This window comes from Triticum aestivum, chromosome 1A, assembly GCF_018294505.1.
Source record: "Triticum aestivum cultivar Chinese Spring chromosome 1A, IWGSC CS RefSeq v2.1, whole genome shotgun sequence".
NCBI lineage: Eukaryota > Viridiplantae > Streptophyta > Magnoliopsida > Poales > Poaceae > Triticum > Triticum aestivum.
Genome location: NC_057794.1, coordinates 500639553 through 500711641, shown reverse-complemented (window position 1 = coordinate 500711641; position 72089 = coordinate 500639553). Strand labels below are relative to the sequence as shown.

Below are 72089 nucleotides of genomic sequence, written 5' to 3'. Positions count from 1 at the left end.
CAATCATTTAGTTCACTCTCGTTTATGTACCCAACAATATTAAATGTTGTTAAACATGGAAAAAGGTGCAGCATATTAAAAACTACCTATCTAGACAAGTTTAAATGAGGCCGGAACAACAAGCAACGAGTTCGGAAAAATCCTCATGTGCATATTTTAGGTTTAGTAATGTTCTGCCCTAAACACAATTTTAGAGTTGTTAAACATGCAAAGTAAGTGAAACATGTTATTCTATGCATTTTTCTGCCCCAAATACATATAAAGTTTATTAAATTTGGAGCTACGGTTATTTAGTTATGAAATAAAGCATTTTAGCATGGCATTGGAGCAAATTAGTGCAAACAGTAGTTTAAACATTTTAAACATAGGTGAAAGTTTCATATTATGAAACTACACAAAATTCTAAGCATTTTTCATATATAAAGTTTTTACATGTGATGCACGGTTGGTGAGTTAGGATATGCAAGTGCAAGGGCTTTTCTGTAAAACGGTCATTCTCTGGAAAATAGCTAAATTGCAGAACCTAAAAAAACTACACGGGCCGGATCTAGAACAAGGGCCGAACAGGGCAGGCACTAGGGCGGCTCACCCATGGGCCAAGGCCTGGTTAGTGCAACGGTTGGAGGAGACTGGTTGCTGGGCTGCTCTTGGCTTGAGGCCCAGGACACGGTCCAGCGGCTGGCGGACGAGCGAGTCAGCGAGGCAGGGTGTATCCCTCTGCTCGATGCAGCGGTTGGACCGAGCGTTGATGACGCATGGGATGAAGACGGCATGAGGAACAGCGGGGAACGAAGGGGCGTCGCCGGAGGCGGCAGGGTCGGCGGATCCAGGGCATGGTTTTTGAGGAGGGGCTCGCCGGATCCGCGGTGGCAGGGGCTAGAGGCCAACGAAGCTCGGGTAGTAAACCATGGCAGCGTCGTGGGGCTCCTGCTCGAACAGAGAGGCAGAGGGGCGAGAGGGAGAGAGAAGACGAAAGGAAGGGGAAGGGAAGCAGGACCAACCGGAAGGTGCGGTGGTGGCTGCTACTGGTTCAGTGGTAGACGTTGTCGCCGGTGATGTAGGGAGGCACGAGGAGGCAGGGATCAGGCGCTAGATCGGGAGCTCAGGAACTCCTCGCTCTGGGGAACGAGAGGAGCGGGAGGCTGTCGGGACAGATGGCTGACCAGCGACCGTTGGATCAGGGATCCAACGGTCCGGAGGGAATTGGGTGGATCTGAGCGGCTCGGTGGATTGGGTGGATCTGAAACGAGGAAAGAGGTGGTTGGTGCGGTGCTGGAGAGGGTGGCGGCGCAGGAGGGGCAAGGAAGAAGAACAATAGAATCAAGGAGTTGTGGAGGGAGGATGGCTCGGTGGTGGCGGAGGGACACGAGTTAACTAATTATGTGTGCTATTTTTTTCAGGATCTGTTCACTTCCAAACAAAGCACTTGGATGGCTGAATTGGCACAAAAGGTTCAGGCGTGGGTCACACCGCAAATGAATGAGTGCCTTATGAAAGAGTTCACCAAGGAGGAAATCAAAGCTGCCCTAGATCATATTGGAGATCTGAAAGCGTCGGGGCCAGACGGGATGCCCTCCTTGGTGTACAAAAAACACTGGGGAATGATGGGAGAGAGGATAGTCGAGGAGGTGTTGCACATTCTTAACGGTGGACCGATACCGGAGGGCTGGAATGATACATATGTGGTACTAATCCCCAAGGTGAAGAACCCAAGCAGAATTAAGGACTTGAGGCCAATTAGCTTATGTAATGTGCTCTACAAACTTGTGTCGAAGGTGCTAGCCAACAGACTCAAGCTCATCTTGCCGTAGGTTATCCAGAAAATCATAGCGCGTTTGTCCCCGGACGTCTGATCATAGACAATGTGCTTATTGCATATGAGCTCTCCCACATGCTGTTAAATAAGAGGAAAGGGAAGGGTGGCTATGCAGCAATCAAGGCGGACATGAGTAAAGCGTATGATAGAGTCTAATGGAGCTTCCTACAAGTGATGATGGAAAGATTGGGATTCTGCCAGGAGTGGATAGGGCTGATTATGAAGTGTGTTAGCACTGTCCGATACCAAATAAAAGTTAATGGTAGCCTGACGGAGCATTTTGTGCCAACCCGAGGATTGCGGCAAGGAGACCCACTCTCGCCATATTTGTTTGTCATTTGCACAGAGGGTTTGTCTGCGCTGTTGCAAGATGCCGAGAGAAGAGGGAGATTGGGTGATGTACGGGTGTGCCAAGGAGCACCAGCCATCACCCACTTGTTCTTCGCGGATGACTCTGTTCTAATGATCAAAGCTACTAGAGAAGAGGCTACTGAACTCAAGGAAATCCTTGATCTATATGAGGATTGCTCTGGCCAGTGCATAAATAAGGAGAAGAGTGCAATCATGTTTAGTGCTAATACCCCGGCAAAACACAAAGAGAGTGTGAAGAGGTGTGTTGGCATTTCATCTGAAACTTGGAATGAGCACTATCTCGGCCTGCTTGTGTATGTGGGGTGGTCCAGGAAACAGGTCTTTGCATACATTAAGGATGCTATATGGCGCCGTGTACAGGGCTGGAAGGAGAGGCTCTTGGACAAAGTTGGGAAGGGAGTGCTAGTTAAGGCCGTTGCACAAGCCATTCCAACCTATGCCATGTCATGCTTTTACCTTACTAAAACCCTCTATGAGGAAATTAGCACGCTTATTGGCAGGTTTTGGTGGAGCCAACAGGACAATGAATCCAAGATCCAATGGATTGGATGGCCGAAACTAACTAAGGCGAAAGCGCACGGGGGCCTAGGATTTCAGGATATATACTGCTTCAACATTGCTATGTTATCACGGCAAGTCTGGAGGTTGATTCAATGTCCTGACAGTCTATGTGCGCAAATACTGCAGGCCAGGTATTACCCAGACGGCAATATTTTCAGAGCTGAACCAAAAGAGGGTATCTCGTACACTTGGAGGAGTCTACTGAATGGGTTGGACCTTGTCAAGCAGGGGTACATATGGTGCATTGGCGATGGTCAAAAAGTTAACATCTGGGAGGATCCCTGGTTGCCTAAAGCTTGGTCAAGGAGAGTGCAGACACAATGAAATGGGGTTCTGATCAACAAAGTGCATGAACTGATAAGTCCTGTAACCGGACAGTGGGACGAGCAACTAGTGCGGGACATCTTTATCCCGAAGGAAGCCAACTTGATCCTTGGAATTCCGTTGTGTGATGGTATGCAAGATTTTATTGCATGGCACTTTGATGACAAAGGGGTGCATTCAGTGAAACAAGCATACAAGCTGAAACTGAAACTGCAGGACATAGCAAGTGGGCTGGATGCAGGGCATGGTGGGGATATCCAGGGATCTTTCAACGCATGTGAAAGCATGTATTGCAGCCGCATATGGAAGATGCCTTGCCAGAACATAATTAGAATGTTCACTTGGCGAGTGGCTCACAACTCACTAGCTACACGGGCCAACTTAGTTTCAAGAGGGATGGAAATCGAGGACTCCCGATGCCTATTTTGTGGGCGGAATGTGGAAGTTGGAGGACATTTATTTGTACGATGCAAGGAGGTGAAGGCAGTGTGGCGAGTCATGGGAATGAAAGCTGTCAGAATGAAGTTAGAGGCCTATAGTTCAGTGGAACCTGTCATGGACTATCTTTGGTCACTGAAGATGGAGGATCGTGCGCAGATTTTGTACTTCTTGTGGGAATGGTGGAATGAGAGGAACCGCATCAGGAAGAATGAAGGAAGGGTAAGGGCAGAGGAGATCGCGCACAGGACATATGTGGCCACCATGGAATATTGGGAAGTTGTCGGAAAACACAAGCAAAATCCGCCAAAGGAGAAGGGTAATGGAGGCCACCTGAAGAAGATGTGCTGAAGTTTAATATTGATGGGGCTCATGTGCCAGGAAGCTTGGAGTCTGCTTGGGGGGTTGTTGCACGAGACCATACCGGGGAGGTAGTAGCATGCATGGCTGGCAAAGCTGAGCATGTATTTGATGCATTCGCGGCAGAGCTACAAAGCGGCAGCGGGAGCAGTGGAGCTAGCTTCACATCTTGGGGCGATCCGAATCTGTATCAAGACTGATTCCCAACTCCTGCAAGCGGCCCTACGACAAACGGCACCGAGCTTCTCTGCTTACGCTTCAGCCCTGGAGGACCTGAAGATCCAAATGCGGCTATGGTTCTCAAAATGTGACGTTACTGCGTGTAGGAGGGAGGTTAATGGTGTTGTGCATGAGCTTGCAAAGCTTGGCTATAGTTGTAATGCTAATGAACCTCGTATTTGGGATGTTGTTCCGCCATCTCTGGATGGAGTTGTACTAGTGTAACATCCCAAATTTTCAATTTGGAATGTTATACATTAGATCATCATGCATACCATATTTTTCTTGCATTTTGGTTGATCCTAGAAATTTCACGCAACTCAAGGACCCTCGGAGAGAGTTGGAGATTTCGTTATTTTCATATTTGAGAGTTTTCTCAAATTTTGAAAAGAGGATCATTTGATTTATTTATTTTATCTTCAATTATTTTTCCGATATCAAAAATATGAGAGAGGGAATAATATGACTTTCCCAAATTTAGGAAAAATGAAGATTTAATAAATAGATCAATTTTGGTTTTGCCGGAGTTTTGTTTGCATTTTATTTGGATAGGGAAAAATGCGTGTTTTCAAAAATTGCATTTTAGGTCCGGAGTAAAGTTCATTTTGTTCGACTCATTTTTAGGAGTCGGGGAAAATTTACTTTAGAATTTTTGGAGTTCGTTTAGTTTCTATTTCTTTTGTTTTCTGCGCGCAAAAACCAGTTAAAAAAAGAGGAGCCTTCCGCCAGGCCAGCCGGGCCAAAGGCCCAAGCCAGCCGGCCAGGCCCCAGCCTCCCCATCGCGCGCGCCAGCGCTAGGCAGGCGCCAGCCGCCGCCTCCACTACCGATTCCCAGGAGGAATCCTTCTAGGCCGAATCCTAGTAGGATTCTTAGCCCCCTTTCCTTTGTTTCGTTTTCCTATTCCTACTCTATTTCTTGTCCCCTACCCCAAGTCTCCTCTCCCTCCCGAATATAAATACCCCAACACCCCCCTCTAAACCCATCAAATCAAGCCCCAAGCCCTCCACCGCACCCCCCCCCCCCGCGCCCTACACCCCACACCCGCGCCACCCCACACCCGCGCCGCCGCCGCCCTAAGCCGCCGCCGCCGCACCTTGCCCACGCCCACGCCGCCGGAGCCCCTCACCGGAGACCTCGCCGGAGGTTGCCCCGCGTCTCTTTTCCTCGGATCGTTTTCTTCTAATCGTTCCGATTCTTTTCTTCTCTTCCAATTCGTTTTCTTTCCGGTTCTTCTCTAAACCGTTCCGGTTTTCTAGACCGGTTTTTGTTTCGGTTTTCTTCCGAAACCCTAGATCGGATTCGTTTTCTTTTCCGATTTAGTTGCCTTTGGACCGTTCGCTGGACCATTCGTCCTAACGAACGTGATCACCGGATTCTTCTAGGTTAACGAACGTCCGTTCGTTTAACCATTCGTCTCTTTCTTTTCGTCGGATTTATTCCGCGTTTTTTCCGATCGCGATCTCAGATCCGATCTTCGTTCTAGTTTATCTTCTCGCTCGTTTATCGGAATCAGGTGATTCAAGCGCCTGGAGTTTCGTTTCGAAACCGCCGTTCCGTCTAATCAACTTAAACAAGTTTTTGCCCCGGTAAAATTTGACCTAGATTTAACTTGCTAGAACCGAGTTGTTTTCTTCCGCCGTTTGTTCGGTTCGTTCTTTCTTTGCAACCGGAGTTCTTAAGTTGAACTTTCTGGTTCGATCTCTTGTTCGAGTTTTACCTGTGCATTAGATGAGTACTTATTGTGTGCTTGTTGTTTGTCTGCGATAGATCACCCGGATTGCGCCGCCTGTTACTTCGAAACCCTGGGACTCGCGGATCATCAGCAAGGCAAGTAACACTTTGATCATACCTTTTCTACAACCCATGTTTTATTGCATTAGATCAATCCTCTCACATTGCATGTTTAGGATCTAATTAAATTGTGGGATGGGAAGTAGATGAGGTAGTACCTATTACCTGTTTATTATGAAACCTTTGGGAGTTACTTCTACGTTTGCTTATTATGACATGCTATGCTAGTAGACGTGGATTGGGTGAGTGATATCCATGACAGATGTGAGTTGATAATTTTAATGGTTTATCTAAGGTGGCAACTTAAACACACATCTGGGTGGATTGAGGCACCTGATGTCTATCAGGACTTGCCTGTTTTTTTTCGGACCGCCACCCAGGCTCAAAGGGATCATAAGATAATGCATGCTAGAAACTTCCATGTGCAGCCACATGCTACTATGGGCTCTGGCATAGTTGACTAAGTTGTGCGAACTCTTACGGGGTAGACTAGCAGATGTAGGGGTTGTAGGTGGTACGGTCTACCCCACATGTAAGGTGCTAGCGCTTCTGAAAGACTATGTCTCGGTCATCCGTTTCTCAAACACCGTGTAGTGCGAGAAAACAAACGGAGGCGATCGAGTCATGTGGGGAAAAGTGCGCAAACCTATGCAGAGTGTATAAACTAATCATGATTAGCCGTGTCCTCGGTTATGGACAACTTGAGTATCTAGTACTTGAATATCATGTGAATCTCATCATGTTACTTCTAATTAATGTTGTTGGGTTTTAATTGTTCACTTAATTGGGATTGAGAATGCTGTCAACCATTCTCAATGTTTCACAACCACCATGATAGTTAAATAAATTTATTCCTTTGCAGTAGGGAAAAACTGGCTTTACGCAAAAACTGTAACCATAGAGCTTTCCACCAGCCATATATGCATATAGTATAGCTGTTTCATTCCATTATTCTCTATGTGTTACATTGCCAGCATATTCCATGTGCTGACCCGTTTTCGGGCTGCAACTTTCATGTTGCGGACTTTTCAGATGACGAGTAAGGTGTTTTTTAGGTCGTGGTTCTATACTCAGTGATGCCGTTGGAGTTGATGGACCCATTTATCTTCCAAGTCTTCCGCTGTTATCGACACTAGATGGCCTTAAGCCATATTTATTGTAATAAGTTCTCTTTGAGACAACGATGTAATAAGTGTGTGATTGCCACTCTGCTATAAATCCTTCGATGTACTGTGTGGTGCCAGCATTACTGATCCAGGGATGACACCTGAGCACGGAGCACTTGATCCATTCGGGTCAGGTCGCTAAAGAGAATGGTATTAGAGCACACGCTGACTGTAGGACACGACCACTAAGTTAAAGCCATAGATTACCCTTCTCTTCTCATTTTCTAACTCCTCACCTTTTCTACCCTTTTAGGATGACGAACGTGAAGATTAAGTACGCTCAACCGGATGAAGGCACACCTTTTGGATTTCACCTGAAGGAAGTCACCAAGTACCTGAACATTGGACTACCAAGCTTCACGGGAACCTTCAACGCCACTCTGCCTGAAGAGGAGCGCTGGAAGATTCAAGCTCACGTTCCGGGAAGAACATTCACGCCAATCACGAAACCCTAGTGTTTTCAATGCACCAACCTGGAGTCTGGGAAGGAGCATGGCAGCTCATATCACCATAGGACGCATTAGAGAAGTTTACCAAGAGGACCTCAAGGACACTATCTATCAGATTTGCGGACGCCGAGATGAACAATGGGAGTTAGTCAGCACCAAGAAGGATAGATCCATTGCATCATTCATCCAGGAGTTAAACCAGCACATTCGACGCCACGAGAACCAGATGTGCAATGATATGATAGAATTGAAGAATGCGAAGGCAAGGATCATCGAGCTAGAAGGAGAACTGAAGTCTACACACAAGGACTACATGGACGAGATCGTAGCTCTAGCAAGGCACAATAATGATCTTAAGCAGGAGATTGAAGAACTCAAGAGGAAGTTAGCATCCAAGGAGGAGGACGAGTACGTCGCATGTCCGGACAACTACATCATCATCGATGACACCGATTCGGATCCAAGTGAACCCGACTTTGAAGACGAAGCTGGAGCAGATATCATGGAGTCTTCCACCGGTTCAAATTTCTAGATGACCACCAGATAGTAGTAGTATCCCCCCCCCCCTGTAAACATTATAATCGAGCACTTTTGCGATAGTTAGACCATTTGTAAGCCCTTGTTTGATTGATGAAGTGATTTTGTGTGCATTTGCTCATGTGCATTGGGGTAGTGTTTTCCCTTTAGACCTCACTCTATTCTCAATTCTCGTCTTTTCTAAACCCTCAGATGCCTCTGAGACGTGAAAATGGATTTCCACCGGAGCTCACTCAGTTGATCCAACAGCAGAATCAATTGATGCAGATGTTAGTCCAGAACCAGCAGAACAACAACAACCCACCACCACCACCACCTGTTGACCACTTAGCCCGTTTCCTTAGGCTGAATCCGCCGGTGTTTTCCAGTAGCACCAAGCCGATAGTAGCAGACGATTGGCTCCGCAAGATAGGAAGGGAGTTGACCACTACAGGATGCACGGATGGTGAGAAAGTGAAGTTTGCCGCTCACCAACTTGACGGACCCGCAGCAGCATGGTGGGAAAATTTCACAGCCACTTACCCAGTTGACACTGTCACATGGGATCAGTTTCAGCAAGCTTTCCGCACTGCCCATGTTTTAGCAGGAGCTATGGCCATAAAGAAGCGTGAGTTTCGCAACTTACGCCAAGGAGGAAGGACAGTTGGCCAGTACATTGACGACTTCAGCAAGTTAGCACGTTATGCCCCAGATGACGTTGCTATGGATGCAGCTAAGCAGGAGAAGTTTCTGGAAGGATTGAATGATGAGCTAAGCATGCAGTTGATGGTAGCCACTTTCAACAACTACCAGGAGTTGGTAGATCGTGCCATCATGATTGAAGGAAAGCAACAGCAGATTGAGAATCGTAAGAGGAAGTATGGACAGGGGAAGTATAACTCTGGAGCCCAACAGAAGCCCCGTTTTGCCCCTAAACCGGGATTTCAGTTTCAGCACACCCATGGAGGAGGTAGCTCGCACAACCATAATGGCCACAAGAAGGGTAATGGGAATGGAGGAAGCAACGGCCAGAACCGGACCACCCCATCGACCCCAACCAAGAGAGATCTGAGTCAAGTCACCTGTTTCAAGTGTTCCAAGACCGGACATTATGCCAATGAATGTCCTGAAGGCCAGAATGGAAATGGCAATGGAAGCTCTGGAAAAAAGCCGAACCCTTTCACTAGGGGGCAGGTGAACCACGTTAATGTGGAGGAGGTTGAAGATCAACCCGATGCAGTAATCGGTAAGTTTTTGGTTAAGTCATTTACTGCACTTGTTCTTTTTGACACGGGTGCATCGCATTCATACATATCAAGGGGATTTGTGGATAAATATAACCTGCCAACCCAAGCCCTTAGGTCACCCATGTTAGTAAGCTCACCAGGAGCGGAGTTCATGGCTAGACGATGGTGTGATCGGTTACCATTAAGGATTGGTAACTATGTGTTTCCCTCAGACCTAATAGTATTGGAATCTCAAGGATTGGATGTGATATTAGGCATGGATTGGTTGTCGATGTATGGAGGAAACATCGATTGTGCTAGTAAGTCAATTTTGCTTACCACACCAGAAGGAAGAAGGATCAAGTATGTATCCCGGCATGTGCCAAACAGGACACAAGTAAACTGCCTAACAGGAGTTGTCCAAGAAGAAGTACCAGTGGTAAAGGATTTTCCTGATGTATTTCCTAAGGAATTACCAGGCATGCCACCGAATAGAGACATTGAGTTTTTGATTGAGTTATTGCCAGGTACAGGCCCAATACCGAAGCGACCATACCGGATGCTAGCAAAGGATTTGGTAGAAATTAAGAATCAGATTAAGGAGTTATTGGATAAAGGTTACATTCGCCCAAGTTCTTCGCCTTGGGGATCACCCGTACTTCTAGCGGAAAAGAAGGATGGATCATTAAGGATGGTTGTAGATTATCGGGGATTGAATGAAGTAACCATCAAGAACAAGTACCCACTGCCAATGATCAACGATCTGTTTGATCGATTGCAAGGAGCTAAAGTGTTTTCCAAGATCGATTTGCGATCAGGGTACCATCAATTGAAGATCCGAGAGCAGGACATACCTAAGACAGCATTCACCACAAGATATGGACTGTATGAGTATACCGTTATGTCATTTGGATTGACCAACGCACCTGCCTATTTTATGAACCTGATGAACAAAGTGTTTATGGAGTTTTTGGATAAGTTTGTCGTAGTGTTCATTGATGACATCCTGGTTTATTCAAAGAATGAAGAGGAGCATAAGGAACATTTGCGTTTGGTTTTGGAGAAACTAAGGGAACATCAGTTATATGCCAAATTCAGCAAATGCGAGTTTTGGTTAAAGGAAGTTGGATTCCTCGGACACGTTATACCCGGAGAGGGTATAGCAGTTGACCCCACAAAGGTTGAGACCGTAACCGAATGGGAAGCACCAACAACAGTTGGAGAGATCCGGAGTTTTCTTGGACTCGCAGGATACTACCGGAGATTATTGAGAATTTCTCAAAGATTGCGAAGCCTATGACTGAATTGTTGAAGAAGGATACTAAGTTCAAATGGACTGAGGAGTGTGAGGCTAGTTTCCAGGAGTTGAAGAAACGCTTGGTTACCTCACCAGTATTGGTTTTGCCAGATCAGACCAAGGATTATGAGGTGTATTGCGACGCTTCACGTCGAGGACTTGGAGCAGTGCTTATGCAGGAAGGAAGAGTGGTTTCGTATGCTTCACGGCAACTGAAGCCTCATGAGTTGAATTATGCCACGCATGATTTGGAGTTAGCAGCCGTAGTGCATGCATTGAAGACATGGAGACATTTCCTCATTGGAAATCATTGTGAGGTGTACACGGATCACAAGAGTTTGAAGTACATTTTCACGCAGAAGGAGTTGAACCTTAGACAAAGGAGATGGTTGGAGCTCATCAAGGATTATGACTTGAGATTGCATTACCATCCCGGAAAAGCTAATGTAGTAGCTGACGCATTGAGCCGTAAGAGCCATGTCAATACTCTCATGAATGGGAAAATACCCAAGGAGTTAGCAGAAAACCTTCGTGAGCTATGTTTGGAAATAGTTTCGAGAGGCTATGTAGCAGCATTGGAGATTCAGTCAACATTGATGGATAAAATCAGAGAAGCTCAGAAATCTGACAAGGAGATTGCTGCTATAAAAGAGAAATTGAGCGAAGGAAAAGCAAAAGGATTTCGTGAGGATGAGCACGACACCCTATGGTTTGAAGACCGTGTTTATGTGCCAAATGACCCGGAGATCAGGAAGTTGATTTTGCAAGAGGCACACGATTCACCGTATTCAATTCACCCAGGGAATACCAAGATGTATTTGGATTTAAAGGAAACATTCTGGTGGACCGGAATGAAGAAGGATATTGCAGCATATGTAGCAGTTTGTGACGTATGTCAGAGAGTAAAGGCAGAGCATCAGAAGCCAGCAGGATTGTTACAACCATTGCAGATACCCGAATGGAAGTGGGATAAGATAGGCATGGATTTTATCACAGGACTGCCCAGGACAAAATCAGGCTATGATTCGATATGGGTAGTAGTTGATCATTTGACGAAGGTAGCACATTTTATTCCAGTTAAGACCACTTACACCAGTGCTAAGTTGGCAAAGATATACATGACTAGAATAGAGGAACTTGGATGCTCATATTGGTTCCTACATATTCTACGAAGATCTTTATCGGTCAAACCGCATAACGATATGCGTTGTTCCCTTTGTCATCGGTATGTTACTTGCCCAAGATTCGATTGTTGGTACCTTAATACCTAGTTCAATCTCGTTACCGGCAAGTCTCTTTACTCGTTCCGTAATGCATCATCCCGTAACTAACTCATTAGTCACATTGCTTGCAAGGCTTATAGTGATGTGCATTATCGAGAGGGCCCAGAGATACCTCTTCGATATTCCGAGTGACAAATCCTAATCTTGATCTATGCCAACTCAACAAGTACCATCAGAGACACCTGTAGAGCACCTTTATATTCACTCAGTTACGTTGTGATGTTTGGTAGCACACAAAGTGTTCCTCCGGTACTCGGGAGTTGCATAATCTCATAGTCATAGCAACATGTATAAGTCATGAAGAAAGCAATAGCAACAAACTAAACGATCATCGTGCTAAGCTAACGGATGGGTCAAGTCAATCACATCATTCTCTAATGATGTGATCCCGTTAATCAAATGACAACTCATGTCTATTGCTAGGAAACTTAACCATCTTTGATTCAACGAGCTAGTCAAGTAGAGGCATATTAGTGACACTCTGTTTGTCTATGTATTCACACATGTACTAAGTTTCCGGTTAATACAATTCTAGCATGAATAATAAACATTTATCATGATATAAGGAAATAAATAATAACCTTATTATTGCCTCTAGGGCATATTTCCTTCATGTGGCGTTGAGTGTGGCAACGACGATGATGGCGAGGAGAGCCGGGTCGCGACTTGTCCTTCCGATGCCGAAGGTCCGGTGCGCCAATGGGTGTGCATATGGTGGCTTCTGGCTGTGACAGAGAAGTCGGAGTTGCGGGCGGCGGGGCCACTTCGACAACAATGACTCCATGATGGCGGTTTTCAACGAGCGGTGCTCTTCGGGTGTTGCGCTGGACTAGGTCGGTGCGAGGCTTGTAACTTTCTCCTGTGATGCTCGTCGGCAAAATCGGAGCTGCCATGTTCTCAACGCTGCGGTCGACTATTTGGTGTTGCTTTGTTGTTCGGTGCTACCTCTCGACGGTTGTGTCGTGATTTTGTTGGTAGCCAGGTCGTCCGTGTGCACCCTTTGTAGGGTTTGTAATTTAGGTTTTCCTCTAATTAATCGGACAACTCTCTTCTTCTTAATCAACGAAAATGGCAAATCTTTTGCCTTATTTCAAAAAAAAACAAATCGTCACAGAACGTTAAGCGTGCGGACCCTACGGATTCGAGAACTATGTAGACATGACCGAGACTCATCTCCAGTCAATAACCAATAGCGGAACTTGGATGCTCATATTGGTTCCTACATATTCTACGAAGATCTTTATCGGTCAAACCGCATAACGATATATGTTGTTCCCTTTGTCATCGGTATGTTACTTGCCCAAGATTCGATCGTTGGTATCTTAATACCTAGTTCAATCTCGTTACCGGCAAGTCTCTTTACTCGTTCCGTAATGCATCATCCCGTAACTAACTCATTAGTCACATTGATTGCAAGGCTTATAGTGATGTGCATTACCGAGAGGGCCCAGAGATACCTCTCCGATATTCGGAGTGACAAATCCAAATCTCGATCTATGCCAACTCAAAAAACACCATCGGAGACACCTGTAGAGCATATTTATAATCACCCAGTTACATTGTGACGTTTGATAGCACACAAGGTGTTCCTCCGGTATTCGGGAGTTGCATAATCTCATAGTATGAGGAACATGTATAAGTCATGAAGAAAGCAGTAGCAATGAAACTGTAACGATCATCGTGTTAAGCTAGCGGATGGGTCAAGTCAATCACATCATTCTCTAATGATGTGGCCCCGCTTATCAAATGACAACTCTTTGTCTATGGCTAGGAAACTTAACCATCTTTAATTAACGAGCTAGTCAAGTAGAGGCATACTAGGGACACTCAGTTTTGTCTATGTATTCACACATGTACTAAATTTCCGGTTAATACAATTCTAGCATGAATAATAAACATTTATCATGATATAAGGAAATATAAATAACAACTTTATTATTGCCTCTAAGGCATATTTCCTTGAGAATGAACCGTGAATTTGTGTTGATTAATGTTGACTATGCTGTGTCAGGTCAAATTCATACATAATGTGTTGCACCACTCCAAACTTTCCTAGTTTTTCCTTTTGTGATTTCGATGAATGTGAGTTCAGTATTATATCAGTGACAAGTGAAATTTTGCCTCTAAAGAAACAAACCATGAAGGAAGATTTGTAAAGAAACAAACCTTGAAGGAAAACTTGTAAGTGCCCCGTTCCATCAAAATGCCTACGAAAGTTTGGACTTTTACCGCTCATCAAAGTTGCATTTGAGCTCGGACGAGCAGAAAAGCACTCTATAGCTACACACGCATCACAATCGTAAGTAGAGTAATCTCAGGAGCTCGTTACGATCGACAGCCAACATGTCGCCAAATGGAAGCAGGTAGTTTGTGCGTACGTGCATGCACATGCCTACATGGTACGTCCGCGCCTAGTGTATTCCAGAAAACGCGGGAGCTCGTCCTCCAACCACTCCCTTGTACACCACCACGAGAATCCCAAGCTAGCCTACATGGCTACATGCACACCACCGTCGCATCTCTGCTAATTTGTCCGTGTCTCCCGCGTGATCTAGCTAGCTTTTTGTCCGTTGCCAGCAACGTACGTGCCGACGCAACGTGACCTCCCGACGGTACACGACACGCCTCACGACGAGCAGGGAGATAAAAAGAGAAATGTGCGCCTCACGGCTAGATCCGCCGCACACCTCACTGGATTCACAAAAACGACGCCTTGGTGGTTTCCGCCGCTCCCTCCCTCCCTCCTCGTGTCGGCCTCAGGTCGTATATAGTAGTAGTACTGTACAAGAATCCACCTCGCTGTCAGTGTCACGGCAAAAAAACAACGGTCGCGACGGCTCATGCTGATGTTTTCCTTGCTTTTGACCGGCCTGGCTTGTTGCTGGCGCGTGTCTTTTCCGTGCTAATATTCGTTGGGCCGTCGGGTTCACACCGTGTCTTCTCATCTCCAATTAGGTTGCTGGGTGTTGCGTCTTGTGTATCACGATTCACGGCGACTCTTTCTGCCTTCGTCTTACCTTTGCCGTCGGATCAAATGGCATAGATTCACTGTTTGTACAAGTCAACAAAAAGAACTGCCGTTAAAACAAATCCAATCATTATGGATGTGTTCCGGCGGAGCTCGATGCTGATCCTAGACCCTGTCCGGGCTATGTGGGCAGAGGAGAGATGCACGAGGAGGCCAGTTCAAAGTTTTTGTCTATCACATAGAGGCTGAAACAGTGACATTTACGCGCTAATATTGCCGGAGTAATTAGCACATGAAGTTGTCGAAAAATTTCAATTCCTTCATATGTCAAAGTTGAAAATCTCAAGGTTCGATGCATTCTTTTTATAAAACTTTTATCTATTCATCTTCAATCATAACAGTACATTGAACACTAAAAATAATTAAAAAATACATCCAGATATGTAGACCACTAGTGACGACTGCAAGCGTTGAAGCAAGCCAAAGGCGCGTCGCCGTCATCGCTCCTCCCTCACTAGAGGGGGGCAAATTGTGCTAGACAGCCGAAAAGTCGTCGTGCTAAGGCCCCATAGAACCAGCGCAACAGAACAACAACCACTGCCTTTAATGAATAGCATAGATCGGAAGGACCCAACCTGAAGACAGACAGACGTACACGAACTATGATCAGATCCGAGCAAATCCACCAAGTACATATCCGCTGTAAACACACCTCCACACGCCCACCTATGATGCTAGACACACCACCGGGATAGGGGCTAAGCGGGGAGAACCTTATTTCATCTTCAGGAGCTGCCGCCATCTCGTCTTCCTAAGCGGGACACAAATCCTAATAAGGCCTCCTTTGGTTTAGAGGAATTTCATAGGAATTCTAGAGGATATGATTCTTATAGGATTTTTTCCTTTAGAGCCCTTTGGTTCATAGGAATGGATTCCTATTCCTACATAGGATTGGTTCCTATCCTCCACATTTCATAGAAAAATAAAAAAGAGCCTAGACTCAATGGAAAAATTCCTTTGATGTCAACCAAATGACATCTTGTTTCCTATTCCTACTCATAGAATTTGAGATACACATCATCTCATTTCCTACAAGATTCCTATTCCTATGATAATCCTATCCTATGAACCAAAAGAGGCCTAAAACTCGAAGAACGTATAAAAATAGAGCCTCCCGCAAGCCATGGTCAGGATCCACCACATCGCCATTGCCCTAAAAAGTCACCGGAGACAAGGCAGATCGACGGTGGCGCTTGCGGAAGGCAAAGAAACCCTGCGACTAAGTATTTTTGTTCAAGGTTCAAATTAGTTTAAGAGGTGAGAATGCGGTAATTATTTATCGACTCGACCATTCGAGGTGATCATAGAGATAGTATGTGTGCGCGAATATTCATAGGTACGAATGTTTAAACAGTTTGTGTAATTTACATCTAGATATTTTCTAAGGATGTCACATCTAAGCTTCCATAAATAACGCAGCAATAAGGAATAAAAAAATTAGAACAAAAAAATAGATCACAAATATAATGGACACAAGGTTAGATGTGACATAATTATGTCATATCTAGATGTGTTCTATACAGACCCATATTTAAATTGGGTGCCTCCTTTTATATTTGAGTTAAATGTACTGGAGGTCCTAAAAGTTTCATCAAGGTGTCACTTTAGTCCTAATTCTTTCAAAATGCACCTTTAGATCCTAATTCTTTAGTAAGTGGTTCACTTGAGGTCCTTTTTCCACGAGTGCTCGTTGACTTGCCCGCGTGGCACGTTGACCCATGCCACGTCGACAAAGGGCCCAACTGGCTGGCAAGGAAAATACACTGGTGATCCTAAAAGTTTCTGAGCAGTCACTTTAGTCCTATTTTTTTTCAAAACGCACGTTTACGTTCTAATTCTATAGTAAGTAGTTCATGTGAGGTCCTTTTTCGCACGATCATTCTATAGCTTGTGGAGGAGGCAACGCTGCCGACGCTGCTGCAATGCTCCTCTTCGTCACTCGCTTCCTTGCCGAGGAGCTTACTGCCCCAGCCATGGTGACGGTGTGGGCATGAGAGAGAGAGGTGGGAAATGTCAAGAGGGGGAGGGTACAAGGGGCTTTCTCTAAAAAAAAAGAACAACCACAACGGCCTCTAAGTTGACATGACATGGGTCAATGCACGCAAGCATGTCAGAGAAAGATCGTGCAAAAAAGGACCCCGCGTGAACCACTTACTATAGAATTAGGATTTAAACATGCATTTTGAAAGAAGTAGGACTAAAGTGACACTGCCTAGAAACTTTTAGGACCTCCAGTGTAATTTTCTCACCTGGCGGTTGGGCCCTATGTCGACGTGGCGTGGGTCAACGCGCCACACGTGCAGGGCAATGAGCGCTCATGGAAAAAGAACCTCGCATGAACCACTTACTAAAGAATGAGGACCTAAAGATGCATTTTGAAAGAATTAGGATTAAAGTGACACCCCGATGAAACTTTTAGGACCGCCCGTGCATTTAACTCTTTATATTTCTCTGAGAAAACTGTGGGTGCTTTGTCGCACCACACACCACCCTCCCCCGCGCTGACGTGGACCGGGAGTAACGGCTCCCCCGCCGTTACCCATCAACCAACGGCGCGCCACCGCCGCTTGGGTTAACTGCGGGGAGCCGTTACCTGTTGACGGCGCCACCGCCCCCGTCCTCCGGGCCGATATTAAAAGCCGCCCACCGTCGAGTGGTGCCGGAGAGCAGAGCAGAAGCGACCGCACGAGCCAGAAAAAAACAACTGCCGCCGGGAGGAGAGCAGAGGAGAAAAATATCCCCAATCTCTCTCGCCTCGCCTCCGATAAACGCTAGCCAGCAGCCTCGCCTGATTGGCGCCGGGAGCCCGCCGGATCGGAGCCTTGGGGCGCGTCGGCTCGCCGGAGGCGGAGGAGCTGTCGGTCGGGCGGGGAATTGCGGCGAGTTTTCGGGTTGCTCCCTGGCCTCCCGGGCGCTCGCCGGCGTCGGATCCGGCCCTGCTCCGGAGGAGAGCGCGGGTCTCGGTTCGGCTCCGCCCCCGATTTGCTCGCCTGGGCTGGTTGACGCGGCTGCGGCGGCGGTGGCGACCGGCGACTGAGGTATGTAAAAGATTGGTGATTCCACTCTCCCGGTTCCTCATTTGAGGTTCCCTTTGATTATTGATGGTGATTCTGCTTCATCCATGTCTCTAATGTTTCCCGTGCGTGTTCTGAGCTGTTCCCCTTCTCCTTTCCTTCAGGCGGCCGCGTCGCGTCGCGTCGATTTGGCGGGCCGTTGCTGCCATTGCGCGAGCCATCCGAAGAGCCAAGGTCGAGCAGCCCGTTCCTGCCATTCCCGGCCTTCCGGCGGCGCGATGCTTCCCAAGGCCCGAATCCACGCGGACCCGGCGCTCGACTTCGAGCTCGATCTCTTCGACTGCCTGCCGGACTCGCTCGTCCTGCTCATCCTCAACAAAGTGGAGGACGTGCGTTCCCTCGGCCGCTGCTCCGCGGCGTCCAAGCGGTTCAACGGGCTCGTGCCCCACGTCCACGACGTCTGCGTCAAGATCGACCGCGTCGTGGCGGTCGACGGCGACGGCGAGGACGCCCTCAACCTGATCTCGCCCAAGCCCCGGAACATCCTCTCCCACTTCCTCAAGCTGATGCTCTTCACGATCATCAAGCCCTTCCACAGCGCGCGCGGCCCCAACGGCGCCGGGCGGCCGCTCTTCCCGCAGCTCGCGCACCACTCGCCGGCGCAGGTGCTCCGGAGCTTCACGCACGTGCGGAACCTCCACATCGAGCTCCCTTCCGGGGATGTCGGCACCGAGGACGGGGTGCTCCTGAAATGGCGGGCAGAGTACGGGAGCACGCTTCAGAACTGTGTCATCCTTGGGGGCACCAGGGTTGACCGCAAGCCTGTTGGCGCAGAGCATGAGCCGTCTTCGGAGGACAACGGGAGCATGCCGGAGTCTTTCTATACCAATGGCGGGCTCAAGCTCCGCGTCGTGTGGACGATCAGCTCCCTCATCGCTGCGTCGACGAGGCATTATCTTCTCCGGTCGATCATCAAGGAGCACCCCACACTTGTGAGCTTGGTGCTGACTGATGCCGATGGCCAGGGCACGCTGACCATGGGAGCAGAGCAGCTGAAGGAGTTCAGAGAGAACCAACTGTCGGCCTCGGCATGCTCCAACAGGACCCAGGTCCCGGCCTGCAACATGAAGCTGAAATACGCGCCATATCTCGAGCTGCCTGGAGGAATTGCGCTGCAGGGTGCTACACTGGTTGCTATCAAGCCCTCCACCGAGGGAAGCAATGGCGGCCATATCAGCCGCAAGGAAACCGACGCATTCATCTCTGGAGCATTTGATGGGCCATTCAAATTCGCCCTGAAGGCGCTGATGAAGAGGCGCACATACCTTCTGGAGATGAATGGCTTCTAGGAGTTCTTCCTGGGTATCTGCTTGCTGGTGCAAGCAAGGGTCGTTTGGCTGCTTTAACTTTTGGTCTGTGTAATAGTCTGTGCTTGTTGTCTCGTGTGTTAGCTCTTTGTACAGTGGTGACATTTCGTTAGCTATATGAAAAACATATCAAATTAGTACATTTTCTCATTGCTCCCCTCTCTAACGACACTCTGATGTGATCTAACCCTCATACAAGCTGCTTTTTGTTGTTATTGCAAAGCTGATTTTTCACTCCCACAGAAGGATTCTGCCAGTTGAGATATCTGAAGAGGCAATGTAGATTTTGACATTTGATGCCTCTACTTTTTTTTAGCCAAACTACATCAAGTAATACCTGTCCGACTGAGAAACCACATGCAGTGTTGGTTTCCTCTTTCCAGTGGCATGGCCCTTGTGCTTATCCATTGTGACTAGGTGGGAGCTTCAGATTCAGATTCAGTCATTTGTTTGAGCTGCATGTGTAAAAACAAATGTTCACAACTTCTCTTATGCTTCCAGGAAATCTGGTCCGAACTTCACAGCAGTTTCACAGAAGGAAGCATACACGAGGCAGCATTAAAAGAGACCAGCCAGATTCTTCTTCCAGGTAGTACATGTTATCCATCTAGGATTGAGAAATGAAAAGGACTAATCTGATGCTGACTGGTAAATTCGTGCAGGGGAACAGCTGCCACCTGATTTGGTTTGCGTATTTATTTTGAAACTGTAGTTACGGTTGCCAGGATGCTTTCCTGAGGTTGACTTTGCTAATAAGTTGGGTATACTACTGCTACTTGTTTACTCTTATCTCCTTTGGGTTGCATGGATATGGCTCTATTCATCTCCATCTACCTTATGGAGTATCGTTGGTAAAAGCAATTGCAATTTTAGATTAGTTATCATTGGTCAATTATGCTTGGCCATGCCATTAATGACAAGATGCAGACTTAAACCATCCCGTTTGATTCGGATCACGATCCAATTAGTAAGAACACATCAATCGTTATCATCTAAAAAAGGCAAGAGCACATAAATAATTTGGCAGTGGAATATCTTACAAGAATGCTTCAGAAGACGTGAACATGTTGTATCCATTCTTATGAGGTTACAACTTTGTGAATAGTTGAGGCCTTCGGATCTTTAGTGGGGCCATTTGTAAGGCTGGCCCAAAAATGATTCCCTACATGTATAGCGTTTGGATTCAACTGGCATGTGTACTTCCCCTAAAATTAATAAGCTGGCATGTGTACTTGTGAATAAACTGATCGTGACTTTGGAGAATCTTTGGATGATGTACTACTCCCTCTGTTTTTATTTACTCTGCATATTAGAGTTGACCGAAGTCAAACTTTCTAATGTTTGACCAAGTTTATAGAAAAGAATATAAATATTTACCATAACAAAATCTATATGATGTGGAAGTACATTCAACAATGAATCTAGTAGTATTGATTTGTTACTATATATGCCAATATTTTTCTTTATAAATTTGGTCAAAGCTTACAAAGTTTGACTTTGACCAAAGCTAATACGCGAACTAAATAAAAACGGAGGGAGTACATGTCTCAAGTGTGTATGTTTTTGGGGGAAATAAGTTAGATTTTATGTTTTTAGCCACTTAACTGTTGCGCAGTTATGTTCAGTTTGGCGTTATTTTTGTTTGCTTGGTAGGCTATTTGTTTAAAAATTTAAATGCACGAGTGATCTTATGATTCACAAAATGTGATTTGGTTTTTGTAGCTCCATGGCAAGGTTTGCATCTTTCTTTGAGAAGGATTTGTTTTTTCGGCAGTTCCTTGCGAAAAGATCGATAGGAGACAAGGAACACCTATTTTTTCTCTCTTTGAGAAGACCCTGAATTTCAGTGTTATTTGAACAGTTACCTAGTTTGAGAAGTTACATCTATTGCCAAAGTAAGCGAGAAGATCTGTCTGGCTGAGAAACCACATGTAGTGTTGGTTTCCTCTTTCTAATGACATTGCTTGCCCTTTGTATTTATCCATTGTCTGTATGGGAGCTTCAGATTCAGATTCATCACTGGTTTGAGCTTGTGTCTGTACCACACTCCAGGGGTAAAAATAATTTTCTCACAACTTCTGGCATGCTTTCAGGACATCTGGTCCAAACTTCACAGCAGTTTCATAGAAGGAAGCATGCACGAGGCAGCATTAAAAGAGACCAGACCGATTCTTCTTCCAGGTAGATGTTATCCATTTGGGACTAAAAAATGAGAAGTACTAATCTGATGCTGATTTTGATCTGTGTATTCATTTTGATACCGTAGTTACAGTTGCCAGGATGTTTCCTGAAGTTGACTTTCCTAATTTGTTAGTTTACGCCTACTCTTATCTCAGGTTTTATGGATATAGTTCTATCGAGTTTATCTAGCTTATGGAGTATGTTGGTAAAAACAACTGCATTGTCAGATTAGTTCTCATTGGTCAATTATCCTTGGCCATGCCATTAATGCCAAGATGCAGACTCAACCCATCCTGTTTGACTCGGATCATGATCCAGTTACATAAATAATTTTGCAGTGGAATATCTTACAAGAATGCTTCAGAAGACATGAACGTGCTGTATCCATTCTTATGTGGTTACAGAAATAATTTGCTCATTGTTTTTGTCAATAATTGAGGCCTTGGGATCTTTAGTGGGGTCATTTGTAAGGCTGGCACAAGAATGACTACATATACAGCATTTGGATTCAGCTGGCATGTGTACTTACCCTAAAAATATTAAGCTGGCATGTGTACTTCCCCTAAAAATAATAAGCTGGCATGTGTACTTGTGAATAAGCTAAACCGATCATGACTTAGGAGAATCTTTGGATAATGTACATCAGTACATGTCTGCCATCTCAAGTGTGTATTTTTTGGAAATAAGTTAGTAGATTATACACTTTCAGCCACCTAATTGTTTTTCAGTTAAGTTCAAGTTGCACGTATTTTGGTTGTTTGGTGGCCTATTCTTTTTAAGAAGTTAAATGAACATCTAATGTATGATTGATCTTATGATTTACAAATGCGATATAGTTTCTGTAGCTCCATGGTAAAGCTAGCTTGCATCTTTCTTTGAGAAGGAGTTGTTTTTCTTTTAGCAATTCCCCGCGAAAAGATCGATCGGAAACTAGGAACACCTTTTTTTCTCTCTCTTTGAGAAGACCATGAATTTCTGTGTTATTTGAACAGTTACCTCTACTGCCAAAATAATCAAATTATCTATGCCTAGTTAGAGCCATTGCCATAATAAGCGAGATGGTGTGAGTAGAAGTGTTTTTAACTATATTTAGAACATGGATTAACAAGAGTATGAGATAGTTACCGTTGATATGGTTCTCCTAGTGGTTTGATCAGATCAGATCAGATCGTGTGTATTATGTGTAATCTGGAAGCTGAGTGGATAAGATGGAGCTATGCGCACCTGGTTGTCAGACTGGCACATCCTGCGTTGATCTGATCCCGGTGCAAGTGGCGAATCTTTTATCCACAGGGGAGGCTTATCAGATCTGTTCCAGTTCTGAATGTTAAAAAATCGACATGTTAAGTCAATTTCTTCAGCAAAGTCAATTTAGATACATCCTTAGAATGAAGGTTTGAGAGCAGACAAGAGCCAGCCAATTTTCCTGCTGGACGGTTTATTGCTTTTTCTTTTTTCTGGAAATACTATCATAGGCCTGCACAGGACATTCTATAGCAGTTTCTGGGTCAGAGCTTCATGGATCAACATATTTTTTTTTGCATTTGAAGTGTTCAAAAGCTACAGTTTTGTTACGCATTCTTTTGGATGAGGATCTTCTCTCCTACAGCTGTCAGCAACATACAAAGTGGTATTTCCCGCCTTTCCGTTCCTGGAACGCCGCCTTGAATTATAATGGCAATCAAATATAATGGAAATTCTTTCTATAACAATCATACATTTCTAAGTGACAATCATACATCCAAAATGTCAAATTGATCCAAAATGTCAAATTGATATTACTCCCTCCGACGACAATTAATATGGATCGAAGGGAGTACTAGCATTATACTCCTACAAGGTACTTATATGAATGTGATACCTGGCACATGTGTGGTACTTTGCAAAAATACCAAACGATCATAAAATAGCACAATAATAAAAGGCATTGGCTTGCGGGTTGACTATCGGGACGGGAGTCTACTCGTGTTGTCACGATCTCACGATCTGGATCGAACGGCGTCAACTACGTTCAGCAAAAATGAATGCAAAAACAATTTGATATGCCACTTACAAATTTCAATTTATATAACCAGTTCTATGTGAGACAATATTGTCTGCATAAAATTTGTTGGCCAAAGCCTTTAATACCATATATCATGTCCTAAAAGACTCGCATTTGCAATCAAAGGAAAATGGATTACAAATATGATTTCATAAGAGCTCAAGTCAACTATATATCTCTGCCAAAGCGCTAAAATGCAAAACAAAATAAAATCAGCACCACACAGTAACGAAGATGTGACACACAATGAGTGAAGCGATTGACGAGAAACATTCTGTGATGCACCAACTTCCAAGTACAGTAAGCATTGCGCCAGTTCAGGCCAGTCAACTAGAGTCTCTATCGATGGACATGAAAGCACTTGCCCCCAAGACCCAGCCTATTCTGTCTTCCTTTTTTACAAGTTTTCATCAACTAATGTGCAGCATCATCACTTTCGATTGCCTTGTAACCCTTTGGGGTCTCGTCGTCTTTTGGCGCGCATATGCTGGATCCACCTCCTTACAAGCCACACAACTTGGAAAATATTGCCTAGGTTTCATCTGTACTTGCCTATCTCCATTTTCTTCTTAAGTGCCTTCTGTCCATGGTATATGAACGAGTCGATGATGCCCGCGACAGTGAAGATCCCTGAGGATCAGGCAGAAAACAGATCAATAAGGCACACTACGTGGAGACCTCGACTAAAAACTCAACACAGTTTTATACAGAACGCAACAGAATACAAATATAAAGACACTTTCTGTACTAAAAGAGATGACAACCTTTAACATGATATAATATGATAAAATAAGGTAGTTTGTGCATGCATAAACTAGAGGCAGTGTTCATACCTCCAACTATAGCACACAGGTTTGTCAGGTAGTGGAGGAAGGATCTATTTTCCTCTGTGAATATCACCTGCACAAGACATTAGCCATACAGCTGGAGTCAAAAACTCAATCATAGTTGCTGAGAGACATGAAGAGCTCAATAGAGTAGCTTCCAATCTTGTGCTCGCTACAAATGGCTAAACTAAACAAAACATATACAAACTACAAAGAGTTAACTTGACAAAATCACGGTTTTGTACCAAGTATCCATGCAAATTGTGGATTTACTCCACTCATATGTACACACCACAGGCACAAACGTATCTTGGTATGTTATTTTACTCTCAGCGCTCACGAGATGGAGGCATTGCTCCTTCCAACAATAGATCAATAATACTATCTTCATATACTTACCGAATCTAAAGGTTATTTCATTAAGTCCAGTTTCATCCTGCAACTCTCTCTGCGGGTATGCAATAACAGCATAATAATGGGTAGTAATAGAGATGCGCATTAGGCTTGACCACAACAAAATTTTGGGAGGGGCATGATTTCCCTGTTCATTCTAAAATAGATAAAGGGATATGATTTAGGTTTTTAGTCCTCAAGTGTGTGTGTGTGCGCGCGCGCGCGTTTTAAAAATAACATAAACAGATGGTGCCATTTGCACAAGTTGCATGTGCAGTGAGAACACATAGGTGTGTACATAGGTGAGAACCGTCACATATTTCTGCGAAAATTCATATGTGCATCTTTGACGTCTTCATTATTTACCTTTATAGGTGAGAAATCATAGAAGAAAAATACCCCGGGTTGGGGTCTCGGTTGAACATTTCCATCTCTAAAGTGCTCCGTTACTGAGAACTGTGAATGAAAGTAACAGTTATCATAAAGGTTGTTAACAGAAAGGTTGAGCATGTAATCATTCAATGAACTCTACTAACTTGGTTTGAATCGATCTTGCGCCCTCTTATATCATTATAAATTGTAGGGACGACCTGGAAAGGAATACCCATTAAATCTTAGATGCATAAACCAAGGGCAGAAGCAAGTGATAGAACTGCAACAAACATGAGTGCAGCAATACCCACTTTTATGAAGTATTGGTATGTCCCATCTGATGCGGGCTGTGTCCACTGAGCACTGTGTTCATGGAACTGGTTAGTACTTGAGGGCAGAATAAAGAAAAAAATATGAAATATTTAAATTTACTTAGGGGAACATGAATGCTCCATATTATTGTGTTCATTGCATGCTGAATGTGCTGGAGGTGTAGACTTACCCATCAAGTGGGTTGACAGCACCAGGGAATTCTGTCCCGAAGGACAGTTTGTTTATTTTGTGAGTAATCTGGTAAAATTACACACATCATATTAGAGAACACTGAAGGCAAACATTTCAATAAACCAAGGAAGAAAGAAAAAAAATTATGTAACCTACTTACATTGAAACCTCCTTCAGCAGTCAGCTCAGGCACATCTACATTTGATTCATAATATCCTTTGCCTGGCGCAAAGTGGAAATTTCCAGCAACTTTACTAACATCTAGAAAGCCATGGACACTACAGCCTTCACCATGTTGGGTTTTAACTCTTTCAACGAAGTCCTCTCTAGCGCACTGCGATAGCCATCATAGACTGTATTAAATCTTAGCCGTTCTTTTCTTGAAGAAAAAAAATCTTAGCAGTTGCAAACAGCAGGCATGCAGAAAGAGAAAGCGCATAAAAAAGTTCTGTTGGACATTATAGGATCCAAGGCATACATTATACAACTCTAGGGGCATGTTGCACCTGCAAGCTTATTGCTTGCAGCATCATGTATTGTCAACATTAGGTCTAACAGAATCAGCCGTCGAATAGTAGAGCATGCCTCAATTTTATCCTCAAAAAGAACCTTGGTGTGTAATTTCCCTTCAACAGTACTCCCTCCGCTCACTATTATAAGCTTTCTGGATATTTTAATATGGACTACATACAGACTGAAATGCGTTACCAAACATCATGTATTGTCAACATTAGGTCTAACAGAATCAGCCGTCGAATAGTAGAGCAAGTCTCAATTTTATATTCAAAAAGAACCTACAGTGTGTAATTTCCCTTCAAAAGTACTCCCTCCGTTCACTATTATAAGATTTCTGGATATTTTAATATGGACTACATACAGACTGAAATGAGTTACCAAACACATTAAAACGTGTCTAACTGGCCACTAGTATGTAAATTAACGCCTGAAAAAGAACAGAGAAGGCTGATGGCTAGCTACGAGCCTATGATACAGAAGGGACGGTATCATATGCAAAGTTGCACATGATGCAGCAGAGTGCATAGCATGCAAATATTTCAGGGATGTGCCATCTCTGTCATTCAAGAGAGCACAGCAAGGTATCCACAATCTTCAACATAGTACCATACAATGGATTTCTTTTTAATGCTAAACAAAAACAAAAACAAAAACTCAAAACAAAGTTTTTTCTGGATATATCCAGGCAAAAAAAATGCCAAAATAATTCATATACCTGGTCGATTAGGTCAGGGTTTGTAAGAGCCCACCCTTTCTTCTTGTAGGCCTCCCTAACTTCTTCACATGAATTACAGCATTGTTCATCTGACTGGGCTCCAAAAAATCACAAGCAGTGCAAAGTTAAAAAGGTAAAACAGATAACAGAAAATGAGATTAACACAGGGAAAACACAAAAGTGTGCGCACCTCCTCCGCACCATAACAGGTGCCACAATATTCCTCGCCTTTGCCAAGCCTTCCACCATGTTTTTGCAATGGTTTCTCGATCTATGAAAAGGATCAATCAAGCATATGCATCAAATGACAAAGTAGAATATAGCCATATGATTAGAGGTTACTTGCTGAGATAAGTAAGAAATATTGGTTAAGACTAGGTTAGCCTTATAATTTCGACGAGCTACAGTTTCATCGCAGATAACAATTTTTTTATCTGAACATAAGACCCTAACGTGGAGAGGAAAAAGAAGGGCATAACCCTAGGCTATGAAACCATGTTAGCAAATATGCAACTTGTTTTCCCCGGAGGCCAAGGGCCAGCATAAATACACAAAGTACAGGTGGAAATATACAGGAAACCCTTTATAACAATGACAAATATCACAGACTATACAAGGAAACTAATATAGATTTTGTATCGAGGTATGTATAATAGAAAAAATATTTCTATGTGGACATATTATTGAGTACCAATTACTCATTGTTAACTCCTTAAGAAACCCATGTTACAGCAGAGAACTACAAAGATGCACATGTGCAAGATATAGGAGCCAGAATGGTTCTCAAATTTCAGTCCCCTGTTTGTAAATATGTACACTTTATTCACACTAAATCCTTACCAAATAATAACAATAGGTATTTATTTCCGGTTGTTCCACTCCCCCAAAAAGGTGATTAACATAGATAGAAAGTAAGGAAGAGGGATTTCTTTTACTCAAATACTTATACTTCAACCACAGTTTCTACGGCTATCTATGGAAACATGTTCCTCAACTCCAAAGGCACTATCACCCATACTAAATTGAACACCTATTCAAGACCTAGAATTTTTAATGAGCTCATCATACTAAGTGAAACTGAGACACCAACCTTTGTTCCACCAATGCCCTCTTTTCTTGATTCAATGACATTACCATGTGAGTCCAATCTTTTCTTTTCAATGTCATGCCTCTAAAACAAGAAATGGAAAGAATAAGATGGCGGATCAGCAGATAAAGCAAGAATTGGCAAAAAAGGAGATGACTGAAGTACGTACAATGTCCTGGTGCTGCTCGCCACTAATATCCCTTGTATCAACACTGAGAAGGGTGCAAGGAATACTCGGGAAAGTAATATCAAACTGCAAAATAGATTTATAGTATTACAATGGATATGAATACCATGTTGCCAAAATATTATACGGAAGTATGCCTTTTAGAGAAACAATTGAATTACGGCAGCAAAAAAACTGAATCAAGTCTAATCGGTACAAGGCAAATACTAACATTTACTCTTAGCCTTTCTCCTCTTGATGTGTCTACCACTAACTTAGTCTCGGTTGCTGAATAATAATACGACCCTGCAAAAATAGCAGACAAATAAATAGTGGCTATTAGAATATTTGTCGTACTTCATTTATTTGAGATAGACTAGCATATGTAGCATTAATGGAAACGGCTAGGGATATAAAGGGTCACGATATTGAAAAAAAGGAAAAAAAATAAGACCAAATGCACAGCAGATTTCATAACTAGACACTGGACAAAAACGCACAACCAAACTTGCCCAACAGAGAAAACCACAACATATTCCAACTGCAAATTTCTGGCAGAACATTGGCATTGACCTCAACGCTTAAACTTTAGTACTTTATATACTGCAAACCCATTCTGGTCAAAATATGTTGACTAAGAAATAAAACCTTTTTACCAGCAGACATTCCAAAGAACATATTGATGGTGCAGGCGTGCTAACCCAAATGACAACCTACTCCCTCCGTTCCGAATTTATATGGTGGCTTAGATTTTCCCGCGGTTCCTAGGTATATTTTCCAAAACTACCCCTCCTAACTCGTGGCACCATTTACTCGAGTATCCTTCAAAATTACCCCCTCACGTGCACTTATTACCCGTTCGTAGTAGCGCGGCCCCTGCACGCGGCCTCAATTACACCAGTGTCACGCGCCGATCCATGCATCGAGCGTCGAGAGAGGGTTAAATTGCCCACCAAACAGCACACGGCCACCAAGCCTTGGTATGCACCAAAGTATGTAAACACCATCGACTCAGGAACAGGGGGAGTATTTCTGAAGACATGATCTGAACCACAGGCAGGAACACAGCAGCAAAGGTATGACCTTTCATGACCACTTAGACATGAAAAACTGAATCTTGTCCCCCACCAAACTGGCAAAACAGAATGGACTAAAACGGAAAAGGTTTTCAGGAATCTTCCAACTGCTCGAGCATTGCAATCTGTGGCAATGACCAGCGCAGCACAGGTAGACATGTCGACCAAAAAGTGGAAGCTTTTCCTTCCCCGGACGGCAAAGACATTGCTTGGCCAGAGAGACCACCTTTGTCGACCTCTCAATGAATTTTACCACCGGCAAACCCAAAAGCATCTCGAAAATCTTGCGCAGCATTCAATCTCAAGCAGAAGGGTAACTACAGGAGCACATCAAATACGCGTCATCGAAATCAAGCCTCGCCCCAATCCGAGCTGAACAACCTGTTAATTCCTAGAGACATCTAGCTAGGACTATAATTCAACATCTTTTCGAGGACCGTGGACTCTTGAATTGCGCATCGCGGCGACGCCATTGCGGGCTGAGGAGGAGGGGAGGCGGCGCTTACTGGTCTCGGAGACGAAGAGGAGCAGCATGACGAGGGCGGAGAGGAGCGTGACGACGCCGCCGGAGAGCGTGCGCTTGTAGAAGTCCTCGTTGACCTTGGGGTAGGCGTCGAGCCCCTTGAGCTTGTGCAGGAGCCCCTCCATCCCTCTTTCTCTTCTCCGCCGCCGCCGCCGACGCCAACGCCGTGGAGACCGCCGGAGGGCAGCAGCTCGCGAACCCTAGTCCTCCCGATCCGAGCCCGTGAGAGCGCGCGCGCGCGTGCGATAGGGTTTGACCGGCGCGAGATTCCGCCGCGTCCGGGTCGGGATTACGAGCGAGCCGAGGCCTCGGGGTAGGGGGTATGGGGGAGGCGGGGAGAAGAGTCGGAGATGATTACGAGGTGGGGGGGACGGACGGGCGGACGCGGTGATGGCGCACGCGCTCCACGTGGCGCGGCGCCGTTGGCCAGCGGCGTCGGAAATGCGTTGGACTCCGCCGACGTGGCAGGCCCGGCTCGGGTCAGGTGGGAAGCCGCCCGCCCGCGGGATCTCTACGACGCGCGGGACCAGCCGCGAATACGTATCGGACTCCGGGTTTCCTACGCAATTGTTTTTGTTCCTAGTACAGTAGTAGTACCAGTATGATTATTATTTCTTTTTTTTTTCGGAAAGTAGGATTATTATTTCAACATTATAGAATCTGAGAGAGTTTCCATTTTGCGACCGATGTGGAAGACGTGACGTGCACCGGCGCACACGATTCGTAGCTGGCCTACTCAGGCCTCTGAACAGAATCCGTTGTGGCAGGTCAGGCGTGCGTGCGTGCGTCTCTGCTGGCATCTGGAACCTTCGGATGGCGTGGTCGGCCGCTTTTTTTTCTTCTTCTTCCCGACGGCTACCGCAGCAACGTCGTGGTCAATTTTGTCGGGCCAAAGGAGATGTGTATGTACCAAAAACACAGGGACCGCCCCCCGCAAAAAAAAAAAACAAAAAAAACACAGGGACCGCAGCAGCCAGTGGAATGTTCACTGAGAAGGATACCATCTGCGAACGTTCTTATGATTCTTTTTTCATAACGCGCGTGGCGATTTCTTCGTAAACACAATGCAGTTTCTGGGAGGAAAGGGTTTTATGCCGTGAAAAATCGCCGTGTTTGCTTGAAGGAATCGTCATGCTCCTGCAGCAACGTAAATCGCCGCGAAAAACATTTGTTTTTACCATGCACCTCCAGCAAGCGTTCGCTGGGTAGCATTATCGGAAACATATCATTGGGTCCGTGTGCGGATGCAATTTTATGTGTGTGCTATTCCCTGCATTGATGGGGACATGGGGTTTTCAGTATATGGTCACCATCATGCGGAAATCACATGGCGTGCCTGCAACCTGACGATCTGGAAATCCGAACCGGTTTCGAAATAGAGGTAGTCATCGTGGAAATCGCATCGGTCGTCCACGATATTCAAGAGCTAAGTAGGGTGTTTAGTTCTGTCGTTTATGCTTCAACTTGCATGCTTGTCTTTTTTTTCTATATACAATGTCAACAATGAGCTTTTTTGGCAACATAGAAGCGTATAGAATTGACTTTTGAAGGGTGATGCCAACACCGCCTATTTGACATGCCATTGTGAATGGGCGGCGACGAAAATTCTCAATCCCTTTGTTTATGGAAGAGGGATGTCCTCTTGGGGGGGGGGGTCGTTGCACATTTATACTCCTTCTGTAAGAGCTCTTCACAGCGGAGCCCATGGTCCAGTTTTTTTTGGCGACAAACTTCTGGCTAGTCGACGCTAGGGTCTCAGCTGGGGATAATGCGAAACTTACCCTCCCATCTCTGCCATAGGAGGTTGGTCGGGTGATCGCGGAGATGAAGACTAGCTTGACGTTCCGTCCGAATGGGCTCCCGTCTCCTTTTTCCAAAAGTTTTAGGGGCAACTTCAGCCAGTGATTATGCCAACATTCCAAGAATTCAACATTGGGACATTGGACATGTCATGTATAAAGTATGGTGTGATTACCCTGATCCCTAGACTAGTTGGGGTGACGGATATCCGACACTTTAGGCCGACCACGATGATCAATGTTCTAGAACAGATCTTCTTTAAGGTGTGTGTGATGTGATTCGCCCCGGTGGTGGAGCGCCTCTCTCATGCCTGTCAGTTCACCTTTCTAAGGGGCGTCGGATTCATGATGGGATTCTGAATCTTCATGAAACAGTACCTAAGGTCAAGGTGTAGCGTGAGAAAGGTGTTTTCATGAGGCTAGATTTTGGAAAGGCCTATGACCGTCTTGACTGTTCCTTCCTCCGCCTAGTGCTTGAGTGAAGGGGGTTCGATGACCGTTGGTATTGTTGGATCATGCAAAATAGCCAGGAATGGCAACATTGTGATTAATATTAATGAGGAAGTGGCCCTGTTTCAGGTCTTCTAGAGGGGTGTGGCAAGGGATCCTATTTCCTACCTACTCTTTAACCTTGCGGTGGACGCCCTGGCAGCCATCCTGGATAAGGCGAGGATGCTTGGTCATATCTCATGTGTGGTTGGGCATATTGTTCCAAGAGGTGTTTTTTCTTCGAATGAGGTGATGTTACTCACCTCCGGGATGTGAATGACATCATGATCATGGTAGAGGGGTCAGAACTAGTTATCATCAACCACAAGTTTCTTCTCCTATGCTTTGAGGCCATGTCCGGCCTTAAGATCAATTTCGATAAGAGTGAGGTTGTGATTTTGGGGTATCCAGTTGAGGATCAACAACGGATTGCGAACAACCTTAATCGTAGATTGTCCGCCTTTCTCATTGAGTAATTGGGGACGCTATTATCTGACTCGAGGATCCTTGTTCGAGTTTTGACCCGGCTGCAAGACGGGTCACATCTCGGTCGGAGCCGTGGTGCATGCGATTTACCCCAAAGGGAGTAAACCAATGCTTATCGACTTCCAATCTCTCGAGCCTCCCATGTATATGATGGGGTTGTAAATTTTGTCAGAAGGTGTGCGTAGCTCCTTTGAAAAGGACCTATCACGATTCTTATCGTAGGCGGCAGGTAGGCGGAAAAAATACCACCATGTGGTCAAGTGGGTGGATATATGCTTGCCCGAGGACATGTGGATCTATGTATTCTTGCGTCTCGTCACATGAATGTGGCCCTTATGCTGAGATAGGTAAGGAGGATTATCTGAGAAGATGGGGGGGGGGGGGTCCGTGGCTACTACTTATGAAAGCAAAGTATCCTCTTCTTAATTGTGAGCATAGGGAGGGGTCCCAGTTCTGGAAGTATATCCAGTCGATCAAGCACGAGACTCAGCTTGGGTTATCTGTTCTCATAGGTGATGGAGACGGGACCATCTTCTGGTTTGACACATGGTTGGGGTGGATCTCAGTTGTTTGTCGAGTTCCTATACTTGTTTTGCTATGTGCTCGGACCCGATGATATTGCATGCCTCGGCCGCCCACAATGGAAATTGGAACGTCTTGTTCCTATGGACATTTAGGGGCTGTTTGGATCGACGCCCATCGATGCCTATCCAAAATATTGGCGTTAATCATGCATAGGGTAGGTGTTTAGATGGCTTCCAAATAATCGGTGTGCCCTGGCCTGCCCTGTCGCACTAGTTCAATCCAACGCTAATTTGTTGGCGAGACGCGGGTGGCGGAATCGGCCGCCAATAAATTGGTGCGCCCGCGATTGGCGAGGCGGACCCTGGCGCAATCTAAACAACCCCTTGGGCCCGAGAAAACTGTAGCTTGGGTCACCCTTCGGCCGGCCCCTCTTGTCGATGCTTTTGTCCTCGTCAGGGGTGTTCTCTACCGGCTCGGCATACCAGACTCTATGTCGTGCACTGACTCTTTCTGTGGTCCACACCTTTGTGCAAAACGCCTCCCATTTTAAGATCAAGATCTTTGTGTGGCAGTTTATGCCTGATTGTCTCCCGTCGAGGACTGAGGTCATCAAATGACATGGGCCTATCGATGGACTGTGCCCCCTTTGTGGTGTCCTAGAGAGGTTGTGACATTATGGTCACTGGGCAAAAACCTGCTTCGAGATCAGTGACCATAATCAAAGGCCCGAACCTTTTGGTGCCGCTTTAGAAAATGACCGAGCAGATTGCGAGATTATGGTCATTGGGCAAAAACCAAAGGCGTGAAATTTGTGATGCTTGTGGTGCTCGTGATCGTGAGCCTGCTTTTCCCTTCCACTATTGTGATTGTGATCCCAAATACAAGCTCTTGTTTTCTCAAAAAATGAAATAAAATGTTTTCATCGCCTGCTGGACAATTTCGACCACCTGGCCATGACCATGGTCATCGCTTGAGTTTTGATGCACGGTATGCAACGGCGAGGGCGAACAAATGAAACAAGACTAGTGTTTGGGACATCACCCTGTGACGCCGTTTGAGAGGAAGCTGTGCGCATGTTTTCATTAAAAAAATTTACATAGAGTCCTTGCCTCCGTTTAATAAAACATCTGTCGTTGCATGTCTGCCGGAGTACTCCCTCCGGTCATTTTTATTCCGCTTATTAGATTTGGATTAAGTCAAACTTTGCAAAGTTTGATCAAATTTATTTTCAAAAATATCAACAACTACAATACTATATATATGTTTGGGGCACCTAGGTGCCCAGGCACATAACATTTAATACTCTCGCATGAATCTAACAATATTAATTTGATATTGTAAATGTTGATATTTTTTTTCTGTAAGTTATGTTAAAATAAAGATACTTTGACTTTGAACAAAAATTATATGTAGACTTAAAAAGAATGGGAGGAAGTATCTAGACATCATGGTGCAGCCTGCGGAGCCGGCGAGAGGGCTACGGAGCAGTCGACGTAGGACGAGACGGGCCTGAAGCTGATCTTCGCGCTCGACGCGTACGCAAACAAGACCGTCTCGTTTGCATGCATCGGCTGGCCACCGTTGAGGGTGCAGAGCGCGCCGTCGTCCCCGGCCGGCGCGACCACGCCGGCCGGGTCGACGGTGACGGTGGAGTTGAGCCCCGCGCACGCCAGCTTCACGCCGAGCTGCGTGCAGACGCACCTGTTCTCCACCGTCACCAGGTAGTGCGGGCGCCCTCCGACCTCCCCCGGCATGGTGGTTTGGTTGACGAGGAGATCCGACGGTGTGCACGGCTGGGCATCGCCTGCGTTGCCCAATTGTTAGTTCCTGGTGTTTGTTTTACTTTCCTTTTGTGTGCAAAAACAGTTTGTATAAGTCAGTGCGTACCTTTGTTGCTGAAGGAAAGCAAGATGCAGGCCGCAAGGATCACTACGAGCTTGGCCTCCATGCTGATCACCGAGATGTTGTCACAGTTTTTGACAAATTGTATTACTGAGATGCTGTCACAGTTGATGTATACTATTGTGTTGTGTTTCTGTTCTGCATCACGGTTGCCTTTTATAGCCCACTGTGCGGTGAAAATGAGGCAGTCTTTTATTGATTGGGGAGAATTAATTTGATTCATGGTATAAGATAAGTTAGCATTTAAAAATATCCAATGTTTGAATAATGAGCAATTATTAAACGACAAATGTTTGGTCCTGGCATTCATTGCTTTCAATATTAAAAAATTGGCCAATAATAGATGCCGGTTGCCGATGGCTTGGTTTCCAATCGTCTTTCACCTCGTTCACATCTGAAAAGAATACGAGAAAATACCATGGCAACTGTCCCCTCCCTCGTGTCTACGCTCACTCCCTCATGCCAGGCGCCCGAGCGGGCCACCCTTGCATGTTTGCCTCGCCCCCGACACTCGCTGTCGTCAATCACAAAACAAAAAGGCCGTTGGCCGTAGCAACTTTTTCGCCACCACGCTGTTGCATCCATGGTAGCTCCACAACGCTGACCGCGACACCCTTCCTCGCCGGTTCTGCCCACCCTCGGGTTCAGCATCAATGGCGACGCCAGCGTCAGTTATAGCCAAAGCTAGGGGTAGCAAAAATGTGGGCTGGTTCTAACAAAACCTAAGACAGTGGTAGCAAAAGTTAGTGTTGGTTCCAACAAGAATGGATTTCGAATACCCTGGTGTTTACGCACCCGGTTATCAACCCCGTCCATCAAGAGAACAACTGCTCGAGATCTGGACCCGGCCCTGTACCACTAGTTGCATTAGCAGGTCTAGGACGGGAGACTTCAAGTACTCCCTCTATTTTTTTTAGTCTGCATATAAGATTTGATCAAAGTTAAACTTTATAAATTTTGACCAACTTTGTTGGAAAAAATATCAACATCTACAAAACTAAAGCTATATGACATGAAAATTAATTTCATGATGCATAAACTAATATTGATTTCATATTTATGAATCTTGATATATTTTTTATAAACTTAGTCAAAATTGACAAAGTTTGACTTTGATCAAATCTTATATGCATATTAAAAAGAAACGGAGGGACTATTTGGTAGAAAATTGGGCCTAGGCGCCTAGCTGCTCGCACTGTTCATCATAGGGGAGAATCCGACATGCTTGTCTACATCCGGATTGACATGTCAGCCCTGCGACAGGAGCAACAATTCTATCATTGAATTATGATCAAATTTAGATCTTGAGAAGCGCGTCGTCGATGCGCTACGTGTTGATGGCACTGCGTGCATCGATGCACTTCTCGGTCAATGGCCTGTATAAGCATGTTGGCCCTGCAAATGGTCTGTGTGGCTCGTGAGAACAACCCACGAATCTTGGTGTGCATCGACGGACAAGATAACAGGGTGTCGGTGCACTTGGATGCTATGGCACCTTTTTGTTCCACCAAAAGCCAGCAAGGCAGTAGTAGCAAAAATGGGCGTTGGTTTCAACAAAAACTGAAGATGGCGGTAAAAACCTGGGGCTGGTTCCAACAAGAAACACCCCAATTCTGGATCCTAGCAAAAAAAAAGTCGCCAGTTCCTATAAAAAATTCTGCTAGTGCCTGCAAAAAAGAAATGGTTGTAGCAAATAATGTCGCCGGACGTAGCAAAAAGAAATGTCCGTGCCAGCCAACTAATGTGTCGCTTGGTGAAAAAAAGGGGCAAACCCAGCACATCCCCGTTGTCGAGCCTAGCGCCTGACGCAACACCGGTACTCACCGGGGTCAACAATGGGACTGGAAAGTTCCAACACCCTCTGACGCACCCCGTTGCAAAAAACTTTGGTCGATGCTCTTGTTCGCCACAGGAAAATGCTCGTCGCAACTCGGGGGAGGTGCGTGATGCCGACGACCTCGCCATCGATCAGGGATGAGATGCGCGCACCAGCAACAACATGGCCCTTTCGCGTGGGGAGGAGTGGCGGAGGCAGAGATTTGTTACTGGTGGATCTCGTTGGATTCGGTTGACGTTTGTCTTCAATGGATCTGTGTGGATCCAGTCTTCGTTCGTTCATGTTTGCGTTTTTAAAGATTGGATCTTTTCAATCTACACTTTTCTTCATCGGTGATGGTTAATTTTCTGGTGCGGTGGTCCTATAAGGCCTCAACAAGACGACTTTCCGGTTGTCTACTACAAAAAAGGTTTGTCCGGCTCTAATGAGGAAGAGACGATGACGGTGGTGCGCCTTCGGCTTGCTCCAGTGCTTGTCCTCGTCGCTAGGTGGTCTACGAATCTGGATGTATTTTTTTTACTTTTGGTGTTTTTTATACTAGCTTAACCGTTGATGAATAAACTGAAAAGTTTCCCCACAAAATAAATAAATAAGAGTCGGCAAGTATACTCCATTTATTTCCTGCGCTTCGTTCTTTCCACTACCAGCTGTATACTTTTCCATGGTTTTTAGAGTCCTTAAACATTTTTTTGTAAAATGAGTCCTTAAACATTATGGTGCTGCGGAACATTCCATGTACGACGAGACGGGCCGGAAGCTGATGTCTGTGCTCCACGCGTAGCTGAACGTGACCGTGCCGTTTCCATACACCGGACGACCGCCATTGAGGGTGCAGAGCGCATTGTCGCCGTCCGGCGTGATCGTGTAAGCAGGGACGACGTCGATTGAGGAGTCGAACCCCGCGCAGTCCATCTTCACGTTGAGCTGCATGCAAACGCAAGTGTTCTTCACCGTCACCACATGCTTCGGGTACGTCTCTCCGGGCTGCGTCGGCGCCGTGGTCTGGGCGACGACGAGGTCTTTCACCGTGCACTGTGCATCTCCTGCATTGTCTGGTCATTAGTTCCTGGTGTTCGTGATCTTTCTTCGTTTTTAAATATTTGTCTTTCTAGAGATTTCAACAATACATACAAAACGAAATGAATGAATCTACATTAAAATATGTTTATATACATCTATATGTGGTAGTCCATTTAAAATCTCTAAAAAGAAAAATATTTAGAAACGGAGGAAGTACTTATGAAATGGAGAATATTTAGTTTTTTTTTCAAAACGAAGGCAAAAGATTTACCTCATTGATTAATTAAGAAGAAGAGAATTGCCCAGTTAATTAACGGACCGATCAACCCAACAAACATACATAACATGCAACAACCACAAACCCTCGCAAAATGACATCGCAAATGCAAAGTAGTGATGTGTTCAGGTATTTGTGTGCGAAAACGATACTGTATACTACATGCGTACCTCCATTGCTAAAGGAAATCAACAAGCAGGCCGCAAGGATGACTACAAGCTTGGCCTCCATGCTAATCACTAAGATGTGCGCACAGTTGCTCTATATTGTATTATGTTTCTGTTTTGAATCACATATACTGCATATGGGTTGCTATTTATAGGCCATTGTACGCTGAGCTTGAGGAAGTGATGCATTAATTAGGATAAGTGATGCATTAATTTAGGATTAGACATGGAAAAGTTATGCATTAATTTAGGATGAGTGATGTACTAACTCTCCTCGCTAGGATTCAACCTTCTTTTGCAAGATTGTGAAGAATGCATTTGAGAGTCACCGTATAGAAGATAATAATATAGCACTAAAATCTCTACTTCTAAAGAGGGAGTTGATAGCTTCTCCTCACTTTTCGTCTCATTTTTTTCTGCCTCACCTCACACCCCCCCTCCTATTAAAAAATCAAATCTCATTAAAGGGGAAGGTCTTGTTTCCTTTTTTCTTTGGCATGTGCTGATTCAATTCAATTATGTAATTAAGAATTTAGAAATCACATCATATATGTGAGATCACTTTCCTAAAAGACAGACATAAGATTTTTCTCGATTACCTTATAAAAAAACACTCCTTAATGTGCTGCCATTTATTGTTTCAATATCTCTACTATTAAATGGCAATCACAACTTTTCTAATACAACAAAAATAACATATTTTTTTCTGATCTTACAAAATAACATATATTTTCTTACCTTACCAAATCACATATATCCCTACTTTTAAGGGGGGGGGGGGGTTGGTAGGCCGTACACACATTTTATTTTCTCTTTCATGGTTTATTTTCGCCTTCACCTCCCACCACCACCCCTCCATGTTGGTTTTTCTTCCTTGCACACTCCCACCTTTGTGGTGGCAGGCGGGTCATCGGACCGCCGGATACAGGCGTTCATGGAGGCGGTCATATTATATTTCTTGTCGGTCATATAGCGAGTCAGAGAGGCTACATTCTCAATAAATCAAGAGTGTCCATTCAAACGTCAAGAAAATCATTCAGAAAAATGTGTCCTACAATACTCGATAGCCTTGCAGAAATGAATCCACTTAAGAGGTCCGTCAAATGTGTAATATCTCTATTATTAAAGGAAATATTTAAGTAGTCGTCATTCGTAGTAGCCATTAATGCGAAAATAATTTGGAAATCAAGCGCTAAATCACTTTGAAAATCAAACCATTAATGCAATTAATTATCAAGACGATTAATTACATATGTCCACTTAAATAGCAATTTTTTCCGCACCGAATCAATTTGGAAACTGAGTCGTTAATGGAATTAATTAATTAGACAGACAATGAATTATGCCTATAGATGTTAGGACCGAGAGTATATCAACCAAAGGGAGGGGGGGGGGGTGAATGGGAGATTCAAAAATTCTTTTGAATGTTTTGAACAGATCCCAAACACAACAGCGAAAATAAAGTATGATGGAAAACAGCTCAATCAAGCATGATGTTGGGGAGCATATCTATCAACGTAGGAAGCAACTATGGTACAGGCTTGCAGTAACACATGTTTAATCACAATGATAGTAATGCTATAGGCAATCACATGAAGTAACATGAGATAAAAAATGAAGTGAGCATCGAAAGGAAACTGCAATAAGTTAACACAGATGAACCGTAAAATATGACAGAGATGATGAAGACAGCGATGAGAATACAACAGGATGAACACAAAGATATCTGAAGTGAGCAAATGAGATATACGGAAAGAACACAAACACAACAAAAAGCAAAGAAAACGAATGAAAAACACAAGGAACTAGCACCAATAATATAGATCTCAGGATAAAGAATAAACGAATGGAATTCCTGAGATAATATCTCCAAGAGAGGATTAGTTCTTTTTCGCAACCCACACTTGCGTGGGCAACGAGGATCTCATTTTGCTTTGTCTGAGAAGGAGTATTCTTTTGGCGAGATCTGCAAGACATCTGTGCACTTTGAGAGTAATTATATGAATATGCATTGAAGTTATTTCCAGATACATGAGCATAATGATTTGAGGAGGTACGCATATACTCCTTATGTTGAAGGTTTGATCGATACCCATTTGAGAAACTCCCTAAGCCATCCCGTGAATGATAATCATTATCTCGAAGAGAATTACTCTGCATGTTCAAGTTAGAAGTGATAGATAGATTTTCAGTAATGCACTTCTTCACCCAGATTTGCTTCTTGGGTGAACCAGACCTGCAGTTAGTCCCAGTATATCGAACGAAAACCTTACCATTTTGTTGTTTGAAGAATTTGTAGTTCGAGTCATCAGACTCATCAGGAACAACAGTAATGGAAGTATCATATCCTAACAGAATAGCAGGTTCGAGCATTTTTCTTTTAGCAAGAACCCAACTCGTTCGAGGATACTGTTCGGGAGTCCAGTATAGGTTCCATCAACGTTGAGTTTTCTTTTGAAACCCAATCCTTCCTTTCGAGGATTTTTTTGTAGTATTGACTTCTTGAGACATCACATAGAGTTTGATGCCCTTTTAGGATCCTTAGCAATGCTGTCTCAAGCAAGTCCTTTAGCCTACAATTTTCCTCAGTAACAACATCAAATTCCTTGGAAGAGGGGTTAGTGATATCATTCGTAGTAGTTGCAATATTCTCGATGAAAACATTAGAAGTTTCAGCATGATAATCAACATTACTACGTTCTAGGCATTTTAAGCAAGGAGGCATAAAATCATCAGGAAGCCGAACAGATTGCTCGGCGAAGAGAAAAGCTTTCTCTTTCGCAAGCGTGTTATGAGATTCTTTCAGAGACTCAAGTTATTGATACCTGTTAAGGAGTTCATTAGATAAACTCTCGAAGACAACTGAAAGAGAATCATATTTGTTAGAAAGATCATCAATAGTTGAAGAGAAAGCGTCATGCTCTTCCATCAAACTTTTGATTCTTCTCCATCTCTTCGATTAGTAATCCTTCGGCTTTCCTAAGATTCCTCTCAAGCATTTCAAGTTCATCATGTTGAGATTTTGCAATATTGACCAGTTTAGCATAGGCAATGTATTCAGGAGAATATCCATTCATGGATTTTTGGTGTTTTGCTGATACCTGATCCTTAGATGATTTTTCCATGAGACAGAATGCGATTGGTTCATCATCACTTGAGGCATCATCATCGGAGTCTGATTCGAGTGAATTTTCTGATGATTCATAGGCAATGAAGGCGTTGCTCCTTCCAATACTTCTATGAAATTCTTCATCATCTGATTCAGAGTCTTTCGCCTCCTCTTCAGAATCCAGGGTCATATCAGCACATGCTCTATTCAACTGTGATATTCTCTTAATATTTGGCTTGATGGTTGCTCTGGCTTTCACGTCAGTGACTAGTCTCGTCGAATAAGATGAGGAATATTCATTTTTTTCGAGAGCTTAGTATGATGATCCATTCGTGTGAATCCAATGCAGTGAAGATATTTCCATCTGTTGCTAGGTTTTCCTTCCCAGCAGGGACAGTCTGCTATGAGATGACTGGATTGTTTGCACTTGAAGCACTTCATTTCTTTCAGAGGTAACCTTCTTGATGATTGAGGCAAGTCAAACTTGTCATCATTCATGAGGCATAAATTTTGTCTTCCGAGATCACTTAGCCTTTCTGTTAGTATCTCTAGTTCTCTGGTGATGGTGTGTTGATTCTTAATATCTTCTTCTTTGTGTGAACTGCCATAGTTTGAGACAATTTCTCCTTCACCTTCCAAAGAAGATTATTGATCTGCATTTTCCAGTTCCATCTTTTCTTCGTGAAGTGATAACAGCGTCATGACCTCTAGATAGTGAAGTTCTTCATAATCTGGTCTTTGCTTGATTTCTGCTATGATGGGATTGAAGGTAGCGTCAAGAGCACTGAGCAGCCTGTTGACCACATCTTTATCGGTGATATCAGTTACTCCTCGTTGATGAAGTATTTCAACAATATTTGTAAACCGACCAGTGAGTTCCATAGCACTTTCTTTTCGAAGGCTTCTAAAGCCAGCAAACATGGCATGAAGCATTTGAGTGTGAGTCTGTGTTCTGGCAATGAATTCTTCATGAGCATTTTTTATAGCATCCCAAAGTTGCTTTGAAGTGTCGAGCATTTGGAACCGAAAGAAAATGTCTTTCGAGAGACTACTACAGATGATATCTTTTGCTTGAGCATCCGACGGCAGATTGACTTTGTCATCGAAATTGGGATCATCCGGTTGCTGAATGGTGTATCCATTTTGCTCAATCTGCCATGGATCAAAGTTGATAGCTTGAATTCTGATCCTCATTCTTTCCTTCCAGTAGATATAGTCATTTCCATCAAAGATAGGAAATCTTTCAGAGCGCGAGGATTTACCTGCATATGACATACTCAAAACTCCAAGGACTTTAGGCCTTTAATAAGCAGAGACAACGAGTACTCGCTTTGTTACCAATTGTTAGGACCGAGAGTATATCGACCAAAGGGGAGCAACAAAGATGATCGAAGCAAATGAATGATACAACAGGTGATAAAGATCGGATAAACTATCAACACAGAGCACGAAGGTAAACTGCTGAATGAAATGCAGTAAAGTAGAATAAACTAGTGGTGCTTGATGGCAAGAGATGAATTTGGTAGACCAGTTCACCCTTCTGCCAAAGGGCTATGTCTGGTTGGAGGGGATGTGATTTAACACGGAAGATAAACTCTCTTCACCCTATTCTTCTTCAACTCGGAGCTGATCAGACTCTAGTTGATTTCACTCATGGTACATACATGTCGGCAATCTCCAAACCTTCGGTCGACCTTCGCAAACCACAGTCACTCTTGCTTGCTGAAGATCTAGCTCAGTGAATACAACAACTCTTCAATCACTCGAGCCGAAACCTATCCGTCTAGAGAGTGCACAACTCTCAAGAGTAATAGGTACAAGAACTCTAACTCAGAACTACTGTGATGCTCAACCACTTTCTAAGTTTGGGCTCTTGATTTTTCTCTCGGTGGATCTTAAACTCAAATCACTCGGAGAGGGGGTGCTCAAATTAATCTTCTCAAAAATCTTAAGCGGCGCAGCCACCAGACAAAGCTGGTGCGGGGTGGCTATTTATAGCTGCAGCCTTCCCTGATGGGAAATGACCAAATTGGACATCGAGAGAATCCAATGGCCGAACGACACGAATCCAACGGTAGGATTTTGAGCACAATGGTAACATTGCTTGTGGAGCAAGTAATGCTAACTCCTCGGTCTGAGACAAATCTCTCGCGGCGAAGAAGATCACAGTCTCTTTCCGACAAGTATTTGCTCAGAACACAAAGAGAGTTCTCTCGCAACTTTCATAGTTTTTGGCCTAAGCATCACAACGGATCTAAGCTTTGAGAACCTATACCCCTCTTAATAGTACCGAGGTCCTATGACTCAAATGAACAAAGGAAGAAAGATGAAAATAATACTACGTCTTCAATTTGTCTTCGACTTCCGTTCGCTGCAGTCAATTTCTTCGGACAACAACACCGAACCAAATGCTTCGCTTCAGCAGCAATCATTCGAGAGGATAATTTCGTCACAACAATCTTCTCGTCTACATATCTTCACCAGATGTAGCTCATTCTTTTCAGTAGCATAGATGTACTTCGGTGAAGTTACTCGAACTTGGCACCGGAGACAACATTCTCTTCAGTTTCTGTATGGACTATTTCTCTCTATATGCACTAGCAAACAAATCAGTCCATACCTGTTTCTGTCAACAATCTCCAAAACATAGGAAGGCAGTATTGCACCAACAATCTCCCCCTTTTTGGACGATTGTTGACAAAACTGAACACATTGAATGATAGATAATGAATGGAATGTAATGCGAAGGATAATGAACAACGAGAGATAATTACGAACATAACGCATGCTCCCCCTGAAGATATGCATCATCTAAGTGCGTAGTTAAATCAGGAGGAAGCGAGGTGAATCTTCGTATGAGTGTTATTGACATAAGATCTCATTCGTGGTCTCTTTCAATGCACTCGACACTGTCTGAGATGGTTCCTGTCACACAATCTTTGAAAAGAATTAGATATAATCAATACTTTGAAATGATTTGTGATGAAGGATATGTCACTAAGGTTTTCTCAGAACATGATTTGAATCCACACGAGATGTAAATTCCCTGCAAAGTACGTAGATACTCGAGAATTGTCAAAGTAAGGGAAATAAAGGATATTGCTCGGAGGAGTTAATATTCAGATGATGTTTTCCTGTAACAAAGTAGATACGAAGGATATATGTGAGGAAAAACACTTTGTCAGTCATATAGATAAATCTCATGAGATTTTAAATTGAAGCTGACTTTCTTCGCGTGCAAGGTTAGAAAATGAGAGATAATGAATAGCGTATCCAACCATAACACACATAGATTCAAGGAGTAAAAATGTCTCTGACTGGATAAGCCTGAGTTGATGTCCTTCTTGGCAAAACTTTTACTTTCCCTGCGTGAATGATAATTATGGAGGATAATCATTGCATGGGAGCAAACTTTCGATAGGACCTGCAAACAGATAGTTGGAAGCAAATAGCATTGCAGGGGGGTTATTTATCAGTACATGACGATCGACTATTCCAACACCATAGGCAGTTTGATAAGTTCAACAGGCAAATTGTTTGAGAAACACCAAAGAGTTCGACTACGAAAAGCAACTGGCAAAAGAAAACACCATGCAAATACCCCGTTCATCTATCACTCGATGTTCTTCTCCCACTTTTTGTCAACAAGTGTCAAAAAGGAAAGAGAATGCATACAAGGAACTACACGTCCGAAGAATCCTCAGAATCAAAATTAGCACTGCTTGACGAAATAGAATTTGCAGAGCAAGGAATAGTTGAGACCAAAGCAGGTGTTGCAGCATGGCTTCAGGAACTCCTTTAGAAGAAATGGAGCGAGGTGCTGCTACCTCTTGAGCACTGTGTTGGTTTTCCCTTGAAGAGGAAAGGGTGATGCAGCAAAGTAGCGTAAGTATTTCCCTCAGTTTTTGAGAACCAAGGTATCAATCCAGTAGGAGGCCACATGCAACTCCCTCGTACCTACACAAACAAATAAGAACCTCACAACCAACGCAATAAAAGGGTTGCCAATCCCTTCATGATCACTTACGAGAGTGAGATCTGATAGAGATAATAAGATAATATTTTTGGTATTTTTATGATAAAGATTAAAAGTAAAGATTGCAAAATAAAAGGTAATTGAAATAGCTTGTTGACAGAAGATTAATATAATGGAGAACAGACCCGGGGGCCATAGGTTTCACTAGTGGCTTCTCTCAAGATAGCATAAGTATTATGGTGGGTGAACAAATTACTGTCGAGCAATTGATAGAAAAGCGAATAATTATGAGAATATCTAGGCATGATCATGTATATAGGCATCACGTCCGTGACAAGTAGACCGACTCCTGCCTGCATCTACTACTATTACTCCACACATCGACCGCTATCCAGCATGCATCTAGAGTATTAAGTTCATAAGAACATAGTAACGCATCAGGTAAGATGACATGATGTAGAGGGATAAGCTCAAGCAATATGATATAAACCCCATCTTTTTATCCTCGATGGCAACAATACAATATGTGTTGTTTCCCTTTCTGTCACTAGGATTGAGCACCGCGAGATTGAACCCAAAGCTAAGCACTTCTCCCATTGCAAGAAAGATCAATCTAGTAGGCCAAACCAAACTGATAATTCAAAGAGACTTGCAAAGACAACCAATCATACATAAAAGATTTCATAGAAGAATCAAACATTGTTCATAGATAGACTTGATCATAAACCCACAATTCATCGGATCTCGACAAACACACCGCAAAAAGAGTTACATCGAATAGATCTCCAAGAAGACCGAGGAGAACTTTGTATTGAGATCCAAAGAGAGAGAAGAAGCCATCTAGCTAATAACTATGGACCCGAAGGTCTGAAGTAAACTACTCACACATCATCGGAGGGGCCATGGAGTTGATGTAGAGGCCCTCCATGATCGATGCCCCTCCGGCGGAGCTCCGGAAAAGGCCCCAAGATGGGATCTCTTGGGTACAGAAGGTTGTGGCGGTGGAAATAGGGTTTCGTGGTGCTCCTGGATGTTTTCAGGGTATATGAGTATATATAGGAGGAAGAAGTAGGTCGGTTGAGCCACGAGGGGCCCACGAGGGGGAGGGCGCGCCCAGGGGGGTAGGGGCCCCCTGCCTCATGGACTTCTCATTGATTGCTTGACGTCCACTCGAAGTCCTCTGGATCATGTTTGTTCCAAAAATAACTCTCCCGAAGGTTTCATTCCGTTTGGATTCCGTTTGATATTCCTTTTCTACGAAACACTAAAATAGGCAAAAAAACAACAATTTGCACTAGGCTTTGGATTAGTAGGTTAGTCCCAAAAATAATATAAAAGTGTAAAATAAAGCCCATTAACATCCAAAACAGATAATATAATAGCATGGATCAATAAAAAATTATAGATAAGTTGGAGACGTATCAAGCATCCCCAAGCTTAATTCCTGCTCGTCCTCGAGTAGGTAAATGATAAAAACAGAATTTTTGATGTGGAATGCTACCTAGCATAATTCTCAATGTAATTTTCTTTATTGTGGCATGAATGTTCAGATCCGAAAGATTCAAGATAAAAGTTTAATGTTGACATAAAAATAATAATACTTCAAGCATACTAACTAAGCAATTATGTCTTCTCAAAATAACATGGCCAAAGAAAGTTATCTCTACAAAATCATATAGTCTGGCTATGCTCTATCTTCATCAAACAAAGTATTTAAATCATGCACAACCCCGATGACAAGCCAATCAATTGTTTCATACTTTTGATGTTCTCAAACTTTTTCAATCTTCACGCAATACATGAGTGTGAGCCATGGACATAGCACTATATGTGGAATAGAATAGTGGTTGTGGAGAAGACAAAAAAGGAGAAGATAGTCTCACATCAACTAGGCATATCAATGGGCCATGGAGATGCCCATCAATAGATATCAATGTGAGTGAGTAGGGATTGCCATGCAACGGATGCACTAGAGCTATAAGTGTATGAAAGCTCAAAAATAAACTAAGTGGGTGTGCATCCAACTTGCTCGCTCACGAAGACCTAGGGCATTTGAGGAAGCCCATCATTGGAATATACAAGCCAAGTTCTATAATGAAAATTTCCCACTAGTATATGAAAGTGATAACATATGAGACTCTCTATCATGAAGATCATGGTGCTACTTTGAAGCACAAGTGTGGAAAAAGGATAGTAACATTGTCCCTTCTCTCTTTTTCTCTCATTTTCTATTTGGGCCTTCTTTTCTCTCTTTTTATGGCCTCTTTTTTTTGTCTGTAGTCTCATCCCGACTTGTGGGGGAATCCTAGTCTCCATCATCCTTTCCTCACTGGGACAATGCTCTAATAATGATGATCATCACACTTTTATTTTGTTACAACTCAACAATTACAACTCGATACTTAGAACAAAATATGAATCTATGTGAATGCCTCCGGCGATGTAGCGGGATTGCGATGAATCAAGAGTGACATGTATGAAAAATTAAGCATGGTGGCTTTGCCACAAATACGATGTCAACCTCATGATCATGCAAGGCAATATGACAATGATGATGCGTGTCATAATAAATGGAACGATAGAAAGTTGCATGTCAATATATCTCGGAATGGCTATGGAAATGCCATAATAGGTAGGTATGGTGGCTGTTTTGAGGAAGGTATATGGTGGGTTAATGGTACCGGCGAAAGGTGCGCGGTACTAGAGAGGCTAGCAATGGTGGAAGGGTGAGAGTGCGTATAATCCATGGACTCGACATTAGTCATAAAGAACTCATATACTTATTGAAAAAAATTATTAGTTACCGAAACAAAGTACTACACGCATGCTCCTAGGGGGATAGATTGGTAGGAAAAGACCATCGCTCGTCCCCAACTGCCACTCATAAGGAAGACAATCAATAAATAAATCGTGCCCCGACTTCGTCACATAACAGTTCATCATACGTGCATGCTACGGGAATCACAAACTTTAGAACAAGTATTTCTCAAATTCACACTACTCAACTAGCATACTCTAATATTACCACCTTCATATCTCAAAACAATCATCAAGTATCAAACTTCTCATAGTATTCAATGCACTTTTTATGATAGTTTTTATTATACCAATCTTGGATGCCTATCATATTAGGACTAAATTCATAACCAAAGCAAATTACCATGCTGTTTTAAAGAACTCTAAAAATAATATAAGTGAAGCATGAGAGATCAATAATTTCTAGAAAATAAAACCACCACCGTGCTCTAAAAGATATAAGCGAAGCACTAGAGCAAAATTATCTAGCTCAAAAGGTATAAGTGAAGCACATAGAGTATTCCGATTCATGTGTGTCTCTCCCAAAAGGTGAGTACATCAAGGATGATTGTGGTAAACTAGAAAGCAAATACTCAAATCATACACGATGCTCCAAGCAAAACACATATCATGTGGTGAATAAAAATATAGCTCCAAGTAAAGTTACCGATGGACGAAGACGAAAGAGGGGATGCCTTCCGGGGCATCCCCAAGCTTAGGCTTTTGGTTGTCCTTGGATTTTACCTTGGGGTGACTTGGGCATCCCCAAGCTTAGGCTCTTGCCTCTCCTTGTTCCATAATCCATCAAATCTTTACCCAAAACTTGAAAACTTCACAACACAAAACTTAAAAAGAAAATCTCACGAGCTCCGTTAGTGAAAGAAAACAAACCACCACTTCAAGGTACTGTAATGAACTCATTCTTTATTTATATTGGTGTTAAACCTACTGTATTCCAACTTTTATATGGTTCATAAACTCTATTACTAACCATAGATTCATCAAAATAAGCAAACAACACATGCAAAACAGAATCTGTCATAAAACAGAACAGTCTGTAGTAATCTGTAGGTTTGAAATACTTATGGAACCCCAAAAATTCTAAAATAAATTTCTGGCCATGAGAAATTTATCTATTAATCATCTGCAAAAATAATTAACTAAATAGCACTCTCTAGTAAAAAAAATGGCAGCAAATCTCGTGAGCGCTAAAGTTTCAGTTTTTTACAGCAAGATCGCAAAGACTTTCCCCAAGTCTTCCCAAAGGTTCTACTTGGCACAAACACTAATTAAAAGCATAAAACCACATCTAAACAGAGGCTAGATGAATTATTTATTGAATAAAAGCAAGGAAAAAAATTGGGTTGTCTCCCAACAAGCGTTTTTTCTTTAAAGCCTTTTAGCTAGGCATTGATAATTTTAATGATGCTCACATGAAAGACAAGAATTGAAGCACAAAGAGAGCATCATAAAACATGTGACAAACACACTTAAGTCTAACATACTTCCTATGCATAGGTATTTTATAAGCAAACAAATTATCAAGGCGAACAAAAACTAGCATATGCAAGGAAGAAGAAAGGAACAATAGTAATCTCAACATAATGAGAGGTAATTTTGTAACATGAAGATTTCTACAACCATATTTTCCTTTCTCATTATAATTACATGTAGATCATAATCAAATTCAACAATATAACTATCACATACAATATTCTCAACATGATCCACATGCATGTAAAGTTGACACTCTTCCAAAATAGTGGGATTAACATCAACTAAAGTCATGACCTCTCCAAACCCACTTTTATCAAAAAAAATCACAAGATTGAACATTCTCCAAATATGTGGGATCTAAAGTCGACACTCTTCCAAACCCACTTTCAATATTATTACAAACGTTATTATCAATCTCATATTCATCATGGGGCTTAAATAAATTTTCAAGATCATAAGAAGAATCACCCCAATCATGATCATTGCAACAAGTAGTAGACATAGCAAAACTAGCATCCCCAAGCTTAGGGTTTTGCATATTATAAGCACAATTGACATTAATAGAATTTATACTATCATCATTGCAATCATGCTTTCTATTCAAAGATCCATCGTGAATCACTCCATAAAGTACTATCACAATTTTTAGATTCACGAATTTCAAGCAAAACTCACTAGCAATTGGTTCATCATAATTGGATCTCTTAAAAAGATTAGCAAGTGGATGAGGATCCATAGATCTTAGGTTCTCTGTTTAGCAATAAGTAAACAACTATTCCAACCAAACGAGCAAACGAGCCAAGTAAGACATCAAAGCAAATGGAAAGACGAACAGAAGCAGGGCAAATAAAACGGCAAGGGTGAAGTGGGGGAGAGGAAAACGAGAGGCAAATGGCAAATAATGTAATGTGAGGGATAAGAGTCTGTGATAGGTACTTGGTATGTCTTGACTTGTGCGTAGAATCCTCGGCAACGGCGCCAGAAATCCTTCTTGCTACCTCTTGAGCACTGCGTTGGTTTTCCCTTGAAGAGGAAAGGGTGATGCAGCAAAGTAGCGTAAGTATTTCCCTCAGTTTTTGAGAACTAAGGTATCAATCCAGTAGGAGGCCACACGCAAGTCCCTCGTACCTACACAAACAAATAAGAACCTCGCAACCAACGCGATAAAGGGGTTGTCAATCCCTTCATGGTCACTTACGAGAGTGAGATCTGATAGAGATAATAAGATAATTTTTTTGCTATTTTTATGATAAAGATTAAAAGTAAAGATTGCAAAATAAAAGGTAATTGAAAAAGCTTATTGACGGAAGATTAATATAATGGAGAATAGACCCAGGGGCCATAGGTTTCACTAGTGGCTTCTCTCAAGATAGCATAAGTATTACAATGGGTGAACAAATTACTGTTGAGCAATTATGAGAATATCTAGGCATGATCATGTATATAGGCATCACATCCGTGACAAGTAGACCGACTCCTGCCTGCATCTACTACTATTACTCCACACATCGACCGCTATCCATTATGCATCTAGAGTATTAAGTTCATAAGAACAGAGTAACTCATTAGGTAAGATGACATGATGTAGAGGGATAAACTCAAGCAATATGATATATACCCCATCTTTTTACCCTCGATGGCAACAATACAATACGTGTCATTTCCCTTTCTGTCACTGGGATCGAGCACCGCAAGATTGAACCCAAAGCTAAGCACTTCTCCCATTGCAAGAAAGATCAATCTAGTAGGCCAAACCAAACTGATAATTCAAAGAGACTTGCAAAGATAACCAATCATACATAAAAGATTTTAGAGAAGAATCAAATATTGTTCATAGATAGACTTGATCATAAACCCACAATTCATCGAATCTCGACAAACACACCGCAAAAAGAGTTACATCGAATAGATCTCCAAGAAGATCAAGGAGAACTTTGTATTGAGATCCAAAGAGAGAGAGAAGAAGCCATCTAGCTAATAACTATGGACCCGAAGGTCTGAAGTAAACTACTCACACATCATCGGAGGGGCCATGGAGTTGATGTAGAGGCCCTCCATGATTGATGCCCCCTCCGGCGGAGCTCCAGAAAAGGCCCCGATACGTCTCCAACGTATCTATAATTTTTGATTGCTCCATGCTATATTATCTACTATTTTGGACATTATTGGGCTTTATTATCCACTTTTATATTATTTTTGGGACTAACCTACAGAATTGCTGTTTTTGCCTATTTTAGGGTTTCGAAGAAAAGGAATATCAAACGGAGTCCAAACGGAATGAAACCTTCGGGAATGTGATTTTCTCACCGAACATGATCCAGGAGACTTGGACCCTACGTCAAGAAACAAAGGAGGAAGCCAGGAGGTAGGGGGTGCGCCTTCCCCCCCAGGCGCGCCCTCCACCCTCGTGGGTCCCCTGTTGCTCCACCGACGTACTCCTTCCTCCTATATATACCTATGTACCCCCAAACGATCAGAGACGGAACAAAAAACCTAATTCCACCGCCGCAACCTTCTATATCCACGAGATCCCATCTTGGGGCCTGTTCCGGAGCTCCGCCAGATGGGGTATTGTAGGATCGAAAGTATGTCTAGAGGGGGAGTGATTAGACTACTTGACCAATTAAAAGTCTATCCTTTTCCCAATTTTAGTCTTTGGCAGATTTTAGCTATCTTAGCACAAGTCAAGCAATCTTAACACAATTCAAGCAAGCATGCAAAGAGTCTATGATCAGCGGAAAGTAAAGCATGCAACTTGCAAGAATGTAAAGGGAAGGGTTTGGAGAATTCAAACGCAATTGGAGACACGTATGTTTTTGTCGTGGTTCCGATAGGTGGTGCTATCATACATCCACGTTGATAGAGACTTCAACCCACGAAGGGTAACGGTTGCGCGAGTCCATGAAGGGCTCCACCCACGAAGGGTTCACGAAGAAGCAACCTTGTCTATCCCATCATGGCCATCGCCCACGAAGGACTTGTTGGGGAACGTAGTGATTTCAAAAAATTTCCTATGCACACGCAAGATCATGGTGATGCATAGCAATGAGAGAGGAGAGTGTTGTCTACGTACCCTCGTAGACCGAAAGTGGAAGCGTTAGCACAACGCGGTTGATGTAGTCGTACGTCTTCACTGCCCGACCGATCAAGCACCGAAACTACGGCACCTCCGAGTTCTAGCACACGTTCAGCTCGATGACGATCCCCGGACTCTGATCCAGCAGAATGTCGGGGAAGAGTTCCGTTAGCACGACGGCGTGGTGATGATCTTGAAGTTCTACCGTCGCAGGGCTTCGCCTAAGCACCGCTACAATATTATCCAGGATTATGGTAGAGGGGGGCACCACACACGGCTAAGAGATCAATGATCAATTGTTGTGTCTATGGGGTGCCCCTGCCCCCGTATATAAAGGAGCAAGGGGAAGAAGGTGCGGCCAGGAAAGGGGCGTGCCAGGAGGAGTCCTACTCCCATCGGGAGTAGGACTCCCCCCTTTCCATGTTGGACTAGGACTTGGGGGGGAAGGAGAGAAAGAGGGGAAAGGAAAGGGGGGGGGGGGCGCCCCCCTCCTTGTCCAATTCGGACTTGGGGGGGAGGGGCACGCGTCTGACCCTTGGCCTCCTCTCTACTTCCTCCACTAGGCCCATTAAGGCCCATTAGGTTACCGGGGGATTCCGGTAACCTCCCGGTACTCCGGTAAAATGCCGATTTCACCCGGAACACTTCCGATGTCCAAACATAGGCTTCCAATATATCAATTTTTATGTCTCGACCATTTCGAGACTCCTTGTCATGTCCGTGATCACATCCGGGACTCCGAATAACCTTCGGTACATCAAAACATATAAACTCATAATGAAACTGTCATTGTAACGTTAAGCGTGTGGACCCTACGGGTTCGAGAACAATGTAGACATGACCGAGACATGTCTCCGGTCAATAACCAATAGCGGAACCTAGATGCTCATATTGGCTCCTACATATTCTACGAAGATCTTTATCGGTCAGACCACATAACAACATATGTTGTTCCCTTTGTCATCGGTATGTTACATGTCCGAGATTCGATCGTCGGTATCTTAATACCTAGTTCAATCTCGTTACCGGCAAGTCTCTTTACTCGTTCTGTAATACATCATCCCGCAACTAACTCATTAGCTGCAATGCTTGCAAGGCTTTAAGTGATGTGCATTACCGAGAGGGCCCAGAGATACCTCTCCGACAATCAGAGTGACAAATCCTAATCTCGAAATACGCCAACCCAACAAGTACCTTTCGGAGACACCTGTAGAGCACCTTTATAATCACCCAGTTACATTGTGACGTTTGGTAGCACACAAAATGTTCCTCCGGTAAACGGGAGTTGCATAATCTCATAGTCATAGGAACATGTATAAGTCATGAAGAAAGCAATAGCAACAAACTAAACGATCAAGTGCTATGCTAACGGAATGGGTCAAGTCAATCACATCATTCTCCTAATGATGTGATCCCGTTAATCAAATGACAACTCATGTCTATGGTTAGGAAACATAACCATCTTTGATCAACGAGCTAGTCAAGTAGAGGCATACTAGTGACACTCTGTTTGTCTATGTATTCACACATGTATTATGTTTCCGGTTAATACAATTCTAGCATGAATAATAAACATTTATCATGATATAAGGAAATAAATAATAACTTTATTATTGCCTCTAGGGCATATTTCCTTCAGTCTCCCACTTGCACTAGAGTCAATAATCTAGATTATACAGTAATGATTCTAACACCCATGGAGCCTTGGTGCTGATCATGTTTTGCTCGTGGAAGAGGCTTAGTCAGCGGGTCTGGAACATTCAGATCCGTATGTATCTTGCAAATTTCTATGTCTCCCACTTGGACTAAATCCCGAATGGAATTGAAGCGTCTCTTGATGTGCTTGGTTCTCTTGTGAAATCCGGATTCCTTTGCCAAGGCAATTGCACCAGTATTGTCACAAAAGATTTTCATTGGACCCGATGCACTAGGTATGACACCTAGATCGGATATGAACTCCTTCATCTAGACTCCTTCATTTGCTGCTTCCGAAGCAGCTATGTACTCCGCTTCACATGTAGATCCTGCCACGACGTTTTGTTTAGAACTGCACCAACTAACAGCTCCACCATTTAATGTAAATACGTATCCGGTTTGCGATTTAGAATTGTCCGGATCAGTGTCAAAGCTTGCATGAACGTAACCATTTACGATGAGCTCTTTGTCACCTCCATATACGAGAAACATATCCTTAGTTCTTTTCAGGTACTTCAGGATGTTCTTGACCGCTGTCCAGTGATCCACTCCTGGATTACTTTGGTACCTTCCTGCTAGACTTATAGCAAGGCACACATCAGGTCTGGTACACAACATTGCATACATGATAGAGCCTATGGCTGAAGCATAGGGAACATCTTTCATTTTCTCTCTATCTTCTGTAGTGGTCGGACATTGAGTCTTATTCAACTTCACACCTTGTAACACATGCAAGAACCCTTTCTTTGCTTGATCCATTTTGAACTTCTTCAAAACTTTGTCAAGGTATGTGCTTTGTGAAAGTCCAATTAAGCGTCCTGATCTATCTCTATAGATCTTAATGCCCAATATGTAAGCAGCTTCACCGAGGTCTTTCATTGAAAAACTCTTATTCAAGTATCCCTTTATGCTATCCAGAAATTCTATATTATCTCCAATCAATAATATGTCATCCACATATAATATCAGAAATGCTACAGAGCTCCCACTCACTTTCTTGTAAACACAGGCTTCTCCAAAAGTCTGTATAAAACCAAATGCTTTGATCACACTATCAAAGCGTTGATTCCAACTCCGAGAGGCTTGCACCAGTCCATAAATGGATCGCTGGAGCTTGCACACTTTGTTAGCTCCCTTTGGATCGACAAAACCTTCTGGTTGCATCATATACAACTCTTCTTCTAGAAATCCATTCAGGAATGCAGTTTTGACATCCATTTGCCAAATTTCATAATCATAAAATGCGGCAATTGCTAACATGATTCAGACAGACTTAAGCATCGCTACGGGTGAGAAGGTCTCATCATAGTCGATCCCTTGAACTTGTCGAAAACCTTTCGCAACAAGTCGAGCTTTATGGATAGTAACATTACCATCAGTGTCAGTCTTCTTCTTGAAGATCCATTTATTCTCAATTGCTAGCCGATAAACGGGCAAGTCAACCAAAGTCCACACTTTGTTCTCATACATGGATCCCATCTCAGATTTCATGGCTTCTAGCCATTTTGCAGAATCTAGGCTCACCATCGCTTCTTCATAGTTCGTAGGTTCATCATGATCTAGTAGCATGACTTCCAGAACAGGATTTACCGTACCACTCTGGTGCGGATCTTACTCTGGTTGATCTACGAGGTTCGGTAGTAACTTGATCTGAAGTTTCATGATCATTATCATTAGCTTCCTCACTAATTGGTGTAGGTGTCACAGAAACCGGTTTTTGTGATGTACTACTTTCCAATAAGGGAGCGGGTATAGATACCTCATCAAGTTCTACTTTTCTCCCACTCACTTCTTTCGAGAGAAACTCCTTCTCTAGAAAAACTCCGAATTTAGCAACAAAAGTCTTGCCTTCGAATCTATGATAGAAGGTGTACCCAACAGTCTCCTTTGGGTATCCTATGAAGACACATTTCTCCGATTTGGGTTCGAGCTTATCAGGTTGAAGCTTTTTCACATAAGCATCACAGCCCCAAACTTTCAGAAACGACAACTTTGGTTTCTTGCCAAACCACAGTTCATAAGGCGTCGTCTCAACGGATTTCGATGGTGTCCTATTTAATGTGAATGCAACCGTCTCTAAAGCATAACCCCAAAACGATAGCGGTAAATTAGTAAGAGACATCATAGATCGCACCATATCTAATAAAGTAGGATTACGACGTTCGGACAGACCATTATGCTGTGGTGTTCCGGGTGGCGTGAGTTGCGAAACTATTCCGCATTGTTTCAAATGTAGACCAAACTCGTAACTCAAATATTCTCCTCCACGATCAGATCGTAGAAACTTTATTTTCTTGTTACGATGATTTTCAACTTCACTCTGAAATTCTTTGAACTTTTCAAATGTTTTAGATTTATGTTTCATTAAGTAGATATACCCATATCTGCTTAAATCATCTGTGAAGGTGAGAAAATAATGATATCCGCCACGAGCCTCAACATTCATTGGACCACATACATCTGTATGTATGATTTCCAACAAATCTGTTGCTCTCTCCATAGTACCGGAGAATGGCGTTTTAGTCATCTTACCCATGAGGCATGGTTCGCAAGTACCAAGTGATTCATAATCAAGTGGTTCCAAAAGTCCATCAGTATGGAGTTTCTTCATGCGCTTTACACCGATATGACCTAAATGGCAGTGCCACAAATAAGTTGCACTATCATTATCAACTCTGCATCTTTTGATTTCAACATTATGAATATGTGTATCACTACTATCGAGATTCATCAAAAATAGACCACTCTTCAAGGGTGCATGACCATAAAAGATATTACTCATATAAATAGAACAACCATTATTCTCTGATTTAAATGAATAACCGTCTCGCATCAAACAAGATCCAGATATAATGTTCATGCTCAACGCTGGCACCAAATAACAATTATTTAGGTCTAATACTAATCCCGAAGGTAGATGTAGAGGTAGAGTGCCGACCGCGATCACATCGACTTTGGAACCATTTCCCACGCGCATCGTCACCTCGTCCTTAGCCAATCTTCGCTTAATCCGTAGCCCCTATTTCGAGTTGCAAATGTTAGCAACAGAACCAGTATCAAATACCCAGGTGCTACTACGAGCATTAGTAAGGTACACATCAATAACATGTATATCACATATACCTTTGTTCACTTTGCCATCCTTCTTATCCGCCAAATACTTGGGGCAGTTCCGCTTCCAGTGACCAGTCTGCTTGCAGTAGAAGCACTCAGTCTCAGGCTTAGGTCCAGACTTGGGTTTCTTCTCCTGAGCAGTAACTTGTTGGCTGTTCTTCTTGAAGTTCCCTTTCTTCTTCCCTTTGCCCTTTTTCTTGAAACTGGTGGTCTTATTGACCATCAACACTTGATGCTCCTTCTTGATTTCTACCTTCGTGGCTTTTAGCATCGCGAAGAGCTCAGGAATAGTCTTATTCATCCCTTGCATATTATAGTTCATCATGAAGCTTTTGTAGCTTGGTGGCAGTGATTGAAGAACTCTGTCAATGACACTATCAACAGGAAGATTAACCCCTAGTTGAGTCAAGTGATTATGATACCCAGACATTTTGAGTATATGTTCACTGACAGAACTATTCTCCTCCATCTTGCAGCTATAGAACTTATTGGAGACTTCATATCTCTCAATCCGGGCATTTGCTTGAAATATTAACTTCAACTCCTGGAACATCTCATATCTTCCATGACGTTCAAAACATCGTTGAAGACCCGGTTCTAAGCCGTAAAGCATGGCACACTGAACTATCGAGTAGTCATCAGCTTTGCTCTGCCAGACATTCATAACATCTGGTGTTGCTCCTGCAGTAGGCTTGGCACTTAGCAGTGCTTCCAGGACGTAATTCTTCTGCGCAGCAATGAGGATAATCCTCAAGTTATGGACCCAGTCCGTGTAATTGCTACCATCATCTTTCAACTTTGCTTTCTCAAGGAACGCATTAAAATTCAACGGAACAATAGCACGAGCCATCTATCTACAATCAAACATAGACAAGCAAGATACTATCAGGTACTAAGTTCATGATAAATTTAAGTTCGATTAATCATATTACTTAAGAACTCCCACTTAGAAAGATATCCCTCTAATCCTCTAAGTGATCATGTGATCCAAATCAACTAAACCATGTCCGATCATCACGTGAGATGGAGTAGTATGAATGGTGAACATCAATATGTTGATCATATCTACTATATGATTCACGCTCGACCTTTCGGTCTCCGTGTTCCGAGGCCATATCTGTTATATGCTAGGCTCGTCAAGTTTAACCTGAGTATTCCGCGTGTGCAACTGTTTTGCACCCGTTGTATTTGAACGTAGAGCCTATCACACCCGATCATCACGTGGTGTCTCAGCACGAAGAACTTTCGCAACGGTGCATACTCAGGGAGAACACTTATACCTTGATAATTTAGTGAGGGATCATCTTATAATGCTACCGTCAATCAAAGCAAGATAAGATGCATAAACGATAAACATCACATGCAATCAATATAAGTGATATGATATGGCCATCATCATCTTGTACTTGTGATCTCCATCTTTGAAGTACCGTCATGATCACCATCGTCACCGGCGCGACACCTTGATCTCCATCATAGCATCGTTGTCATCTCGCCAATCTTATGGATTGCATTGCATACAATAAAGCGACAACCATATGGCTCTTGCCATTTGCTGATAACTCGGTTACAAAACATGATCATCTCATACAATAAAATTTAGCATCATGTCTTGACCATATCACATCACAACATGCCCTGCAAAAACAAGTTAGACGTCCTCTACTTTGTTGTTGCAAGTTTTACGTGGCTGCTATGGGCTTAGCAAGAACCGTTCTTACCTACGCATCAAAACCACAACGATAGTTTGTCAAGTTGGTGCTGTTTTAACCTTTGCAAGGACCGGGCGTAGCCACACTTGGTTCAACTAAAGTTGGAGAAACTGACACCCGCCAGCTACCTGTGTGCAAAGCACATCGATAGAACCAGTCTCGCGTAAGCGTACGCGTAATGTCGGTCCGGGCCGCTTCATCCAACAATACCGCTGAACCAAAGTATGACATGCTGGTAAGCAGTATGACTTATATCACCCACAACTCACTTGTGTTCTACTCGTGGACAACATCAACGCATAAAACCTAGGCTCGGATGCCACTATTGGGGAACGTAGTAATTTCAAATTTTTTCCTACGCACACGCAAGATCATGGTGACACATAGCAACGAGAGAGGAGAGTGTTGTCTATGTACCCTCATAGACCGAAAGCGGAAGCGTTAGCACAACGCGGTTGATGTAGTCGTACGTCTTCACGGCCCGACCGATCAAGCACCGAAACTACGACACCTCTGAGTTCTAGAACACGTTCACCTCGATGACGATCCCCGGACTCCGATCCAGCAGAATGTCGGGGAAGAGTTCCGTCAGCATGACGACGTGGTGACGATCTTGATGTTCTACCGTCGCAGGGCTTCGCCTAAGCACCGCTACAATATTATCGAGGATTATGGTGGAGGGGGGCACCGCACACGGCTAAGAGATCAATGATCAATTGTTGTGTCTATGGGGTGCCCCCTGCCCCCGTATATAAAGGAGCAAGGGGGGGAGGTGCGGCCAGGCAAGGGGCGCGCCAGGAGGAGTCCTACTCCTACCGGGAGTGGACCCCCCCTTTCCATGTTGGACTAGGACTTGGGGGGGAAGGAGAGAAAGAGGGGAAAGGAAAAGGGGGGGGGGCGCCGCCCCCTCCTTGTCCAATTCGGACTGGGGGGGGGAGGGGCACGTGGCTGCCCCTTGGCCTCCTCTCTACTTCCTCCACTAGGCCCATTAAGGCCCATTTGGTTACCAGGGGGTTCCGGTAACCTCCCGGTACTCCGGTAAAATGCCGATTTCACCCGGAACACTTCCAATGTCCAAAGATAGGCTTCCAATATATCATTTTTTATGTCTCGACCATTTCGAGACTCCTCGTCATGTCCGTGATCACATCCGGGACTCCGAACAACCTTTGGTACATCAAAACATATAAACTCATAATGAAACTGTCATCGTAACATTAAGCGTGCGGACCCTAGGGGTTTGAGAACAATGTAGACATGACCGAGACACGTCTCCGGTCAATAACCAAGAGCGGAACCTGGATGCTCATATTGGCTCCTACATATTCTACGAAGATCTTTATCGGTCAGACCGCATAACAACATACATTGTTCCCTTTGTCATCGGTATGTTACTTGCCCGAGATTCGATCGTCGATATCTTAATACCTAGTTCAATCTCGTTACAGGCAAGTCTCTTTACTCGTTCTGTAATACATCATCCCGCAACTAACTCATTAGCTGCAAGGCTTGCAAGGCTTTAAGTGATGTGCATTACCGAGAGGGCCCAGAGATACCTCTCCGACAATCGGAGTGACAAATCCTAATCTCGAAATACGCCAACCCAACAAGTACCTTTCGGAGACACCTGTAGAGCACCTTTATAATCACCCAGTTACGTTGTGACGTTTGGTAGCACACAAAGTATTCCTCCAGTAAACGGGAGTTGCATAATCTCATAGTCATAGGAACATGTATAAGTCATGAAGAAAGCAATAGCAACAAACTAAGAGATCAAGTGCTATGCTAACAGAATGGGTCAAGTCAATCACATCATTCTCCTAATGATGTGATCCCGTTAATCAAATGACAACTCATGTCTATGGTTAGGAAACATAACCATCTTTGATCAACGAGCTAGTCAAGTAGAGGCATACTAGTGACACTCTGTTTGTTTATGTATTCACACATGTATTATGTTTCCGGTTAATACAATTCTAGCATGAATAATAAACATTTATCATGATACAAGGAAATAAATAATAACTTTATTATTGCCTCTAGGGCATATTTCCTTCAGGACTTGCCTCACTAGCGGTAGATCTTCACGAAGTAGGCGATCTCCTTGCCCTTACAAACTCCTTGGTTCAACTCCACAATATTGTCGGAGGCTCCCAAGTGACACCTAGCCAATCTAGGAGACACCACTCTCCAAGAAGTAACAAATGGTGTGTTGATGATGAACTCCTTGCTCTTGTGCTTCAAATGATAGTCCCCCAACACTCAACTCTCTCTCACAGGATATGGATTTGGTGGAAAGAAGATTTGAGTGGAAAACAACTTGGGGGAGGCTAGAGATCAAGATTCATATGGCGAGAATGGAATATCTTGGCCTCAACACATGAGTAGGTGGTTCTCTCTCAGAAAATGTGTATTGGAAGTGTAGGTATGTTCTGATAGCTCTCTCCTCAAATGAAGAGTGGGTGGAGGGGTATATATAGCCTCCACACAAAAACTAACCGTTACACACAATTTACCAATCTTAGTGAGACCGAATTGAGAAACTCAGTCGGACCGATTTAGCAAACCTAGTGACCGTTAGGATTTTCAGTGGGACTGAGATGCAACTCGGTGGGACCGATATGGTTAGGGTTAGGGCATAACGTAATCTCGGTGTGACCGATTACACAAACTCGGTGGGACCGATTTTGGTAATAAGCTAACCAGAGAGTTGGTCAGGTAAACTCGGTGGGATCGATTTGCTCATTTCGGTGGGACCGAAATGTTACAAAAGGGAAATGGAGAGTTTACATTGCAATCTCGGTGGGACCGATCGCTCATCTTGGTAGGACCAAAACGTTACGAAGGGAAACAGAGAGATTACAACCCCATCTCGGTGTGACCGAGATCCCTATCGGTGAGACCGATTTGCCTAGGGTTTGTGGCAGTGGCTATGACATCTGAACTCGGTGGCGACGAATAGAAAGAATCGGTGGGGCCGAGTTTGACTTTTGGTTTAGGTCATATGTGGATGTGGGAAGGTAGTTGAGGGTTTTGGAGCATATCACTAAGCACTATGAAGCAAGAACCTCATCAAGCAACACCTCATCCCTCCTTGATAGTATTGGCTTTTCCTATAGACTCAATGTGATCTTGGATCACTAAAATATAAAATGTAGAGTCTTGAGCTTTGAGCTTGAGCCAATCTTTTTGTCCTTAGTATTTTGAGGGGTCCACTTTCCTCATCCATGCCATGCCATTCATTGAGCTTTTCCTGAAATATTAATCTTGGAATAGCATTAGCTCAATGAGCTATATGTTGTTAGGAATTACCAAAACCACCTAGGGATAGTTGCACTTTAAATCTCCCCCTTTTTGGTAATTGATGACAACATATAGATCAAAGCTTCGACGAATGATAATAAGAGTGAAAACATTGTCGCTTTGAGAAGTATGTGAAAAGCAAGAGCTCCCCCTAAATTTGTGCATAGTTTATGATTTTCTTTGGACAACAAATTCACAGAGAATTAGGCTCATGGGTTACTCTTCCATGTCACACACATCTTGGTGGAGCGCTCAAAATGATAATGATTAAATACATGCACTCATCACCAAGCAAAGTGAATGATCATATAGGGAAAAATGATAATGTCATCCAACAAGCATTAATGTAGCATATGATCAAACACACATGATCATCCAAGTATCACACAGACAGAAAGTATCTCAATCAAGCAAATAAAGTTCAACCACAAAAGCAAGAGAGAACAAAAAAGCAACACTCTCTCTCGAAGCCTATGATTTATACATTTTTCTCCCCCTTTGGCAACAAGTTACCAAAAAGTTCATAAAAAATGCATAGCACTAAATTGTCTCTTAGGCTTGGTCTTCAGGTGGAGGTGTCCGGATAACTCCAAGAACGAAGGCTTTAGTCGATGTAGATGGAGCTAGTGGAGTAGGTGCTGCAGCTAGTGGCACTGAAGCTATAGCTGATGCAGATGAAGTTGCTCTGGTGTCTAGAACAGGCACTGCAGCAGATCTCTGAGCTCTAGGCACTCTGGCAAATGCATCAGTGGTTGTCTTTCCCTTCCTCTCCTGCATATCATCCTGAAGTTGCTCCACAACAGACTGGATCTCAGTTACCTTCACATCCATGTCATAGAACTTCTGCTCCACGATCCTTTCCAAGCTCTCCTGGTTTTGAGTTAGGGTGGCCAGCCCTTTCTTAATCCTTAGAGTGGATGCAATCAAGTAGCTGAGCTGATCTTGCTTGCTCTTCAGAAGATACTGAGATGCCTCTTCCATGGTTGGCATCTTTGCAGCTTTCTCAGCCTTTGCCTTCTCCCTCTTTGCTTGAACGTGCACATAAGATGGTTCATCCTCATTCATAACCACTTGGTTGTCCTCAAAGTCTGGATAGATAGGCATGTGCTCCTTATCCAACAAGTATGTGCCAGTGCCCATCTTGGAATTAATCAACTCCTGGATCTGTGGTGCATACCCATAACTTCTCTTTTGGTCAGCAGCTATCCTCTTGATAGTTTCAACTATAAGACTCATGACCTTGAACTTTTGTGGCACATCAAATATATGTAGTAGATTGATGGAGTGGCCTCTGATCATTTTGTGATCACCAGACTTGGGCAGAAGAGTGTGCCTGAGAATCTAATTGATAGTAGGCAGTCCTGACAGCAGGTGTTTCACTGATCCAAATTGGTGAGTCTCAAGATCTGCATCAGGAATCTCCTTGTACATGCTAGCCATGGAGTTGTGATCCTTCTTCTTCTTGGCATAGACATCCAAGTCATCTTCATTCTCCTTAGGAGCATTGATCAATTGAGCCCATTCTGTTACTGTTGACTGGTATCTAGTGCCTTCAGACATCCAGACTATCTTGCCATCTGGGTAGAAGTTAGCTGTGGAGTAGAACTGCATGATAAGCTCATCATTCCACTTTGTGAGCTTCTGAGCCACAAACTCATCAACTCCATAAGCCTTGAAACTGTCATATACTCTTGGATAGTGTTCTTCATTCTCCTTGATGTACTCCCAGTTGACCCATCTCATGTCACATACTATTGGTTTCTTGTCAAGCAACACTATCTCATAAAAATCCTGCCGTTCTTTGGTATGGAACCTGTAGTCCATAGCAGTTCTCCTTCTGGTGGCATATGGATCTGACTCTCTCCATAGCCTCAATCCTGAGTCCTTCCTGATCTTCATGTTTTCTACTACAGGATGAGCATCATTATGATCTGGAATTTTTGGCTTTAACTTCCTCAAAACATGTGTCTCATCATCTTCTTCTTCAGCAACAGTTTCAGGCACTGGGGCCTTGTTTTTCTCAGCAGCTGGAATGTTCCTGGTACTCCTCTTTGGTGCAGTTTTGGGTTTTGGAGCAGCTGGCTTGGTAGCTTCTTTGGGCTTAGATGAAGCAGCCTTGATCTTATGGCATCTCCCATAAGTTTTTGAGCTTTGGGTGCTGGTGCTGCATCCTCTTCCTCTTCAGAGTCTCTCATGATTGAAGATCTCCCAAGCACTCTGGCAGTGGTCTTTTTGACCCTTTCCTTCCTTTTCTTTTCTGCCACAACCTGCTCTTTGGGTGCAGATCCCAAAGTCTCTTGAGTGGATGCTCTGGCTTTAGACATTGGAGCTCTCTTGGCAGGAACCTTTTGCTTCATTCCTGGCTTGGTGGCAGCAGCTGTGCCATATTCCTTCTTCAGGACTTTCCTCTTTGAGGTGGTTTCTTCTTCCTCAGCCACATAGTCCTCATCCTATGACTCTGAGGTTCTTTTCTTTTTGGCCCTGGCGGCAGCCTTTGGCAGATTGCTTGGTGTGCTCCTGCTGCCATCATCTGAGCTGCTAGAGGGACTAGTGCCCTCACTCAAGTGAACCTGCTCCTCTGACTTGTTCTGTCTGTCACTCTGATTTAAAATGATGCAAACACTGACAGTAGACCCTGTGAATAGATTATAGATGAGGTAGAGTGGATGAGCATCACAAAGTACAGAGGTTTTTGCAAAAGAATGAATTGAAAACTTAGTTTTAGTTTTCCACAGAAAGCATTTCGGATCAACCGATTTGTAAGCTCGGTGATACCGAAGCAGCTGTTGGAACCTAAACTAGTGAACTCGGTCAGACCGAGTCACAGTTCGATGGCACCGAGACTGCTAGGGTTTCACAAAGTGCTGAACTCAGTCACACCGATTTGCAATTCTCGGTCAGACCGAGAATCACATGTGCAATGGCCTGAGCCAAATCGGTGAAACCGATTTCATCAACTCGGTCGGTCTGAGATGGTTTAGGCGGAAACCTAACCCTAAATTTTCAATTCACGACTAAACTACGGAGTGTTTTCGATGGATAGAATGATCTCAATCGTGGCAAGATACATGGCAATGCAATGTGCTGGGGAATCGGAGTTAGAACAGCACAAAGTTCAAGTCCATACCCTAGTTCGGCGATGAACTTGCTACGACGGCAACAACGGAGATGATCCCGTTGACGGCAGTGGAGACCAGCGACAGGAGGCGGCTGGCGACGAGGAGGACGATCCGGAGACCCTGGAGGCAGAGCGGGCTAAGCGCGGGCGAAAGAGTTCAGAGAAAATTTCCAAAATTTTGCCCGTGGGTATATATAGCCCGACCCTGTTGGTGTAACCGAGTGGAACAACTCCGTGGCACCGAGATGCATAACTGCAAGCAGTTGCTGCAACTCGGTGTGACCGAAAAGTTCAAATCGGTTGCACCGAGATTGAAAACCTAGATCGACTTAGTGATCTCGGTATGACCAAAATGGGTGAATCGGTCAGACCAAAACGCACAAAGAAGTTTTGTAAGTTTAAGTCTATGACGAATCGGGGACTCCGAGTGCTCCTCACACAGAGTGGTTCGAATCTGACTTGATCAAACTTTGTGATGCAGCATGAATAGAGTTTGAGACGAGAAAAGCATAGATAGCTAGAGAAGGTTCTTAGGCATTCTTGTCCATCCACTTGGCCAAAAGAAAAGGAAACCAATCAATCAAAACAACAAGTGGATGTCCTCGAATGAGTAAATTATGCAACCAACATGCTCACACAATAAAATGACAAATGAAATATGTGGCAAAGCATGCACAAACAATTCTAGCATCTATCAAGCAATTGGCGATGACTAGGTCATCTATATATGAGTATATTGACTTAGGAGTCAAATGAGAACATTTGATCATAGGTCATACTCATCGTTTAAGCACAAGTGGGGTTACCACTTTTACATAAAGCATTGTTGTGTTCACACCATTAGAGTTGCTTTAACTCAATTGTTAGAGTAAAGCTCCCCCTAGATGTGAGATCCCCCCTAAGAGGGATGAACTAACCTTGGGTTTTGTCGATGATGACTTCATGTAGATGTTGAAGATGTGGATGCTCAATGTTGATGTAGATCATTTTGAGCTATCCTTTGGAGTGAGTTGCACGTTCAATACCTACACGGGTTAGTCCCACAAGGAACAAACAAGGATATCCATAGACATAGAGTGATGCACACACAAGATGATGTCTATGAGAGCATTAGGTTACCTTGTCCCTTGTCTTACCAAAAAGAGGGTTTGTGACTCCTTGAACTAGTGCAAGATGTGGAAGTTGATTGCACTTGTTCTTGCCAAAATGATAAGAGTGAAGTATGTTGGCGGAGTCACCCTCAAGAACTCTCTAGTTCTTCTTCTTCGGGATCCACACCATCTTGATGGGAATCCTCGGAGTTGTAGTTGTACTTGATGAAGTGGAACTTGATGTAGTCTTGGGAACCCACTTGACCAAGGCCTTAGGAGCTTCTTTAAATGCATCAATTTCCTCTTGAAGCTTGTCCTTGCCTTTTTGCTTGTGGTCTTGTGGTGAAAGATCATCTTGATCTTGTGTCCCTTTGGAAGAAGTAGGATCATACTTCTCTTGTTGAGGAACAAAGTTCGTCTTGGGGTATTGATCTTCTTCCCACTCAACTCCATTGGCATTGAACTTTCGCTCAAAACCAATACCTTGATTCTTCCGGTGCCTTCCTTGCTTGCGTACAATTTCCTCGAATTGCTTACTCCCGGCAAGGCCCTTGTAAACACCTTTCTCTATGATTCCCTTCAATAAGCTATTTTCTTGCTCAAGTGTAACTTGGCTAAGAGAATCATTAGTGGAATCAAGAGAACTACTATAAGCAACAATATTGGATTTAGCACGATTATTGTTACTACTAGAAGAAGAATCCTTCTTGTTCTTGTTACTAGACTTGACTTGAGGCATGTAAGTGGATAAGAGTAAACGCTTGGCAATGTAAGAAGAACTTTTCTTGCGAAGATCATCATTGATTGCCTTTAAGAACTCATGCTCTTGCTCAAGGTTGAGCTTTTCAAAACGTAATTTCTCATGAGTCCTTAAAAGTTCTCGATGATCTCCTAAGATAGTTTCATGAGCTAACTTAAGAGTGTTTAGTTCTTTAGTTAGAGACTCAATCTTCTCCTTATCATTGTCATTCGTTTCATCTTGATTAGCATGATTAATTGACGTTTCATCATAGTATTCATCACTAGAGTTGTCAACAAGTAAATCATCATCACCTAACAAGTCATCTTCATCACTATTGAAATCAACATACTCGGGGTGTGATACCTTTGGACCTTTGGCCATGAAGCATCTTCCAATTCCTTCATTTGGTGAATCAAACATGTCGTAGGAGTTGGTTGACACAAGTGCTAGACCGGCAACACCTTCATCTTGAGTATATTTGGAGTTGGAGTGATAGCTTCTCTCGGAGTGATTGTCGGAGCCGGAGCCGGATACCCATTCACCAACATGAGTTTGATGTCTTTGTTTTGTGTAGCTCCTTGATGACTTGTCCTTTCTTTCCGAATCCTTGCTTCTCCGTGAGGGTCTTCATTCATAACGATCATCTCTACTCCTTCTTTCTCTAGGTGGTGATTCTTCTCTTCTACTTCTTCTTTTTGGAGAATCTTCCCTTCTTTTGTGGGGTGCCGTACACTCATTGGAATAGTGTCCGGGCCTTCCACAATTGTAGCAGTTTCGCTCTCGACTAGAAGATCTTTTGTCATTGTAGGACCTTGACCTGGAGCTTCTCTCTTTGCTTCTACTCTTGTAGAATTTGTTGAAGTTCTTCACCATTAAGCTCAATTATTCATTGAAGGTTTGTTTCTCACTTGATGATGTGGGGGCTTCGCATGAGGCTTTGTAAGCACCACTTGATTTGTTGTGAAGTTCCTCCTTATCCTTGAGTGACATCTCATGAGCAGCAATTCTTCCAATGACTTCCGTTGGCTTGAAATCTTTGTAATTGGGCATCATTTGAATCAATGTGCACACGGTATCATATTTTCCATCCAAGGCTCTTAGGATCTTCTTGATGATGAATCTGTCGGTCATCTCTTCACTTCCTAAGCCGGCAATCTCATTTGTGATAAGAGCAAGCCTAGAGTACATTTCAGCGACACCTTCACCATCCTTCATTTTGAACTTGTCAAGTTGACTTCGAAGCACATCCAACTTGGATTCCTTGACGGAGTCGGTACCTTCGTGCATATCAATCAAAGTATCCCAAATTTCCTTTGCATTCTCAAGACGGCTGATTTTGTTGAATTCTTCGGGGCATAATCTGTTGGGGAACGTAGCAGAAATTCAAAATTTTCCTACGTGTCACCAAGATCTATCTATGGAGAGACCAGCTACGAGTAGAAGGAGAGTGCATCTACATACCCTTGTAGATCGCTAAGCGGAAGCGTTCAAGTGAACGGGGTTGATGGAGTCGTACTCGTCGTGATTCAGAGCACCGATGATCCTAGTGCCGAACGGACGACACCTCCGCGTTCAACACACGTACAGCCCGGTGACGTCTCCCACGCCTTGATCCAGCAAGGAGAGAGGGAGAGGTTGAGGAAGACTCCATCCAACAGCAGCACAACGGCGTGGTGGTGGTGGAGGAGCGTGGCAATCCCGCAGGGCTTCGCCAAGCACCATGGGAGAAGAGGAGGAGGGAGAGGGGCAGGGCTGCACCAACGAGAGATCAAATCGCGTGTTATGGGCAGCCCCTAGGCCTCATATATATAGGGGAAGGGGAGGGCTGCGCCCCCTTTAGGGTTTCCCACCCCAAGGGGCGGCGGCCAGCCTCCAGATGGCATCTGGTGCGGCGGCCAAGAGGGGGGGGGGAGGAGTCCATCCTCCCCAAGGCACCTCGGAGGTGCCTTCCCCCTTGAGGACTCTTCCCTCTAGGGTTTCCTAGGCGCATGGGCCTCTTGGGGCTGGTGCCCTTGGCCCATGTAGGCCAAGGCGCACCCCCTACAGCCCATGTGGCCCCCCGGGGCAGGTGGCCCCACCCGGTGGGCCCCCGGGACCCTTCCGGTGGTCCCGGTACAATACCGATGACCCCGAAACTTGTCCCGATGGCCGAAACAGGACTTCCTATATATAAATCTTTACCTCCGGACCATTCCGGAACTCCTCGTGACGTCCGGGATCTCATCCGGGACTCCGAACAACATTCGGTAACCACATACAAGCTTCCTTTATAACCCTAGCGTCATCGAACCTTAAGTGTGTAGACCCTACGGGTTCGGGAGACATGCAGACATGACCGAGACGTTCTCCAGTCAATAACCAACAGCGGGATCTGGATACCCATGTTGGCTCCCACATGTTCCACGATGATCTCATCGGATGAACCACGATGTCAAGGACTCAATCGATCCCGTATTCAATTCCCTTTGTCTAGCGGTATTTTACTTGCCCGAGATTCGATCGTCGGTATACCGATACCTTGTTCAATCTCGTTACCGGCAAGTCACTTTACTCGTTCCGTAACACATCATCCCGTGATCAACTCCTTGGTCACATTGCGCATATGATGATGTCCTACCGAGTGGGCCCAGAGATACCTCTCCGTTTACACGGAGTGACAAATCCCAGTCTCGATCCGCATAAAACAATAGATACTTTCGGAGATACCTGTAGTGCACCTTTATAGTCACCCAGTTACGTTGTGACGTTTGATACACCCAAAGCACTCCTACGGTATCCAGGAGTTACACGATCTCATGGTCAAAGGAAGAGATACTTGACATTGGCAAAGCTCTAGCAAATGAACTACACGATCTTTTGTGCTAGTCTTAGGATTGGGTCTTGTCCATCACATCATTCTCCTAATGATGTGATCCCGTTATCAACGACATCCAATGTCCATAGCCAGGAAACCATGACTATCTGTTGATCACAACGAGCTAGTCAACTAGAGGCTCACTAGGGACATATTGTGGTCTATGTATTCACACGTGTATTACGATTTCCGGATAATACAGTTATAGCATGAATAAAAGACAATTATCATGAACAAGGAAATATAATAATAATACTTTTATTATTGCCTCTAGGGCATATTTCCAACAGTCTCCCACTTGCACTAGAGTCAATAATCTAGTTCACATCGCCATGTGATTAACACTCACTGGTCACATCGCCATGTGACTAATACCCAAGAGTTTACTAGAGTCAGAAGTCTAGTTCACATCACTATGTGATTAACACTCAATGAGTTTTATGTTTGATCATGTTGCTTGTGAGAGAGGTTTTAGTCAACGGGTCTGAACCTTTCAGATCCGTGTGTGCTTTACAAATCTCTATGTCATCTCCTAGATGTAGCTACCACGCTCTATTTGGAGCTATTCCAAATAACTGTTCTACTTGGAGCTATTCTAAATTATTGCTCCATTATATGTATCCGGTCTCTCTACTCAGAGCTATCCGGATAGGTGTCAAGCTTGCATCGACATAACCCTTTACGACGAACTCTTTTACCACCTCCATAATCGAGAAAATTCCTTAGTCCACTAGTTACTAAGGATAACTATGACCGCTGTACTATGATCCATTCATGGATCACTCTTGTACCCCTTGACTGACTCATGGCAAGGCACACTTCAGGTGCGGTACACAGCATAGCATACTAAAGAGCCTACGTTTTAAGCATAGGGGACGACCTTCGTCCTTTCTCTCTATTCTGCCGTGGTCGAGCTTTAAGTCTTAACTTCGTACCTTACAATTCAGTCAAGAACTCCTTCTTTGACTGGTCCATCTTGAACATCTTCAAGATCATGTCAAGGTATGTGCTCATTTGAAAGTACCATTAAGCGTTTTTATCTATCCTTATAGATCTTGATGCTCAATGCTCAAGCAGCTTAATCCAGGTTTTCCATTGAAAAACACTTTCAAAATAACCCTATATGCTTTCCAGAAATTCTACGTCATTTCTGATCAACAATATGTCAACAACATATACTTATCAGAAATTCTATAGTGCTCCCACTCACTTCTTTGGAAATACAAGTTTCTCATAAACTTTGTACAAACCCAAAATCTTTGATCATCATCAAAGCATACATTCCAACTCCGAGATGCTCACTCCAGTCCTTAGAAGGATCGCTGGAGCTAGCATACCTTTTAGCATCCTTAGGATCGACAAAAACTTTCTGATTGTATTATATACAACCTTTCCTCACGAAAACTGGTAAGGAAACTCGTCTTGACATCCATCTGCCAGATTTCATAAATGAAGCTAATGCTAACATGATTCCGACGGACTTAAGCATCGCTACGGATGAGAAAATCTCATCGTAGTCAACTCCTTGAACTTGTGAAAAACTCTTCGCCACAAGTCGAGCTTCATGGATGGTGACATTTCCATCCACGTCCGTCTTCTTCTTAAAAGATCCATTTATCTCAATGGATTGCCGATCATCGGGCAAGTCCATCAAAGTCCATGCTTTGTTCTGATATATGGATACTATCTCGGATTTCATGGCTTCTAACCATTTGTCGGAATTCGGTCCCACCATCGCTTCTCCATAGCTCGTAGGTTCATTGTTGTCTAGCAACATGACCTTCAAGACAGGATCACCTTACCACTCCGAAGTAGTACGTGTACTTGTCGTCCTACGAGGTTTGGTAGTGACTTGATCCGAAGTTTCATGAT

General features: G+C 43.7%; 3 protein-coding genes across 3 annotated transcripts; 1 reads left to right on the top strand and 2 right to left on the bottom strand.

Moving 5' to 3' along the window:
• Positions 1 to 17502: 17502 nt before the first annotated feature.
• On the top strand, positions 17503 to 19370 carry LOC123060551 (F-box protein At5g46170). The gene is made up of 2 exons (XM_044483318.1): positions 17503 to 17885; positions 18026 to 19370. Exon 2 carries the CDS (start codon positions 18140 to 18142, stop codon positions 19208 to 19210), a length of 1071 nt encoding a protein of 356 aa, XP_044339253.1. The 5' UTR covers positions 17503 to 17885; positions 18026 to 18139; the 3' UTR covers positions 19211 to 19370.
• A 4320-nt stretch (positions 19371 to 23690) lies between these two features.
• LOC123060544 (endoplasmic reticulum-Golgi intermediate compartment protein 3) lies at positions 23691 to 29974 on the bottom strand. Its single transcript, XM_044483307.1, has 13 exons — positions 29616 to 29974; positions 28266 to 28339; positions 28037 to 28120; positions 27871 to 27951; positions 26971 to 27051; positions 26781 to 26873; positions 25710 to 25883; positions 25548 to 25615; positions 25357 to 25408; positions 25210 to 25263; positions 25040 to 25129; positions 24287 to 24353; positions 23691 to 24083 (listed from the first exon to the last, which is right to left on the bottom strand). Exons 1-13 carry the CDS (start codon positions 29755 to 29757, stop codon positions 23992 to 23994), a joined length of 1152 nt encoding a protein of 383 aa, XP_044339242.1. The 5' UTR covers positions 29758 to 29974; the 3' UTR covers positions 23691 to 23991.
• A 7282-nt stretch (positions 29975 to 37256) lies between these two features.
• On the bottom strand, positions 37257 to 38244 carry LOC123161236 (uncharacterized protein At1g05835-like). The gene is made up of 2 exons (XM_044579116.1): positions 38138 to 38244; positions 37257 to 37713 (listed from the first exon to the last, which is right to left on the bottom strand). Exons 1-2 carry the CDS (start codon positions 38196 to 38198, stop codon positions 37382 to 37384), a joined length of 393 nt encoding a protein of 130 aa, XP_044435051.1. The 5' UTR covers positions 38199 to 38244; the 3' UTR covers positions 37257 to 37381.
• Between the last annotated feature and the right edge of the window lie 33845 nt (positions 38245 to 72089).

Coding starts and splice junctions, on each gene's coding strand:
- LOC123161236 (XM_044579116.1), bottom strand. CDS start 38,198: ATGGAGGCCAAGCTTGTAGTCATCCTTGCGGCCTGCTTGTTGATTTCC. Junction 37,714..38,137: donor GATTTCCTTTAGCAATGGAG/GTACGCATGTAG, acceptor CAGACAATGCAG/GAGATGCACAGTGCACGGTG.
- LOC123060551 (XM_044483318.1), top strand. CDS start 18,140: ATGCTTCCCAAGGCCCGAATCCACGCGGACCCGGCGCTCGACTTCGAG.
- LOC123060544 (XM_044483307.1), bottom strand. CDS start 29,757: ATGGAGGGGCTCCTGCACAAGCTCAAGGGGCTCGACGCCTACCCCAAG. Junction 28,340..29,615: donor CCTCTTCGTCTCCGAGACCA/GTAAGCGCCGCC, acceptor CTATTTTTGCAG/GGTCGTATTATTATTCAGCA. Junction 28,121..28,265: donor GAGAAAGGCTAAGAGTAAAT/GTTAGTATTTGC, acceptor TCTATTTTGCAG/TTTGATATTACTTTCCCGAG.